This window comes from Malania oleifera, chromosome 6 (assembly GCF_029873635.1).
Source record: "Malania oleifera isolate guangnan ecotype guangnan chromosome 6, ASM2987363v1, whole genome shotgun sequence".
Lineage (NCBI taxonomy): Eukaryota > Viridiplantae > Streptophyta > Magnoliopsida > Santalales > Ximeniaceae > Malania > Malania oleifera.
The window spans coordinates 11,445,263-11,517,351 of record NC_080422.1 but is presented as its reverse complement, the minus strand read 5'-3'; the positions used below and the strand labels follow the sequence as shown (position 1 = coordinate 11,517,351).

General features: G+C 37.4%; 3 protein-coding genes across 16 annotated transcripts in view; 2 read left to right on the top strand and 1 right to left on the bottom strand.

Moving 5' to 3' along the window:
- Positions 1-134, top strand: part of LOC131157159 (ethylene-responsive transcription factor TINY) — a 1,501-nt gene extending 1,367 nt beyond the window's left edge. The window contains exon 2 of the mRNA XM_058111092.1: positions 1-134. This exon is cut by the window's left edge and continues 780 nt beyond it. The gene's annotated coding sequence lies outside the window, so the exon portion shown is untranslated.
- Positions 135-13,762: 13,628 nt separating this feature from the next.
- LOC131157157 (ruBisCO large subunit-binding protein subunit beta, chloroplastic) lies at positions 13,763-51,353 on the bottom strand. 14 transcript variants are annotated; one of them, XM_058111087.1, is made up of 16 exons: positions 51,187-51,352; positions 44,850-45,155; positions 44,629-44,754; positions 44,277-44,414; positions 44,063-44,158; positions 42,610-42,852; positions 42,271-42,505; positions 42,003-42,172; positions 41,838-41,915; positions 41,647-41,718; positions 41,356-41,460; positions 41,144-41,236; positions 40,939-41,031; positions 14,192-14,315; positions 14,019-14,076; positions 13,763-13,847 (listed from the first exon to the last, which is right to left on the bottom strand). In XM_058111087.1, the coding sequence occupies exons 2-15, from the start codon at positions 45,069-45,071 to the stop codon at positions 14,063-14,065; spliced, it is 1,809 nt and encodes a 602-aa protein (XP_057967070.1). In that variant the 5' UTR covers positions 45,072-45,155; positions 51,187-51,352; the 3' UTR covers positions 13,763-13,847; positions 14,019-14,062. The 14 variants fall into 14 exon arrangements, with proteins under 14 accessions (XP_057967070.1, XP_057967068.1, XP_057967074.1 ...); XM_058111085.1 differs by having other exon boundaries at positions 13,763-13,842; XM_058111091.1 differs by having other exon boundaries at positions 44,850-45,036; positions 51,187-51,351.
- Positions 51,354-64,055: 12,702 nt separating this feature from the next.
- LOC131158471 (ankyrin repeat-containing protein ITN1-like) lies at positions 64,056-66,248 on the top strand. The gene is made up of 2 exons (XM_058113340.1): positions 64,056-64,064; positions 65,136-66,248. The coding sequence occupies exons 1-2, from the start codon at positions 64,056-64,058 to the stop codon at positions 66,246-66,248; spliced, it is 1,122 nt and encodes a 373-aa protein (XP_057969323.1).
- Positions 66,249-72,089: the final 5,841 nt, after the last annotated feature.

The window sequence follows — 72,089 nt, the reverse complement described above, 5'->3', positions numbered from 1 at the left end:
GAGGATCCCTCTAAGTTTCCTTCTTTGGGTAATTGTTGCATATACAGTTGATGTTCATTAAAAAAAAAACTATGTTTAATATTACTCATTCCCTTACTCTCATTTAATTTAATTTTTAAATTAAAACCATTAAATTTTATTGCATAGATTAACTGATAATATAGATTTTTTTTGTTTAAATTTTTTTTCCTCTTTCATTTGTAAAGGGAAAGGCCGTTAAGAGCCAAATATTTTAAAATGTGTAAATTGATGATTCTGTTTAAACATTGTTAGATTCATATTTTTAGTAGCGCTCATATTCGATATAATCTAAAAAAAGCGGATTAAACAAGTTATAACCTGCTTAATTTATACAAACAGGTTAAACTTCACTAGTCCCCAACCCTAGTATGTATTAGCTTAGGAGAATGCATTTTATAGATACACAAAAAATCAAAAAAGAAAGAAAGAAAAATTCACTCTTATCCTTATCTTAAACAAAAATGTCAAACAGGCCCTTCGGCCTAATCGTTCATCTTCTCATTTTCTTTTATGGAGATAAGGGTTCAAGTTCTTACGAGAGCACTATTGGTTGCCTTTAAGACATTTGGACAGCTATTGATTTCTGAAACGGTTGGATCTATAATTCGAGCCTACCCCTATGAGGGTCATATACAGCCATACTTTCGAAAAAATATAAAATAAAAAAACAAAAAAGAAGAATGTCTTTAACTAGGTGATGTCTCGCTCTTATGTTGAAAACAAAGTTCAATAGATAACTAGAGTATCAATTAAATTAAGCAAAAATCATTTAACGTAATAACCTTTTTAATTAAGGTTCCAAACTAGTTTCTTGCTACGACCAAAAGTAATAATATTAATTAGCTATTAAACGTAATATTTGACATATTTAAATTTAAATCCTGAATTTAAATTTGTATGAATTTTAATGAAAGTGTAAAATATATCGAATTTTACCCAATAAATCTCCACAAAACTAAATCTAAATCACGAAATTCATATTTCCAAACACATAGTAGGGTATTTAATTCATTAATTAATATTATCTACCCCTTAAACTTTACAAAGAATAATAATGTTACCTTATCATTCAAACATCATACTTATACTTATTGCGTGATTTATTTAATTATATCATATATATATATATATATATATGTATAAATATTAAATAAAAATAACTATAATTTTTTTAAAAAAGTGAAACTAGAAAATGATGAAAAAATTGCCGTTGGATGATTAGGAAATGCATGAGTGGTAAATTTGACGCATTCAAAATGAGCCGTTGGAATTGAATTGATGATAAATTTTGAAACATGGTGGATGATGCAGACTTGCAGTGGACAATATTTTGTACGTTAAGCTGAAAGAGATGAGACGCAACCAAGTTTCAACATTTTCAGATTTTAGTCAAAAAAATGTGGCCATGACTCATGAGATCACCTATTATTGGCTGCCTCCTCTAAGATTCCAATACCCTAATGTCCATTCACATACTTCACTTAATATCATACATACATACATACATACATGCATACATACATAGGTCAAATTTGATGGCCAAGATCTTGTTTCTTTAGAAAAAATAATCATGTCTGGTGATAAAAAGTCTATTACAAACAAGATTAAAGAAATAGTATGAAGTTATGATGATAGAATAAGAGAGTTTAACTAAGAAGGAGAAGTCCCTCATTAGAGAGATCTGAGAAGTATTGTCAATTATCTTTCTTAAAAATCAACTTTGATCCAAACTTTGATATGGCTCAAGAAGTATCACCAATTATATATATGTCTGTTTCTATGCATATAAATATGTATGTATGTATTTTTCTAATAAGTCTGTTGACTTTGGTGCAATTTTAAGAGGGGAGGTGAATTGGAGATTTAAAAAAATTTCTCCCTTAGCTTCAACTAATCCAGCAACAGTATTACATAACTTAAGGTCTTTCTAAAATAGACTCAATTCCCTGAGCAAATATGTTTGCAAATATTTAAAACAATTAAAACATTCATAGCAGTTCAAGTACTAATATACATGTGCGGAATTGAAAGTGTGAAAATTAAATAGAGAGTCAACACAAAATATGTTATCGGGGTTCGGCAAATACTGCATATGTCTCCGCCTTGGCTCACAAGCATAAGGATTCCACTACGACTCACTTACGAGTGGAGCGGCACCTAATACAACACCTTACCAGAATGGTGCACCTAACTTTCCTAACCGAGTTAAAGTCAATCCAAGACTTTTCATAGGACAAGTCTCCCTCTTCAAGCCACGCTTGGAATACAACCAATTCAAGATACAAGATGCGTACAAAATGAGTGCTTCTCCAATAAGTAGATTTGTACCAATATCAATCAATGCACATCAACAAGATAAGAACTATAAGGTCAGTGCTATATGTGTGCAACAACACTCAAAATACTGTCTATATTCAATAAAGCACAAGAGTGTATTAACAAGTTAATCTTTGAAACAATGTATAGATGTAAAATCTTAATAACAATTTAGGGTTTCAAAGATTTTCACCATGAGTAATCAAAATATCTCTAAAATATTTTCTCAATATTCAAGGGCAAGAGATATTCAAAAAATGAGTTTGTGAAAAGATTTTTACACACTCAAAAATACAAGCTCAATGAGTCAATAATGATGCAAAGACCCACTAGCTACAAGATTTTTCCCCCACACAAATTTATTAAATAAAATCTAGGGAAAAAACCTTATGCTCAACTCTCAATCCGAAAATCAAACATACAACACAATGAGAGTTTTTAAGCAAATGAGAATAATGTATAACAACTCAAAGAACTCTCACAAGGATTGATTTAGTAAAGGAATAATAATATGTGAGGATATAGGCTTGGTATTTGGAAAAAGCTCTCTAAAAAATATAGGAGAATATTTTTACTAATCTAAGTGTTAAATCCGCTTAATTGAGCAAATGAACTTGTATTTATAGACTTGACTGAAATTATAGTCGTTGAGGACACGCTGGGTATTTTGGAAAAATATTAATTGAGTTTAATTAAAAATAATTCAGTTTAACCTCGGTAAAAATTGACCAACCCGAGAGGTTCGGTCTACTATTTTTAAGGTTCGGTCGACCAGATTACTCAGTTCTGTCGAACATGGTGTTTTTGAACTGAGGTGTTCGTTGACCAAACTTGAGGCGATTTTTGAACCTTCGAGGTTCGGTCGACCAGGCTAAGTTTGGTTGACCGAATTTGGATGTTCAGTCGATCGAGCCATTTTTCAACTTCAAGTTCAGTCGACCAGGGCGTTGGGATTTTCCCATGTGCTAGTTCGGTTGATGAGTGCATTGATGTTCATTTTAAGCTTGGTCGACCAAATAGTCAAACCTTTGACCTCGGGGAGCTTCGATCGACTGAAGTTGTTCTGTATGTTAGGGTTCGGTCGATCGATCACACTAACTTTGTGCATTCAATTTCTCTCTTTTAATGACACTCCTATTCATATATTTGTTACTTCTAAGTTATAAGAGGCTTTTTTATGCAATAATTTGGGACCTATGGTCATTTTAAGGTCTTTGAGCATTTTAATTAGTTCAAAAATCAGGCGTCGGTCGACCGAAAGGTGATCCCTGAGGTTCATCTATGGTCTTGAGTTTATAATCCTTACATGCATGATATGCATTAATTATCACAGAACTTTCATTATAATTACAGACCCAAATGATAAATATAAAAATACAACTTAAAACAGACAAAGGCTTCATGCTCTGCTCCTCGGGAATTCCATGGATTGTACCAAAAAATGTGCTCGTTTGAGTGCTTCTCGACTTCTATTTTTCATCTGTCATCTGTGTTTTAGAAAGGTACACATGTTCATACACTAAGCACACAGATGAGATACTATGGTTTGTCATAATCAAAATAGGAGACCGGACTCAAAAAGTCAACAAAGTCTATTCTTTGTAGTTTATTTTATATTTGTTCATTCTCACTAGTGCATTAAAAGAAATTAGTGATGATTTCAATTAGTCTTTGTACATCTATGATTTCTTAAGAGATATCATAATGATTAAAGTGGGTTTCACTATATGCACGCGTGCGCGCGCACACACACACAATATATATAGGGGTGTGCAAACGGTCGATTAGACCAAGTTCAGTTAATGAACCGAATTAACTAAAATTTTTGGTTAACAATAATCTCTAACTGAACCAACTGAATTAGGTGTTGTAATTGAACCGTACCCGACCAAATTTGATCGAAATAATTTAAAATTAATTTTAAAAACAAAATATGATTGCAAATTTTAAAATTAATTATAAAATTAATGTTTACCCTTTATTTTAAAAAAATAATTTAAGAAATCAAACAATTATATAATATATACTATATCAGTTATATTTAATATTACTAATTTATATTTAATTTTTAATTAATTAGTAATTCGGGTAATTTGGTTAACCGAATTAAAATTCCCCATACCCTAATCGAAAACTAAATACCCGAAATTATCCAAATTTGTAACTGAACCGACCGAACTCAGTTGGTTAATTTGGTTAAACCCAAATTATACTCACCCCTATATATATATTGTAATAACCCGAAAAAAAATAATACTTAAAAAAAATTAATTAAAATTATTAATTAATTAATTGGTTACACAATATTAAATTAATGTATTAAATAAACAAATAAAAATAATTGTATGAAAAAAAAATTATTAATTAATTAATGAATTAATTAAATGTTATTAAATTAAATAAATAAATAGTAAAAAAAAAAAGGAATAAAGATATATATGTAATATTTATGTAAACTTAAAATATATATATATATATATATATATATATATATATATATAAAAGTTAAAGTATAAGTTATATATATATATATATATATATATATATATATATATAAGTAATGTTAAGTTAAAGTAAAGTTAAAAAAAAAAAAAAAAAAACAAAACAAAAGCAGGAAGCTAGAGAGGCTTCCTGTGTGCTTCTTCTTCTCCCAGTTCCCTTCTCTCACCCTCTCTCACTCCTCCGTCTCCGCCTCTTTGTCTTCTTTTATTTCTCGACGAGTTTATGGCGGATTGGAAAACGGAAGGTGCCGTTGGATTCGTAGCTCCGCCACTGACATTTCTACTGAAGCAGATTTGTCGTGGGAACGGCTTAGGCACTGCTCCTGGGGAAAGGTAATTTTTTCCTAATTTCTCAATTTCTGGTTAAATCTACTGTTGAATCGACAATCAGGCACCACCACGGGGTCCTAATCGTTGTTGTCGTCATTTTGACGTAGATAATTTTTTAATTGGGGTTTTCTAGGCCCTACTCCAAAGCGAGAGTGGGATTTGAGAAATTTGACAATTTGGCTAAATTTAAGGGTATATTTATTTATTTAGGAATTATGACCCTAAGAAATATTTAAATAATATTTTATTCAAGAATAATTTATTGGAATAAGGAATTTAATTTCAGGGTCTGGGTGAGTGCCGCAGGTATTTTTCGGAGTCCTTGTTGGCGTAGTTCAAGAAATCAGGCAAGGGAAAAAATATATATTAAATCAGAATTTTTATGAATTTAATGGAAAAATAAATTGTGTTATATGTACGTGTATATGTTTCGGTACGGGTAAAATGCCAACTGATTAAATTATATTTCTTTCGAATTTAGGGTTGTTTATTAGATATGTATATGCGAAAATGAACTGATGAAAGTGGAAAAATATTTTCAGGATAATTAAGTAAGAAATGAAAGGTATTTTCAGTATATAAACATTAAATGTTGGTTGACTTATTTTACAGACAGTGTATGAATTTTATTGTTAAATTGTGTGGCATGAGATTCTGTGCAAATATATGTTAAATGTATGAGATGCAGGCTAAGTAAGTAAAGCAATGAGAATAAAATATGATATGGACAATATTGCTTGTGTATGTTAAATGCAACCATGTAAATGTAAGACAGCTGAAAGATAGCCATGTTAGCAGATCTAGCACACTTCTGTGTAGACTAACTGATGACAGCTAAAAAGAGCTATGTTAGCAGATTTAGCACGTTTCTACGTAGACTAACTGATGACGGCTAAAAACCAGCTGTAGTACGAAGTAATGAAATGAAAAGTTATGCAATGAAATGACAATGAAATGAAATGACAAAGGTAAATGATGTAAATGGGAAAGAGTCACTTACAGTGAAACGAAATGTAAAGTTAAGTTATGAACAGGAATGAATGTGCATGAATGTATAATGACAGAAAAAAATGATGTATTATGATAATAGAATTATGTATGCATGTAGAACATGTTATGATTGGGCGAGGCATACCTTTCGCCTGAGGGCTTGCTGAGTAAGGCGAGTGCACTAGTAGCTTCAGATGTGGCAGTAGCTGCATAACGCACTAAGGCAGAGGGAATCTACTTGTATGGGCGGGTAGAATTCCCTATCCTTGGGACCTTTGCCGGTAAACTATTGTTGAATGCGTGAGTATGAGATTAATTTAACACTTGAGGGCTTACTGAGTAAGGTGAGTGCCCTGGTATGCTGTAGCTGCGCCCTTTGGGTTGCCTAGGTATCAGAGCAGAGGGGTGCTACTTGTATGGGCGGGTAATCACCCCTATCCTCGGGTAATCTCGTGGGTTAAACATTTGCATGTGTTTGATTAGGTTCAGGGAATGATTTCAGAAATTATGTTAAGGATTTTCAAATGTTAAATAATATGTCATATATAAACTCATGTTTGCCACACACTGTTTTAATATATGGTTTCTTCCCTTACTGAGATGTATCTCACCCGAATATGAATTCATTTTTTTCAGGATTTCTCAGGATCGAGCTTTGAGAGCTCGAGTTTTTATAATACATTTTTGAAAGATATAAGAAAAAGGGTATATTTTTATATTAATTCTTATATGTATATTTTATGTTTTATAATTTATGTTTTAAGTTTTATAAGATATGGATGGTTGTGAAACATACTGGTATTAGTAGATAATGTTTTGGAGACATGTATATATTTGAATACTAGTGGATGATTAATTTATTATGGTTGGTAGTTAGAATTAGTAAACTCTGGTATTATGTTATATGGAGATTATGGTTATGTTTTCCGCTGCATATGTTATGGAATATGATTTATGAGGATATTATCAGGTATAACGCGCCGGACCCGGGTTTAAAGGGTTGGGGCGTTACATATATATATATATATATATATATATATATATATATATATATATATATATGTGTGTGTGTGTGTGTGTGTGTGTGTGTGTGTGTGTGTTTTCTAATATGCATGTTCTTGTAATTTGTTTTACATTTGTTCTTTCTCACTAGTATCTTAAAAGTAACCGGTAGATTCTAATTAGTCTTTGTACATTCATGGCTTCTTAATTAAGAGATATTAATAGCGATTAGACTACAAACTTTTAAGTCACAAGGTTTTAAATTCGACTTTTAGGAGCGAAGAGAAAGGATACGAAATGAAAATGGATTAGTATACGTCTTATTTTGTTTAGCCCAACTTGGACTTTTCAATAGATCAAGACAAAAAATTCTTTGTACAAGAATCAATAGCTAAATATCCATACAAAAAAGATAATCAAATTTATTGTAATAGTATATATGGGTATAGTATAGTGATACAATTTTGGATTTTTCCTTTTTCAAGCTAGCTCCCACATGATTTAGGGAATGGGGAGTTATAGGTTTGAATTCTAAGGAGGGGTGACGTACATGAATGACTGACTTTCAAATAACAAAGAAAAAAACGTGATTGAAAAGTTTTGATTGTTCAAACTTTTTGGTTCACTGTTATTTTGTTTTTTTATGGATATGATTAAAATCAACCCTTTGAAAAAAAAAAGCCTCTAAGTAGCTGTTGGAAGGCCTGAACGGTGATTTTTGTTGCTTGATTTAACAAGGGGGTTCCATATAAAACAAATTCCCTAAAATGCATAATAACACGAAATAGGTGACGTCGATATTAGGTGTTTCATCTCATAGCTGACAAACAACAATAATTTATCATAAAAAAAATTTAAAAAAAATTTAATAAAGGATTCTCTAATTGCACTCGAAAAAAACTACTTGCTAGTAAAGGCATGTAGATTTTAACTTAGCCTCCTTGCTTGGCTTTGAATAGGAATTATGGAAGAGAACCAAACTTGACAATAGTGCATAATCCAAAAAAATGAAAAAGAGAATGGGTTAAGTTCAAACTTTATCTCATTGCCTAGTTTTGGATAGTAAGTAAGAGGGACAACCAAACTTGGCAATGGTGAAAAAGATTGTATTTTGTTAGTTACCATAAAACACAGGCAATGATGAAAGAGACTACTAAAGAACAAACCTATGTAAAGCTTTGAATGATAATATTAATAATGATAATATAATAAAATAAGAAGAAGAAGAAGAAGAAGAAACCTATGGCTTAAAAAGAACCACATATACAACCTTATTAATTGACTTTATTGAAAATGTACAAAACCCATTGAGCTTAAGAAATTGTCAATGTCAAAGTTTGATTTATTATTTAAATTAAACAAGAAAAACATACAACATAGAAATAAAATACACACACGCGCACGCGCACACACACACACACACACATATATATATATATATAAAGATGATTTGAAAAATAGACCGACCAGCTTGATCTATCTTTAAGTTGACATAAATGTTTTTCTCTTTAAAAAAAGAAAAAAAAAAGAAGAAAACTCCCTCACATTGAATTAAATTAAGCCAAGTAAAACCCAGAATTCACATTAAGCACAAAATTAAAGCCAAGCATTTACCAAATGAATTGTGTTGAATTAGGTTAAAATTCTTGAAGGGAAAGAGCATCAACCTATAGCAAATTAAATATATATTTGCATAATTGATTATGATGAAGCTAACAAGCTAACCTTACCCATGCTTGTCTGCTCACTTGTCAATGTCAAAAAATGGTAGCCCCAAAATCATTTATGTAAATGGGGTTTGCCTTTTGGGGACAATAAGGGAGACATATGCAATATTATAGTATTATATATATCTAATGAGTTAGGAAAAGACATTTCTAATTATGTGTAGAGTAGTGGCTTCTAGTCTCTCCTCATCTACCTAATATCTATTTTGGATGTTTCCATCCAAGTTATTTTTCTTTAAAGCTGGAGGAGCAGTTTTTTTTTTTTTTTTTTCTAATTCATAGAAATTAAGATTCATTTACATTAAATTTTTTTCTTAAAAAATAATTTTTATTATTTTTTTAAAATATTTGAAAATTAATAATATGCAAAATTAAATTTTTATTCATTATTTTTTACGTGTTATATTTTTCTCACATTTTTTTGACAATCAACATAAAAATGAAAATTTTGATTTCCTTCGATTTTTATTTTCTACCCCTAATATTATTTTTTTTTTAAATTTCCACTAGACAAGAAAAATCTTCATAATTTATTTTTTGTACTATTTAATAATAATGCAGACCACTTCTCTTCACTATTTTTTTTAAAAAATTTCACACCCGCTAGAAATTTTCCTAGCATTAGTGCATGGAAAAAAATTCAACTTTTTCTTTTTCTTCTTTTGGTATGTAGTGATTATATATATGTATGTATGTATGTATAACACATAGTTAATTAATATCATTGTCTATCCAGCTTTTTGTCATTTTGTCCCATTCATGGAAATTAATATTATGTTTCGATTAAAGATTTTGTTTAAAAATAATAATTTTTAATTAAATATTTAAAAATTAAAATTAATGATATGTAAAATCAAATTTTTATTCATTATTTTTTACGTATTATTTATATATTTTTTTATATTGGTCCAATAAATTAATTTAACACATAATTAATATCATTGAGGATCAACAGACAAGGACCCTCCACACTATTCAACCATACAAGTTTGAAAGCTATTTAAGCTCTTTCTCATGTTCAAATCCACCTGTTGTTGTTTTCTTCTCAATCATTATTTCCATAAATAGATAAATAATTATAAATTTATATATAATTAATTAATTATGACATCTTTTATATGTGGAACTCAAAAAGAAAAATCCTTTTCCGCACATGTAACCAAATTGATATCAAATTCCACGGAATTATGAGATTTCTTGTTAGAAATAGTAGTTTTTATGATATTTGTAATAATTTTTCTTCTGTTGGTACGGCTGACAATGCTACAATTTTAAAGTGGTTGGAAGATTAATTTATGGTATATGCATATTTCAACCTATCACTTGACCTTAACATTTGGCTAAATCTCGATTTAATATTTGATGTGATTCGGCTAAAATTTTTAATAAAACTGTATTTTATCATATAATAAATCCCTATTTAGTTGCAAAGAATAACTTTTATACTTTATTTCTATTTTTTTTTCATAAATTTATAAAATAAATTCATATTTTCCCACGTCAAACTTGATTTATTATAAGTTCTATTTTATGTCTCATTTTTTATAGCTAAATATGAAAACAATAATTCTTTCATATCTCTTTACTATTTTTCAAGTTTCAAAGACTAAAATCTCCATTCAAAAAATTAAATTGTTTCATATATTCCTTTTTTCTCCTTACCATTTTTTAAATTCCAAAGACATGAAATATTTAATTGAAAGAATGACCTAACAAATAAATAATGATTTACAATTGTACTAAAAAATATCAGGATGCAAAGAATAAACTAGCTAGTAAAGTACAAAAGAAAAAACAAAAGAAAACTTGGAAGTGTTCTTTCTTTAAAAGAAAAAACCCTAATTAACATTACATGTGGAGAGCTTTATAATCAAATAACTAAAACCCTAAACCCTAAATCCCCTATATATATATATTAAAGTGGCAGGTTATAGTCCACTTTCATTTGTTCTGCTAAAGTCCAATAGAATGTAGCCGGTGTGGTTGTTGAGATGACTCAATCAACGTGATTCTAAAATACTTGTGGAATCAATATAGGTCATTCCATTTAGAGGCCTGTTGCTGCCGACCTACTAAGATAATGCATTCTGATCAAAGAAGTTAGAATTGAAAACAATAACCAAATAGAGAGTGCTGTCAATTGCAAAAATCTTCGACGAGCCATACAACTTTTTCATGTCAGCTGCTTTTCACATGTTTCTCGAGTCTGTTGTCTCCTTCACTTTCGCCCATAAACACCCAATCAAAGCACTATTTTATCTTTAAAAAGAAAAAAACAAAAATTTCCTCTGCATTTCTTGAGCGACTATTTAGGGATCTTGAGAATTATAATATTAGATTTAAATTTATATCAATTTTAACAAAAACACAATATAAAATTTCATCCAAATTTATATAAAAAGTAATTCGAGATGTGAAATTCATACTCCCAAATAAAATTAAGTTGTGTTTGAGAGTAAATAAACTTAGTTTGGGAACATGGGTTTCAGATCTTGAATTTGAATTTTGAGTGAATTTGAATATAGTTCAACATAATTTTATCTTCCAGCTTATCCAAATCCAATTCAGCTCCAAATCTAAGACCTTTCTTAATATAGGATTAATAATTTTATACAGTATTTCATTCAAATATATAACCCTATGTTTGGAGAGGTCTTGGATTTTTGAGTTGTATTTGATTTGGATAAAATATAATATAAAATTGTATTTAAATTTGTCCACATTCACTCAAATCCAAATTCAAGGTCCAAAATTCATGCTTCCAAACACAATATTGGAAATCTATAGTCCGAATTCTGAACCCAAACTTTATATTTCCTCACAATATATTCTCCCAAAAAAATTCACCTTCGTAAACAAGCTTTCTACTAACATTGCCCCCAAAACTACACAAGATGCTGCCAACATTGCATTAATGAAAATTAGAAAAGGGACAGAAAAAATCACGAGGAACTTCTTTCTAAAAAAAATTATTTAAGAAAAAAACTGCAAATATATATATATCTAATCATTTGAATCACAATAATCAAATCAAAGTGACCAATCAGCAAAAGTACAGGCAAGGGGCCTAAGTGCTCTTGGATGCTTGCTTCACGCTAGCATGCATGGACTAATTAAGCAGCAGTTGGTAAGAGGTTAAGATCATCATCACTCATGCTTACCAAAACCAAAAACAAAATCATCACTTACAAAAGTTTTTCCTTCACCTTATTTGCGGTTATTGCCTCGAGAGATATGTTTTCTTGTCTATATATAAAATTTGCGGTTATTGCCATGAGAGATATTTTTTCTTGTCTATATATATATAATAGGGTTCATGACTGCAACACATATTTTAAGAATAATTCAAGAATAGTAAGAAAGAAATTGAGCAAACAGACAAGCCGTAATGATAAAAAAATAGTTGAGAGTCGGTGATCAAATAAATACATGGAAGACAAAATGGCACCCTAAAGAAAGAAGGAATGAAAACAAAATATGGTTAGTGTATATAGATTCAATTCAGAAAAAAAAACTTATTGCCGTGCAAGTCACTTCAATGCAATCTAAAGGGATTAGTGATTTGATGCGGTGCTTTCTACTCATGATTTAGCTAAAGTGGATGTTATGATAAAGTGTAAAAATTAAAGAACAACTAAAAAAAAAAAATTCAGGAGAACAAGGGGGAAAAAGAGAAATCAAATCCCAATTTCTGATCAACATAAAAAAAAAAAAAAATCAATAATCATTTATATTTTTTATTTATAGAGGGACAGAGGGTGGGGAGTAGGGTTTTCACACCCCAGAGCCTCCATAAAATAAATAAAGCAACCAATTGCAGCTAACCTAACCTTCTTACTTCCTCCAGTAGACTTTTGGCCTTTCAAGTTGACATGAAACCTGTCATTAGGGTGCAAAGACACAGGTAACATATATACAATAGATAGACACAGCTGCATCTATTGACATTTTGATTTCTTGACAAAGTGAAAAAAGTCAAATTCAACTGCAACTGTTGCTCTTAAATGTAACCATTGTAGACATTTATCAGAGTCATTGTCCCTACAGTCCTTAGCTGGTCATTAATTCTCCAATCTTAGCTGCAGAGAATGGCAGATCGGCAGATCCAGCAGATTGTAATTTAGTAGACTAGATAATAATAATGCTTAAAGTTCTCAATCTGTATGATTAGTTTATCTTCGAGTGTACCCTACTATGACCAGATTTGTAAACCCATCTCTAGTATTTTAGGGCATATTTTCATTAATTTAATGAGCATCATCTCAGAGTGTCCTAGCTTCCTGTTCACTCCAATTACCTACAAACCATACTGCTAATTGATTACTTTAGCTCTACAAATATGAGTAAATCAACAATCTACGCATGCATTCAATCAAAGTTGAGCTTTACACACATTCAACCACTAAGTAGGACCCATGTTTTGTGGGTTCTTATCTTCAGTGTCTCATTTTCAAAATTAGTAAGTTGGGAAAGAAAAGAAAAGGTTGAGCATCTAAAGAAACAACTCCAAGACAAAAAAATGTCGTGGTGTTTATTGCAGATTTAATGAGGCTTCTTATATTCTCTCCATCCTTAATACTCAGTTACATTGAATCCTTCTTAGGTTTGGATCCTTCCGAGGCAGATTAGCCTAGGGTGTGTCTAGAGCATTTTAGCATAGGGGGTTGCAAAGGCCATGAAAATAAGCATGAGATTTTAGAAAAACAAACTTGACCATATATATTTCCACACCAGAAACCCGGAACATTGGAGGAACAAAACTAGAAGAACAACCACATCAACATCAAAAACAAATAGAACCTGCACTAGCAGGAAGTTAAAAGAAATATGATCACATTGACAACTTGGAAGATTAGCAAACCAAAACACCATGTATAGACAAAAAAATTTATTTAACCATACTCAAATGTGAAATAGTTGTCTTATTCAACACATCCATAATTCTCGCAAGCTACCTGCACTAGAATTAAAATCAAGATAATCATCTCTGTGATTGGAAAATTTAGAAAGGAAAACCCAAAAAAGAAAAGGGGAGAGAGAGAGAGAGATGAAAAAAAAAATGTAGGTCTCTTATTTAACAGCTAATTCAATATGCTTGCTTTCTTCTTGAACCTTTTCAATATTCACGTACCCGTCATAACAGGGGATGTCCTTGCCATAGCAAGGCTCCACATCTCAGTATCCATAACCTAATTACAAGCACAAAAAGCAAACGATTCATCACACTATACTAGAGCTATAAAAAATAAGTTTGAAGTTAGAAATCATGAGAAGCATGTTGAGTTTATGATCAACAGTAAAAACCTGAATTATCCATGGGGTTTCCTGCAGCAATAGGTTCAGGTTCCTTGATGTCCACTACCACAGCATCAGATGTGAGGAAGGTCCTTGCAACTGAAGCTGCATGCTCCAGGCAGCATCTTATCACCTAGTTATTTTGAAAAGCATATTTTGATCAATAGTTTGCCTAATATAAAAGTAAGAAATCCTCTTCAATCCTGCAAGTATAATGCATTATAATTAAATCCTAAACACCACAGTTAGTTTGGATGATACAAATATCCGCCGTGATGTGATCCTTGTGTAGGTATTCAATGAATTTGATAGTAACTATTTATCAAACACTTCATATTGCATCCACAAAACCAATAGCAATATGCCCAATACTCGGCTCAGAGAAGAAGTTGGAAATCCAGTGGCAGTGTGCAATAAAATTTAGGCAAAAAAATTGAAATCAATTTCATGTGAGAAATTGGATTGAAAGGTTAAACTTAATTAAAATTTGTAGTAATTTAGACTGCCCCAAGAAGTTACCTGATATTTACAAGAATAGTGCATAATTGAGTTGTTTGCAAAGATATCAACACATAAAATAAGATTACATTTTTCAAAGTTTTGTATAACATCAACAACAACAACAACAACAAACCAAGCCTTAAGTCCTACTAGGTAGGGTTGACCACATGAATCCAGTTATGCTAATTTCTAATATCTTGGGAAATTTCCTCCTAACAACCTTATTCACTATCTCATTTCACGTTATTTTACATCTACCCTCGCCCCTTCTACCACCGACAGAAACCATTCACTATCTCACTCCTCGCTGGTGCCCAAACTATCTCAGCCGCCCCTCCCTTATCTTATATGCTATAGATGTGGTGTATAACTTACGGCAAATATGTTCATTCTTTTAATATTATCCCACTCATCCATATCAGTATTCACATTTCAGCAACTTTTACTTTATGGATATGTTGTTTCTTATTTTCCTTACATTTTGATCCATACGCAGAGTTGATCTTGTAGCCAACCCATAAAACTTTCCTGTTAATTTTAATGGTATTCTACACAAATCACACAACACACCCAAAGCAATTCTCCATTTTACTTGACATGCTTTAAATCTAAGCATTAGATCATCTTCAATTTATCCCCACTTGCATAATAGATACAAGGTATCGAAATCTAATAGTGCTATTAATTTCTTGACCATCAAGTTTAATCTTTTCTCTATTCTTAAAAAATACATAGCTTTTGTAGTTACTTTCTGGGCATAAAACTAACTCGTTGAAGCCTCCATTTCTAACCTTTTCTTTGTTTAATTACCTTTTGCCAAAGTTTGATTGTATGAATCATAAATTTAATTCCATGAAGTTATTAAAAATTTGAATATATCATTTACTTTTGTATACAGGTATCAAAGCGCTTTTTCTCTATTCCTCTGACATTTTCTTATTTCTTATACATACACATAACAGAAGTTTCGAATTGGCCAAAGGTTAGCTGATTGTGCAATTATCACTAGAGTAAGGATTTTTTTTGGAGGGTGCCCATATTAATTACATATGCAACAGCGGAGTTTGTCTAGCTGACTACAGTTGGCATTGTCAGAATAAAGGACAATAGTCTTTCTTTAAAACATTCAAGTTAAAATAATTTACCCACGTGTCCTAAAGACCTTGCAACCCATAGACTTTGTATGGGAATTTGAAGACGCTCACACTAGCATAGGATATATGGTAGATGTTGTCATAATTGAGGACAATAGTCATTTTTAAAAAAATATTCGACCTAAAATTATTTTGCCCAAATGTCCTTGGGACCTTGGGACCCATATATATTGGATAGAAATTTAAAGGCTCTGGAAGCACAGCATGAGAGGGATTGCAGAGGAGACTGAAGCCTTGGAATCCAAAATAATCTTTCCAAACTCTTATAGCTGCAGGTAATATACGATAAAATTGCCCACATTTATAGGCACTAGTTGGCAGCCACTGTGCATTCAATCCATGACAGATTTTTTTTTTTCATCAAAAATATATTGTTATAAAACTGCACCTTTTCTTTTTTTACATATATGCCATATTTATCTACATGGTCGATCTTGGCCATGTCAGCAGCTTCATTAAATATATTGTCAGTCAGATAACCATGCTATAAATTGGATAATTACATGAATAAATTGAGAAATGTGAACTTCACGGATGTAATTGAAATTTCAACAACATTTGAGGGACGTGCAGGTTTCATGCTATATTGAACTTAGCACAACTGATGGCAAGAGGGAGTGTTCATTGTGGAGTCTTGGACCAACCCGAAGGCCCTAATATCATTCAAAAATTACGTCCAGATTCTTATTTGAATATCAAGGTTTTGATTTGATGATATGATCTGATTTGTTATATGATTTTATTTATTATTTATTATTTATTATGATTTTATTATGCCAATATTTCTTTACAGCAAGTGAAGAAAGTTTATATTTTACAATTTAGGAAACCAATTTCTTATATTTAGTTGGTGGCATGTGGACTACTGAATTGAACTTGGTTCTTGTTTAGGGGTTTGTATCCAGAGTGTGTGCATTCAATCCATGATAGATTTTTTTTTTTTTTTTTTCATCAAAAATATATTGTTATAAAACTGCACCTTTTTCTTTTTTTACATTTATGTCATATTTATCTACATGGTCAATCTTGGCCATGTCAGCAGCTTCATTAAATATATTGTCAGTCAGATAACCATGCTATAAATTGGATAACTACATGAATAAATTGACAAATGTGAACATCAAGGATGTAATTGAAATTTCAACAACATTTGAGGGACGTGCAGGTTTCATGCTATATTGAACTTAGCACAACTGATGGCAAGAGGAAGTGTTCATTGTGGAGGCTTGGACCAACCCGGAGGCCCTACATATCATTCAAAAATTACGTCCAGATTCTTATTTGAATATCAAGGTTTCGATTTGATGATATGATTTGATTTGTTATATGATTTTATTTATTATTTATTATGATTTTATTGTGGCAATATTTCTTTACAGCAAGTGAAGAAAGTTTATATTTTACAATTTAGGAAACTAATTTCTTATATTTAGTTGGTGGCATGTGGACTACTGAATTGAACTTGGGTTCTTGTTTAGGGGTTTGTATCCAGAGTGTGTGTTTCTTGAGTGCAACCATGCGACTTCAACTTGGTATCAAAGCCAGCCTACATTCTGTACCATCACCATTGTCCCACCACCATCAATCTTCCATCAATGGTAGCATCCTTGGTATCTGTTGTCTCCACAGCACAGCACCCATAAATGAGTTATCTCCCACCCTTCATCTATGCACCCACAAAAAGTTATCTCCGAACCTTAATTTATGTTGTAGACCAGCACCACCTCATCACCAATGAGATCGTTGGTGTTGAGCTATAATGGAAACAGAGCCTTGATGAGCTGTAGAGAGAAAACCTTGATGAACTATAGAGAGCCAACTTTGATGAGCTGTAGAATGCCAGCTTTAATGTGCCGTAGTGTCAGTGCTAATCCTAGCCCATCTCATTGAATTACCTCATTGAACCTTATTACCATCTTCCATTTATATCCATCTCCATCCATCTATATAAATGGAGATGTGTGTGCGTGAAATTTAATGTGAGGGTAATTGAGTTGAAGATGAGAGAGAGAGAGACAGGTGAGAAAGAGTGAGTTGAGTAGAGTGGAGTGCAATTGCCTTCTCTTCCTCTTGTATTTTCTCCCTGTTTTTTGCAAAGATTGGTGTGCTCCGTGGAGATAGGTCAGTTTGGACCGAACCACGTTAATTCTTGGTATTCATTTTGCTTGTGGTGTGATTGTTGCTCCTAGATCCCCAACAGTTGGTATTAGAGCCAGATCAGAGCAAAACCGCAAAATTGGAGCAAAACCGCCAAATTGAAGCAAAATCGCCAGATCGGAGCCTCTGCCTAGTATCTCAAAACCAAGTTTTGAGCACACCAGCTTGTTCCTCTTGACGAGACGAAGCCAACGGTGCAAACTAGAGCTCGAACAGAGGTCCCATAGGCCATGAGCCCACATGCGCCCACACGCGCTTCTGGTAGTCCATCATCGTTGTCACGCGCTTTCACGCGCCACCAGGTCACCAGCACATGACCTCACGCGCCCCCACACGCCGACCGGCCCACGGCATGTCCCTCATGCGCCTACTGCAGCTTAAACAAAAATTGACGTTAGCATCCACATCACAGCCTCGTCAACAGCCGCAGTCCACATCAGCTATTGGGACCCACTTGCCACGTCAGCAAACGGCGTCAGCAAACAGCATCAGTAACGGCGTCAACATATTCCATTAAAAAGGAGGATATTCTGTTAAGTTTAACAAAGTTTGACCAAAAAGCCAAGCTTTTCGGAGCCATTTCAGGTCCATTTTTCGAACGAGTCGAACGATTGCCTAGGTTTTCGGCCGTTTCGGATTCAACCGTGCTGTCCGTTTGAGTTGATTCCATCTCTAGATAGGCGAATCAAGATGTTTGACAGCACCAATTTCGGTTTCTGGAAGATGTAAATCAAGAACTACTTGTTTGGTAAGAAATTGCACTTACCACTGAAGAGAAAGCCAGAATCCATGAAGGAGGACAAGTGGGAGTTGCTTGATCGGAAAGCTCTCGGAACTAATTAGGATGATGCTGGCAAAGTATGTTGCCTTCAACATCAAGCACATGACAACCACCAAATCACTTATGGATGCGCTTTCCAACATGTACAAGCAGCCATCAACCGCCAATAAGGTACAATTAATGAAAAAGTTGTTTACCATGCACATGCCTCGTAGGTGAAAGTTTTAGTAAACATCTTAACAATTTTAACAAGCTGTCAGATCAACTCACCTTAGTTGAAATCACGTTTGACAATGAAATTTGTACTTTACTGATTCTTAGTCAGTTGTCCAAGAGTTGGAAAGGTATCATTACTGCGATCAGTAGAGTAGCAGGAAAATCAAAACTGAAGCATGACGAGGTCATCAGCATGATTTTGACGAAAGAGATCAGGATGCAGTCAAACAATGCTTCCACTTCAAGTTCAATCTTGAACATGAAAAGCCGAAGGAAAGATTCACGGAAAGGAAGCAGGCATGGATGATCAAACAATAGTAGCAGATCTAGGATCAGGCGGTCCAGGTCCAGAAATCCCAGAGGTTCCCAGGGCGCAAAGAACATTGAGTGTTGAAACTGTGGAAAGACCAGACATTATAGAAATCAATGCAAAGGTCCAAGGAAAGAATATGAGGCGAAGACAGAAGCAAATTTCGCTTCAGAAAAAGGTGATACGTTGATATGCTCTTTGAAGAGCAAGAAGGAGTCTTGGAACCTAAACTCTGAAGCCTCATTTCATGTCACTTGCAGTAGAAATTGCCTAAAAGTGTATACACCAGGTGACTTCGATAAGGTATACCTTAGCAATGATCAACCTTGCAACATAGCCGATAAAGGAATTGTGAAGATCAAGATGAACGGGTCCGCATGGAAGCTGAAGGATGTCAGATATATTCCAGACCTGAGAAAAAACTTGATCTCAGTTGAACAACTGACAGATGAGGGATACACCACAACATTCATTGACGATGAATGGAAGATATCAAAGGGTGCACTAACGATTGCACGAGGTAAGAAAAGTGGAACACTTTATGTGACCTCTAATGTCTTCATGTCTATTTCAGTTGCTACAAGAAATGACGATAGCAACATTTGGCACCAAGGGCTCTGTCACATAAGCGAGAAGGGACTCAGGGTGATGCACTCAAAGGAAAATTTGAGTGATCTACGGTCAGTAGAGATTGACATGTGTGAGGATTGTATACTCAGAAAACAAAAAAGGACCAGTTTCCAAACATACACTCGTACCCCAAAGAAGGAGAAACTTAAACTAGTCCATTCAGATGTATGGGGACCGACGACCGTCTCATCCACAAGCGGAAGGAATTACTTCGCAACATTTATTGACGATCACTCTCAGAAAGTATGGGTTTACATTCTGAAATATAAATCAGATGTCTTTGATGCTTTCAAGATTTGGAAAGTAATGGTTGAAAATGAAACTGATTTAAAAATCAAGAAGCTGAGAATCAACAACTATAGTGAATATGAAGACACCAGATTCAAGAAATTCTGCTATGAGTTTGGTATCAAGATGAAAAGAACGGTGCCAGGTACGCCCCAGCAAAATGGCGTAGCCAAGCGGATGAACCGATCGATGACTGAAAGAGCCAAAAGTATGTGTATGCAGTCAAGCCTACCAAAGCAGTTCTAGGCAGAGGCAGTCAACACAGCAACATACTTGATTAACAAGAGTCCATCAGTACCATTGGACCATAGACTACCAGAAGAAGTATGGAGCGGAAAAGAGGTGAGACTTTCACATTTGAAAGTTTTTGGTTGTGTTGCATATGTGTATGTTAGTGATCATGTCAGAAACAAGCTTGATCCAAAGTCCCAGAAATGCACCTTCACCAGCTACGGTGAAGATAAGTATGGGTATCGCATTTGGGACGATGAAAACAAGAAGGTAATCAGAAGCAGAGACATGATCTTTAATGAAAAAATGATGTAAAGAACAGACACACAACAAAACCCACAGAACCAATTTTGAATAAAACAACCTATGTAGACTTGGATGATGTTCTAGAAGGTGTCGAGACACAATAGAAAAACATTGAGAAACTTCAAGCGAAGGAGATACAAAAGAAAAATGTCGAGAATCCTTAGGCAGAGGAACCTGTGGAATAGATCGTCACACCACCGCGTCCTACTCCAGCTCCGAAGCTTAGGAGATCTTCTCGGCTCCATGTACCAAATAAAAGGTATCTGAATTATTTACTTCTTACGGATGGAGGAGAACCCGAATGCTATGATGAAGCATGTCAGGCTAGAGATTCGAGCAAGTGGGAGCTTGTGATGAAGGACGAGATATAGTCCCTCACCTCCAACAAAACGTGAGAACTAGTTAAGTAATCCAAAGATAAGAAGACTTTTCACAACAAGTGGGTGTACAAGATCAAAGAGAAGCATGATGGCTGCAAGAGGTACAAAACCTGGTTGGTAGTCAAAGGTTTTGAGCAGAAGGAAGGAATCGACAACACCGACATCTTTGCACCAGTTGTGAAGCTAACAACCATCAAATCACTCTTGAGCCTTGTTGCCTCGAAGGGCCTACATCTCGAGCAGTTGGATGTGAAGACAGCATTTTTTTACGGAGATCTAGATGAGGAGATTTACATGCACCATTCAGAAGGATTCTTAGTGAAACGTAAAGAGAATCTTGTGTGCAGATTAAAGAAGAGCTTGTACGGTTTAAACAAGCTCTCAGGCAGTGGTACTGAAAATTTGACAGCTTTATGCGCAGGAAAGATTTTCAGAAGTGCAATACCGACCACTGTTACTACTTCAAGAGGTATCAGTCTAGCTATATCATTTTATTACTATATGTCGATGACATGCTAGTCACAGGACTAGATATAGAAGAGATCAAAAAATTGAAGCAGCAATTGTCAGAAGAGTTTGACATGAAGGACTTGGGCTCAGCAAAGCAGATACTTGGGATGCAGATCTCCAGAGATAAACAACAGGGAACATTGGGGTTATTTCAGTCGGAGTATATTAGCCGTGTTTTATAGAGATTCAACATGAGTAGCGCCAAAGTGGTAAATACACCATTGGCCGGTCACTTCCGCCTCTCCAAGGATCAGGCTCCCCAGACAGATGAAGAGAAAGACTTCATGGCTAAGGTACCTTACGCCTCAGCAATTGGAAGTCTCATATATGTCATGGTTTGTACCAGACCAGACATTGGCCAAGCAGGGGAAGCTGTCAGCAGGTTCATGTCAAATCCAGGGAAGACTCACTGGGAAGCAGTAAAGTGAATCTTGAGGTAGCTACGTGGCACTATTGATAAGTGCCTATGTTTCGCCAAAGGAGATTTGAAAATTCAAGGGTATGTTGATGCCGATTTTGCTAGTGAAGTTGATCACTGTAGAAACACCACCGGATATGTGTTCACTATTGGCACAATAACTGTTAGTTGGATGTCACAAATACAAAAGATTGTTACCCTATCCACTACAGAAGCTGAGTACGTAGCAATGAAAGAAGCCAGCAAAGAGATGATTTGGCTTCAAGGTTTGTTAACAGAGCTCGAAATAAAGCAAGTGAGAAATGTTTTGCACATCGGCAATGTAGAGACCCGAAAAATAGAAGCAATAAAAATAATAAAGAAAAAGAGGAAATTTGGTTTGGTATAGCCCAAACCGTCGATAGTTTTGAGTTACCAAAGGCCAGTAAAGGCAAAAACGGGTCGGTTTAAAACCAAACCATTGATGGTTTCCTCTAGGGCAGCAGCCTATAAATAGGCTTTAAGTCATTTTTTTTTAGAAATTTTACTCTCTCCTCACTCTCTCTCTCTAGGGCCGCAGGATACTCTCTCTCTCTTCAATTTCTCTCCCAATTTCAGACCGAATCAAAGGATAAACATCATTTCGGGATCTCAGTGTCAATTCTTTGCAGTTTAACCGGAGCAGATTGGTTATTTAGGGATACTAGACACCACTCCCAAGGTTAAGGTAAGGAGAATAGATTATGTCGGGCATTTTTAGAAATTTAACCGATTAAATTATAGTATGTGATTATAGAAAAAAAAAAAAAAATGTATGTTTTCCTGAGTATACAGGCTTATGGAAACTTTGAATCAATATGTATGTTTTAAGAAAAACTGGGTTTATGAATTTGAGTAAAACCCTAAAGTTGATTATACCATTATTTTCAACAGAAAAATAAAGTTATCCCCTGCAGATTTTTATATTATGAATTATTACTCAAATTGTGTGGCATGAGATTAATACAAAATAATGATATGACAGTATTTTTATACAGGATTATGATAAGACATATTTATACAGAGTTATAATATGACAATATTTTATATAGAGATATGATATGATAACATTTATACAGAGTTACAGAATGACAGTGTTCTATATAGAATTACAGTATGACAACATTTTATACAGAGTTACAGAATGACAATGTTCTATATAGAACAGCATTTTATACAGAATTACAGAATGATAGTGTTCTATACAGAACTACAATGTAGCGGTGTTTTATATAGAGTCACAATATTACAGTATTTTATATATATAATAATAGTATGATAGTTTTATACCGCATTGTGAAGATGGAATCATGCTATTGTATTATTTTATAAATCGCATTATATAGTTTAAGAACCCTGATGGACCAGAGCTAAGCACGATACCGTAACTTCATAGATATCAGTGCAACCACACTATTGAGAGAGTGTTAGAGGTATACAGTCGATTTGGCCAGTGAAGAGTAGAGTTACCCTCTGGAGTCTGGACCAGTTGGATAGGCAAATTGTACTTACAGTTACAGATACAAATACAGATACAGTTTGACTTTGCCTGGTAGTAGGCCAACCATGGCTAAATCCAGTCTTCGGACCGCACAACCCGGTCATGCGGGGTTAATTCATGACGTTGAATGTTTATCCATCTAGGGAAGTTCTTTTATGCATATATGTGTATTTACATATACAGAGAAATTTATAGGTTGGTTAATGATATGAGAGCACGGTACCGTTGCTAGTGATTGAGATAGTGCAACCACACAACTCGGGGAGCGTGTTGGTAATGGAAGTCGATTGAGCCTTCGGAGAGATGTTGATTGCCGCTGAGTCCGGACCAGGCTGCAGTGGGTCAATCGTACTATAGACAAGGTATTTTGACTTAGCCGAATAGGCCAACCAGGGTTAAGTCCTGCCTTCGGGCCGCACAACCCTATAATGTGGGGTTATTACATGACGATGATATGAATGGGTTTCCTCATTACAGATGTGATACACTCGTATGATGATATTTTGATAGATATGCTATTTTGTACACAAAAATATTTATTTAGCATGATTATATTATCAGGAAAAATGTATGGTTGCAATTGTATATACATGTATATGGATATGAGAACAGTTTTCTATGATTCCTCAGTTAAATTAATATTTTTATGAAAATGATGTGATACACTAAAACTTATTGCCACACACTGATAATAATTTATTTCCGCTAACTAAGAAGTGTCTCATCCCGTAGATCTTAACATTTCAGGAAATTCGGGACGTCAGATGAACCGAGCTCCGAGATAGAGGAGGAGTAGATTTCTATTAGTGAGGGTATGTTTTTATTTTGGGACTGGATATATATATATATGTTTTTATAGACTGTGAGGATTTGATGATTTTCGGGGGTCAGTATGTATATTTTTGGGAGTCAATAGTACTTTGGTATTGTACTTAAAGTTTAATAGGGTAATGTTTTCCGTTGCATAGAAAAATATGGATATGGATAGGTGTATCCCCGGTACCCCACCTCGGGACCAAGTAGACTTTATTATCATCATTATGGTATCAGAGGCATTTGACTGTAAAAAAAAATGAAGAAAAAAAAAATACAGGGCGTTACATTGAGAGACTGGAACTTGAGACGTTAGTCGGTTGGATAAGTCATAATTTTTGTGGTGATTTGAGACTTGATCCTTGAAATGGCTAAGTGTATATAAAAAACGGATTAATGAAGGGTTTGGGCCAAACTGTCGACGGTTTTGTGTGGCGGGTACAAACCGTCAACGGTTTCTTCAAAATAGGTTCTCGGGATCTCAAGTTTTTCGTCGACAGTTTCATAGGTATCAAAAAAACAGTCGATGATTTTGTGTATAAGTTGTGTATTACGGCCTATTGGGAATGTGGATGTTAACCTGTGTTCTTAATTAGATAATCGTATTAGTCACGTTAAGACATTGGAATTCTAAGATTGTTTCCTGTCCTATTTTCATAATGGACTCCGGGAATAATAACGCGAATACTGGAGGTAGTAGCCACGTGGGGGCTTCCAGTATGGGTGGCAGCGATTCAGATCAAGTGTTGCGTAGCGTTGCTCAGCAGGTCATGGCGGAAATAGCACGGAATTCCAAGGAGCAGAGTTGCCCACCAGCTGAGTAAGGCTACACCATAGAGCAGTTCACCCAGATGAATCCCCTAGCTTTCTCAGGTGGTGCCGACCCAATTATTGCAGAGAATTGCTTACAGGAGATTGAGAAGATTCTGGTTGTACTACGCTGCACTGACGAGCAAAAAGTTCTCTATGCCACATTCAAGTTGACGGGTGAGGCCGAGCGATGGTGGTTAGCAGTGAAGCTATTGGAGGAGCAGAGGCCAGTACACATAGCACTGACCTGGGGTCATTTTAAGGAAATCTTCTTCGATCGGTACTTACCCACCTCCGTTAGGGATGCTAAGGTGGAGGATTTTCTGAGTCTAACCCAGGGCCATATGTACAACAGTATGCCGCCAAGTTTGTGGAACTGTCTCACTTCGCCCCATACATGATCCCAGATGAGTCCAGAAAGGCGCAGAGGTTCAAGAGGGGCTTGATACATGAGATATATGAGCAGGTGGCGGTTTTGCAGGTACGGGATTTCTCAGAGTTGGTGGTTAAAGCCTCCGTAAAAGAGAGAAGTCGGTAGAGGGGCACAGGGGTACAGAGTCAGAGGAAGAGACTCACACCTCCTGATTTTCAGGCAAGTACCAGTCAGGGTCAGTGGAGGAGAAACAATGTGGGCCAATGGCAGGTAGTGGGACACCGAGTTCCTCAGGGTAATCCAGCACCCCTTCTTTGTACTAGGTGTGATCGGAGGCATTGGGGGGAATGCCGAATTGGAACAAATGCCTGCTATCGGTGTGGTCAACCTGGCCACATCGCACGAAACTGTCATGCACCGCCAATCAATGCACTTGCTCCTAACCGTTATTGGGGAAACAACCAAGCACACCGAGGCAACCAGTAGAGGAACACCGCCCAGGTGCGGGTGTATGCGCTTACACCGGGAGATGCGGAGGACGCCAATGACGTGGTGACAGGTACTATTCCAATTTTGTCACATAAAGTTGTTGTGTTGTTTGATTTAGGGGCGACTCATTCATTCATAACGCAAGAGTTTATCAAGTTATGTGGGATAGAAGCTCAACCACCAGATGTTGATTTATCAGTGGCTACACCGACAGGAACCGTAGCGATGTGTAGAGTACTCAAAAAAATTTTGATCAGTATTCAAGGAAGGACGTTGCCTGCTAATTTCGTGGTCCTCGACATGCATGGATTTGAGGTGATTCTGGGGATGGATTGGCTAGCTTCTAGTTATGCCAGTATTGATTGCTACAAGAAAGAGGTAGTGTTCAGACCTCCAAGGGAGCAGAAGTACAGATTTGTTCGGATGTGCGTGCACGCCTTGCCACAGATACTGTCAACCATGCAAGCAAAAAGGTTACTCTTGGAAGGATGTCAGAGTTACTTGGCTTGTGTGAAAGAAGCATCGATGAAATAACTAAAACTGGAGGGTATCCCGATAGTAAGGTATTTTACTGACGTGTTTCCGGAGGATTTGCCGAGGTTACCTCTTGAGCGTGAGGTGGAGTTTGCTATCGACCTATCTCCGGGAACGGTTCCGATCTCTAAGGTTCCGTACAGAATGGCTCCAGCGGAGTTGAAAGAATTGAAAGAACAATTACAGGAGTTGTTGGACAAGAGATTTATCAGGCCTAGTGTGTCATCCTAGGGAGCACCAGTGCTTTTTGTGAAAAAGAAAGACAGTCGATGAGGATGTGTATCGACTACAGAGAAATAAATAAAGTGGCGATTAAGAATAAATACCCGCTACCCCGTATTAATGACCTGTTTGACCAGCTCCAGGGAACACAGGTTTTCTCTAAGATTGATCTTCGATCCGGGTACCATCAAGTGAAGGTCAAGGCAGAGGATGTTCCAAAGACTGCATTCCGAACCAGGTATGGCCATCATGAATTTTTGGTTATGCCATTCGGATTGACTAAAGCTCCTGCTGCATTTATGAACCTGATGAACAGGGTTTTCCATCAGTATTTGGATCAATTTGTGGTGGTATTTATTGATGACATTCTGGTATATTCAAAGAGCCCCGAGGAGCACGAGGATCATTTTAGGATAGTCCTTTAGGTGTTAAGAGAAAGGAGGCTATACGCCAAATTCAAGAAGTGTGAGTTCTAGTTGGAACAAGTCACATTTCTCGGGCACGTGATATCCAGGGGTGGTATTTCTGTGGATCCGAGGAAGATAGAGGCAGTAGTGGACTGGGTAAGACCGAAAAATGTTCATAAGGTTAGGAGTTTCTTGGGTTTGGCAGGATATTACCGCCGATTCATAGAGGGTTTTTCTAAGTTATCAAGCCCGCTGACAAAGTTGACTAGGAAGAATGTAAGATATGAATGGACAGATGAATGTGAACAGAGTTTTCAGGAGTTAAAGTAGCTACTTATCACTTGCGCCAGTACTGACAATCCCTTTGGGAGAGGGGAGTTTTGTAATCTACAGTGATGCATCTCAAAAAAGGCTCAAATGCGTGCTGATGCAATAGTGAAAAGTTGTAACTTATGCTTCTCGGCAGCTCAAAGAGTACAAGAAGAATTATCCGATACATGATTTGGAATTGGCAGCGGTGGTTTATGCGTTGAAGATTGGAAGCACTATTTGTATGGAAATAGGTGCGAGATCTTCACAGACCACGAAAGTCTTAAGTACTTCTTCACGCAGAAGGATCTAAATATGAGACAGAGAAGATGGCTTGAGCTGATTAAGGACTATGACTGCACTATCAGCTATCATCCGGGAAAAGCTAATATGGTAGTTGATGCGTTGAGTCGTAAGTCAGGAAGTACATCAATATCAGCAATGGTAACTCAACATCATATCAGAATGGACTTAGAAAAATTTAGTGTGGAATTAGTAGAAGGAAATCACCAAGCACTCATTGCTAATCTGGTAATTCAACCTACCTTACAGGAAAGGATTAAGACCGCTCAGATGAAAGATGCGGAGTTAGTGAAAATTGTGAATAAAGTGTCGAGTGGACTGAGGGCAGATTTTAATATCTCAGATGATGGAATTTTGAAGTTCCGTACCAGACTATGTGTACCTGCTGATGCTAAGATTAAAAGAACTATTCTGCAGGAAGCGCATCGTTCCCTTTATACAGTGTATTTAGGAAGCACTAAGATGTATAGGGATCTACGAGAGTCTTTTTGGTGGAGTAATATGAAGAAAGAAATTGTCCGATACGTAGATCAGTGCTTGACATGCCAGCAGGTGAAGGTTGAGCATCAGAAACCAGCGAGACTATTACAACCACTTCACATTCCCGAGTGGAAGTGGGAGTATATTTCTATGGACTTCGTTACAAGATTACCACTGGTATTTCATGGACAAGACGTCATCTGGGTAGTCGTTGACCGATTGTCGAATGCTGCCCATTTCCTTCCGATCAGAGTTAACTACTCCATGAGTAGATTGGCAGAATTGTATATACAGGAGATAGTTAGACTGCATGGCGTGTCAGTGTCCATCGTATCAGATCGGGACCTGTTCATATCTCAGTTCTGGAAGAGTTTGCAAGGAGCATTGGGTTCTCAGCTGACATTCAGTACAGCATTTCATCCTCAAACCGATGGACAAACAAAGAGGATAATTTAGATACTGGAGGATATGTTGCGAGCTTGTGTGCTGGACTTTGGAGGTAGTTGGGTCCAATATTTGGCACTGGTTGAATTTGTTTATAAAAACAGCTACCAGACCAGTATTGGTATGACACCGTACGAAGCGTTGTATGGTCGAAGGTGCCGATCTCCATTATACTGAGACGAGATTTGTGAAAGGCAGATTTTGGGGCCAGAAATAGTATAGCAGACTTCTGAGAAAATCAGACTCATCTGCGACAGAATCAAAACAGCCCAGAATTGACAGAAAGTTATGCTGACACTCGCTGTCGAGAGTTGGAGTTTAGTGTGAGGGATCATATATTCTTAAAAATTGTACCAATGAAAGGAGTAATGAGATTTGGGAAGAAGGGTAAGCTAAGCCCTAGGTATATTGAGTCATTTGAGATATTGGAAAGAATTGGTCTGGTCACCTATAGGTTGGCATTACCGCCAGCTCTGTCTAGGATCCATGATGTGTTTCACGTGTCTATGTTGAGAAAGTACGTCCCAGATCCTTCACACGTGATCAATTATGAGTCACTGAAGTTTAGAGATACCCTATCATATGAAGAAGTGCCAGTTCAGATTTTGGATCGAAAGGAACAAGAACTACACACTAAAAAGATCCCGTTGGTAAAAGTACTCTAGCGCAATCACACAGTTAAGGAAGCTTTATGGGAATTAGAGGAGAAAATGCGTCAAAGACACCCACACCTATTCAGCGAGGCTCAGCGTTAGTTAGTGAAAATAATGGTTCAGGTAAATAAATGGTGATTGACTTGGTTAGAGTAGGTTGTATAGTTTATTTGTTCAGTTGTAATCTTTTTGTTATTGGTTTTAAGTTTTGAGTGGTTTTGGGAGAATTTTGCTTTGAATATTTATAATCTCCCAGAAACCATTGTTGTAACCACGGTATTCCTCAACCATAAGTGAAGGTAATTAATAAATTTGGGACGGGGCCACTATGTAGGTGGCCGCCGGCTCTTCCTAGAATCGGGTAAGCAATTCAGTGATTTCCAAATTATGATATAAGTACGGGTTAGCAAATTTCAATGACAATTTTTTTATAACGAGGGGAGGATGTAGAGACCCGGAAAATAGAAGTAATAAAAATAATAAAGAAAAAGAGGAAATTTGGTTTGGTGTAGACCAAACCGTCGATGGTTTTGTGGAGCTCAGGAAAATCATCGACGGTTTTGAGTTACCGAAGGTCAGTAAAGGTAAAAACGGGTTGGTTAAAAACCAAACCGTTGACGGTTTCCTTTAGGGCAGCAGCCTATAAATAGGCTTTAAGTCATTTTTCTTAGAAATTTTACTCTCTCTCCTCACTCTCTCTCTCTCTCTCTAGGGCTGCGGGATACTCTCTCTCTTCAATTTCTCTCTCAATTTTAGCCCGAATCGAAGGATAAACATCATTTCGGGATCCCGGCGTCAATTCTCTGCAATTTAACCAGAGCAGATTGATTATTTGGGGATCCTAGGCACCACTCCAGGGTTAAGGTAAGGGGAATAAATTATGTCAGACATTTTTAGAAATTTAACCGATTAAATTATAGTATGTGATTATAGAAAAAAAAAAAATGTATGTTTTCCTGAGTATACAGGCTTATGGAAACTTTGAATTGATATATGTATGTTTTGAGAAAAACTGGGTTTATGAGTTTGAGTAAAACTCTAAAGTTGATTATACCATTATTTTCAGCAGAAAAATATAGTTATCCCATGCAGATTTTATATTATGAATTATTACTCAAATTGTGTGGCATAAAATTAATACAGAATAATGATACTACAATATTTTTATACAGGATTATGATAAGACAAATTTATACAAAGTTATAGTATGACAATATTTTATATAGAGCTATGATATGACAGCATTTATACAGAGTTACAGAATGACAATGTTCTATATAGAACTACAGTATAACAGCATTTTATACAGAGTAAAAGAATGACAGTGTTCTATATAGAACCACAGTATGATAGCATTTTATACAGAGTTACAGAATGACAGTGTTCTACATAGAACTACAGTGTAGCAGTGTTTTATATAAAGTTACAGTATTATAGTATTTTATATATATAATAATAGTATGACAATTTTATGTCGCATTGCGAAATTGGAATCATGTTATTGTATTGTTTTATAAATCGTATTATATGGTTTAAGAACCTTGATGGACTAGAGCTAAGCACGGTACTATAGCTTCATAGATACCAATGCAGTCACACTATTGAGAGAGTGTTAGTGGTATACAGTCGATTTGGCTAGTGAAGAATAGAGTTACCCCCTGGAGTCCGAACTAGTTGGGTAGGAAAATGATAGTTACTATTACAGATACAGATACAGATACAAATACAGTTTGACTTAGCCTGGTAATAGGCTAGTCATGGCTAAGTCCAGTCTTCGGACCGCACAAACTGGTCATGCGGGATTAATTCATGACGTTGAATGTTTATCCATCTAAGGAAGTTCTTTTATGCATATATGTGTATTTACGTATACACGGGAATTTATAGGCTAGTGTATGTTTTGGAAAGAAAGTATTTTGAAATATATATAAAGGTATGAGTATAGTTTTATATGATTTCACAGTTAAAGTTAAATTAATTAATGGATATGTTTTTACTACAGTTAAACTCATGTTGCCACACACTGATAATAATCTATTCCGTCTTACTGAGATGTGTCTCAGTCCCATAATCTTTAACGTTTCAGGAAATCCGATGAACCAAGCTTATAGTCTCTGAGGAAGGGTTGGATAGGGTTTTGTTCAGGGTAAGTATTTGTGAGACACAGATATGTACATGGATAGACTTCGTGTGATCAGAGGGATGTATTACGGATGTTATTTAGGGATTCGTGCATGTATTTTGGAAGACGGTAGTACTCTAGTATTGCATTTGGAGTTTGTACATTTATGTTCCGTTGTGTTGTGTGAGAAGAGTTATGGACAGGTGTACCTGGTGCTCACTTCAGGTATCAGGTTGTTATGTTGTGGTATCAAAGCATTTATATATTTATAGCAGTATAATTTTTGGGGCGTGACAGACCGTCATAGTGTGATGCATCTGACGAAGAACTCAGCATTTCATTCTAGAACCAAACACATTGGACTTCGTTATCACTTCGTCAGATCTCTGTTGGAGGACAGAGTGTTGACACTGGAAAAAATCCAAAGTAACAGGAATCCAGCAGATATGTTGACAAAGGTGGTGACTACAGAGAAGCTAAAGTTATGCTCAACTTCAGTTGGTCTTCATGCTTAAAGACAGATTTGAGCACATCATTTACCTATATACTAGTTGATGAGATGGTATCTCCGTCTCCAAGCGGGAGATTGTTGAGCTGTAATGGAAACAGAGCCTTAATGAGCTGTAAAGAGACAACCTTGATGAGCTGTAGAGAGTCAGCTTTGATGAGCTGTAGAATACCAGCTTTGATGTGTTGTAGTGTCGGTGCTAATCCTAGCTCATCTCATTGAATCACCTCATTGAACCTCATTACCATCTTCCCTTTATATCCATCCCCATCCATCTATCTATATAAATGGAGATGTGTGTGCATGAAATATAAGGCGAGTGTAATTGAGTTGAAGGTGAGGGAGAGAGAGAGGTGTGAGAAAGAGTGAGTTGAGTTGAGTGAAGTGCAGTTGCTTCCTCCTCTTGTATTTTCTCCAGTTTTTAGTAAAGATTGGTGTGCTCCATGGACGTACGTCAATTTGGACCGAACCACGTTAATTCTTGGTGTTCATTTTGCTTGTTTATTTTTTCTTGTGGTGTGATTGTTGCTCCTAGATCCCCAACAATTGGAACTTGTCAGTCTTCTTCATCATCCGCCCAGCAACGACAATCATAAATCGTGATTTACCTAAGGATCCTCCAACAATGCAGCCTATTTTCATGTCCTTAAGTAGCGCCAGCCCTATCTGCAAGCAACTTCAAACCCACTGCCATTGGCAAAAAATCCGTCCACTTGCTGCAACTGACCACGAGAAAGCCTTCCCATCTCCCTAATTATGACAATCCCATGCAAAATACCCCAGTACTTTGGTCTGCCTGATCCCATCTTGGCTACTCAATGGCCTCTCTTCCCTTTGTTAGGCCAACTCCAGCCCATCCAATTTAAAGCCTAGATTTTTGTTGAGCCCCTACCATATAACCCAGCACCCCATGGATCAGGCCCAATGTTTCCCTCTAATTCTAAACATGTTCTATTTTCAACCCAAGCCAAAAAGAAAAAGACTGCAACCCCACCTTTATCAACTGAAGGCCTAACTGTGAGCTTGCCCCAATCAACTTGTAGCTACAAAGCCATGGTGCACAAGGACCAGTTTGAGCCAGTGCAACAAGATGTGGCTAACTTGAAAGATTGGTGGGACCATGCCCACAACTTCCTGCAGCAAACTCGCGCGGTGACTCAATGAAGTAGCAAGGACAGCACTGACATTCGTAGGGACATCAAGGGCCACAAAAGTCAATTAGCCAAAGTGTCAACTTGCTTGGATGCCTATACAAGAGAAAAGGGAACGTTTGATGATGCTAGCACCTCCAGCTGCTTTCACCAACAAGTGAACAACAAATTCACATATAGGTAACTTTCATCACCATACCCTATGCCCAACTACAACATCAAGGTCTACACACTCGATTTTAATAGGGAAGGGGGAGACATATTGTTGTAATATATGGTTCATATATTGAGTAGAACACATGTACAAAGCAAACATGGTGAGAAAAAAAGAGAAGCTGGTTTGCAGAGGAAACCATCGATGATTTGTAGAGTTGCATTGACGGAGTCAGGCTCAAGAGGAAACCGTTGACGGTTTGGCAAAGACCATCAACAATTACATCGACAATTTGGTCTCAGGAGTAAACCGTCGAGGGTTTGTCTGAAACCGTTGACGATTTTGCTCGATTACTCAACGCTGTTTTTGAATTTTGAATTGGAAAGTTGAATACGTTGGGATTTCGGGGGGGGGGGGGGGGGAACCTCCAAGGGTTTGAAAATATATACAATGTCGTATGTTGTAACTCCTAGTCTTTGACACAAGATAGTGAAAATTACAGTCATTTGCTCCCGTGGACGTAGGCATTGCCGAACCATATAAATCCTTTGTGTCATTGTTTTATTGCTTTCATATAATCTGTGTGATTGTGTTTCCATATTATTCATTATTGGTTGCTGCATTGTATGATCAGTTTTTGCATGCTGGGCGTTGATTTGCACTATAAATTGGTATCATAGCAATTGGTTACAATGGCTTTAAGGATTTCTTCTGCAAAGTTCGGCATTGTCAAATTCGATAGATCTGGAAATTTTGGACTATGGCAAATGAGGGTTAAGGATCTATTAGTGCAGCAAGGTATGGTGAAGGCTTTATACAGAAGTCAACCGGAAGGCATGGACGAAACAAGTTGGAAGGAATTGGAAGCAAAGGCTGTGGTGATTATCAGGCTTTGTCTGGCTGATGACGTGTTGTATCACGCCATGGATGAGGAATCTCCGGCAGCAATTTGACAGAAACTGGAAAGTCGGTATATGTCCAAGTCGTTGACGAATAAGTTGTATCTTAAGCAGAAACTGTATTGACTTAAGATGGCAGAGGGTTCAGATTTAAACTAGCACATCAACATATTCAATCAGATCATTAGTGATTTGATGCGGGTTGATGTGAAGTTCAAGGAGGAAGACAAGGCATTGATGCTACTAAATTCCCTACATGTGTCTCATACATATGAAATTTTGGTTACAACTCTGATGTGGGGAAAAGAAACCCTAAATTTGGAGAAAGCCACAAGTGCTTTGTTAGGTTTTCATCGGAAGAAGAAAGCCAGCGATGAAATTTCACAAGGTGAAGGACTTGTCGTGAAGGTAACCACGAACGCAGAAGAAGCAAGTTTCGGGACGGATCAAGTAATAATAAATCTCGGTCCCAGTCCAAGAAGGAGAAGGACATACGGTGTTTTTAAGTGTGAGAAAAGGGGGCACATAAAACCAGATTGTCCAGAGAATAAGGGAAATGCAGAAAATCAAGAGGGTTCATCAAAATCTGCGAATGTAGTGGAAGAAGGAGACTCAAAGAGCAGTGATGGTGATATGCTTTCTGTTTCATCGGGTTCAGATCGCCTCACGGATTCTTGGATCCTAGATTCGGCGTGCTCTTATCACATGACACCAAATAAAGATTGGTTCAGCACCTACAAGTAAATAAATTCTAGTTATATTTATGATGGGAAATGATGTTTCATGCAAAATTGTTGGAATAGGGAATATCAGAATTAAAATGTTTGAAAGTGTTGTGAGAATGTTATATGATGTTAGGCATCTACCGTATCTACGGAAGAATTTGATTTCATTGGGCACTTTAGATTGTAACTGGTTTAGTTGCAAGTCTAAAAGTGGGGTAATGAAGGTGTGTAAAGGTGTCTTAACGGTGATGAAGGGACAAAAATTAACAAGAAATATCTATGCACTACTAGGTACCACAGTTGTAGGTGGAGCTGCAGCTGCAAAGTCTGAGTTAGATAATAGTGTCTTGTGGCATATGTTGTTAGGGCATATAGGTGAGCGTGGGATGATGGAGCTTCATAAGAGAAATCTTTTGAAGGGTGTCAAAACAAGCCACACACAAGACAGAGGGGATTCTCAACTACATTCATTCAAATGTTTGGGGGCCGTGTTGTATTTGTACATGTGGCTCTTATACTTAGTAGGGCTCATAAAGCATATGGATTGAATTCTTGAAGAGTGCAGCAGTGACTCATCAACGAGTGTCTTGTTCTCATCGACAAGTAGATACCGAGAGGCTGAAAATTGCAGAGTTTCTAAGATACCGAGAGCAAGCAATCAAAAATGTAAAGACTCGTCGACGAGTAGTCATACTAGTCGTGACTACTCGTCAACAAGTGGTCTTCTCTCCATCGTCAACGAGTGCCCTGTTCTCGTCAATGAGTGCATCTAGGTTGCGAGAAAGAATTTAAATTTTGAATTGGAACGTGGGGTTGGTTGGGAATTTGGAGGGAGACCTCTGAGGGATTGTTATTTATGTTCTTCTAGGCATACTTTGATAGAGAGAGATCATTGTATGAAAGTGTATTGTGTACTTTCACATTATAGTGAAACTCTTGTGCCAATTGCCCCCATTCTTGTGTTGTTTGTTGTTGTTTCTCATTTATACTGGTTGTGCATAAATTGTTACTTGGTATTTCATCAATTGTTGCAAGTTTACTTATTCCGTTGTGCATCCTATACTCGATTTCCACAACAGGCCGGTAAGAGTAGCATCATGGGGAGGATATATGTACTTCGTGAGTTTTATCGATGATTACTCACGAAAGGTCTAGGTATACTTCATGCAGCACAAGTCAGAGACATTTGTTAGGTTCAAATTGTGAAAAGCCGAGGTGGAAAACCAAACCAAGAGGAAGATTAAATGCCTCAGGTCAGACAATGGAATAAAGTACACTGATTCAAAGTTCATGGAGTTGTGCGAGCAGCATGACATAAGGAGAGACTTCACAGTACGCAAGACACCACAACCAAATGGTGTGGCAGAAAGGATGAACAAAACTATAACTGAACGAGCTCGGTGTCTTAGCTTGAATGCAAGACTTGCAAAACACTTATGGACAGAGGCAGTAAATATGATGTATTTCTTGATTAACCGATCACCAAGGGCATCATTAGATGTGAAAGTTGCAGAGGAAGTGTGGACAGGCAGTGTGGTAGAAAACTCTAGTTTGAGAGTGTTTGGATGTCCAACCTATGTGCACGTTTCTAGTGAGGGGAGATTGAAACTTGATGCAAAGTCTAGACAGTGCATTTTTCTAGGATATCATAAAGGTGTGAAAGTGTTGAAGTTGTAGGATCCAAAGGTAAACAAGTTGGTGATCAATAGAGATATGGTATTTGATGAGAAAGCCAAGTTGCAGTGTACTTAGGCGGAAGAAGAAGAGAAACAGGTGCCAGAAAACTGTAGCAACAATGAGCATGTGGTGTGAGTGGAATTAGAGACTCAGGGAAGAGATGACAATGTTCAGAATGCAGAGAGTTCTAACTCAGGAGACCAGCAACATCATAATATAGCTATACATAGACCAAAACGCATTATCAAGCCACCGCTCAGGTATGGATTTGATGATCTGGTGTCTTATGCACTCATTACTAGTAACAAGAATCTTACTACTTTTCAAGAGGCGGTGCACAACCAAGAGAAAAGTAGATAGATGGGTGTTATAGTGGAGGAGATGGAGTTATTGCATAAGAACCAGACATGGGAGTTGGTGGAGCTTCCAGAAGGAAAGAGAGTGATAGAATGCAAATGGGTGTATAAGAAGAAAGAAGCGGTATCAGAAAAAGAAGGAGAGAAGTTCAAGGCTCGATTAGTAGCAAAGAGTTACTCACAAAGGAAAAGGGTTGACTATGATGAGATCTTCTCCCCTGTGGTCAGACACACTTCCATCAGGGGTAGTGTTGGGATTGGTGGTGCATTTCAATATGCATTTGGAGTAGATGGACGTAAAGACAGCGTTTCTCCATGGTAATTTGGAGGAGCTGATTTACATGGTACAACCAAAATGATTTAATCAACCTGGACAGGAGCACTTGGTTTGTAAACTAAGGAAATCACTTTATGGGCTAAAATAGTGTCCAAAACAATGGTACAAACGTTTTGACTCTTACATGATCCGGATTGGCTACAGGAGGTGTGAGTATGATTGCTGCGTTTATGTGAAAAATTTTGATGATGATTCACTAATTTTTCTGTTGCTTTATGTGGATGACATGTTGATTGCTGCGGAAATTTGACTAAGGTTAATCAGTTGAAAACTTTGTTAAGCAAAGAGTTTGACATGAAGGATTTGAGTGCAACCAAAAAGATTCTTGGGATGGAGATTTGTAAGGAGAGAGCTGTAGGGACATTGTGATTATGTTAGGGTAGTTATGTTGAGAGGGTGTTGGAGAGGTTTAACATGGATAATGCAAACCAGTAAGTACACCGTTGGCGAATCATTTTAGATTGTCTACTGCCTAGTGCCCAAAAACAAATGATTATGTTTGTGACATATCAAAAGTCCCACATGCTAGTGCAGTGGGGTACTTGATGTATGCTATGATATGTACAAGACCGGATCGGGCACAAGCTGCCAGTGTGGTAAGTTTCTTTCAAATCCGAGTTGACAGCACTAGGATGCAGTCAAATGGATTTTCGGATACTTGAGGGTTACTACAGACTATGGCATTATGTTCGGCAAGCAACAGAGTGATCCTTCAGCTATGAGATATATGGATGCAGACTATGCAAGGAACTTGGATGACAAGAAATCTACAACAGGGTATGTATTCACCCTTGTGGGAGGGCCTATTTGTTGGAGGTTCATGGTACAGTCTCTAGTTGCACTATCTACAACTGAGTCGGAGTATATGGCAGTGGCCAAAGCTGCCCAGGAATCATCATGGCTTACAGGATTGGTCAAGGAGCTGGATATTCAGCAAGGTGGAGTTTAGCTGCATTGTGATATTCAGAGTATCATTTATTTGGCAAAAAATCAAGTGCATTATGCGAGGACCAAGCACATAGATGTGAGGTTTCATAGATTTCGGGAATTGGTTTCTTCTGATGAACTCTTGCTTGTTCACTCTTCTGAGAATGCAACAGACATGTTGCAAAGTCTATTACCACTAATAAGTTCAAGCATTGCTTGGACTTGATCAACGTCTCCAGATGTCAGACGGGAAGCGTTCCAAACTATTGTTCCAAGTGGAGCTGTGGGTTATGTTTTCGTTTTTTCTCCTAAGAGGTGTATATTCGCCAAGGTGGAGATTGTTGAAATATGTGGTTCATATATTGAGTGGAACACATTTACAAAGAAAACATGGTGAGAAAAATAGAGAAGCTGGTTTGCAGAGGAAACCATCAACGGTTTGCAAAGTTGCATCGACCGAGTCAGGCTTAGGGGGAAACCATCGACGGTTTGGCAGAGGTCATTGATGGTTACATCGATGGTTTGGTCTCAAGAGTAAACCGTCGATGGTTTGTCTAAAATCGTCGACGATTTTGCTCGGTTACTCAACGTCGTTTTGAATTTTAAATTGGGAAGTTTAATAGGTTGGGATTTCGAGGGGAAAATCTCCGGGGGGATGAAGAGGGTTAGCATATATACAATGTTGTATGTTGCAACTCTTAGTCTTTGACACAAGATAGTGAAAATTACAGTCGTTTGCTCCCGTAGATGTAGGCATTGCCGAACCACATAAATCCGTTGTGTCATTGTTTTATTGCTTTCATATAATCTGTGTGATTGTGTTTCCATATTATTCATTGTTGATTGCTGCATTGTATGATCAGTTTCCCCACACTGCGCATTGATTTTCACTACACATGTTAACTCTATGATGGGTTTATCCAATAGAGAACATCTTTATTTACCAAGGTGTTAAGGCTGAGGCCAGAGTCAACCTCATCATAACCAGTTTAATGGGTTATGCCCAGCATTTAGTGGGGTAATATGGCATCACATCATCAAAATCGAATTGAGGGGTCCCATAATTGGGCTGATCCGGATGAAGGAGATGTTGATTCAAAAGTATGTTTATGAACTATGCCCAGGACGTCTACTCCCAATTGTGTTCATTGACTCAGCATGGCAAGAATGTTGACACAAACTTGGGAATTTCACTGCCTCCTTGCTCAATGTCAATTTGAAGAGAGTGACACCCAGCACTTGATGGGCTAATATGGCATCGCACCATCGAAATCAAATTGAGTGTCCCATGATTGGGAGGATCGAGATGAAGGAGATGTTGATTCAAAAGTCTCTGCCAATCAACTATGCCCGGGAAGTTTACTCCCAATTTTGTTCATTGACTCAGCATGGCAAGAATGTTGACATATAAACTCCGGAATTTCACTGCCTCATTGCTCAATGTTAATTTGAAGGAAGTGGACAGTAGCAGGCCATCGGGTACATAGGACTGCAGTATCGCATCCAGGTTGAGCTTAGTGGCCTACATTTTAAATTTGTTGATCAGCCTGCATCATAAACTGAGATGTAGAAAAGGAATTCGTGTTTATGAAGGGGATAGGCTTCCAGAGTCTTTTGGGATCAACTTGAAAGCTTGAAAAAGTGATCAAATTGCAGGGAGCTGAAAGCTGCAGCTATCTTGAATCCTTCAAAACTATGAAAGCCTGCCAACGGAAAAAGGCCCTGGACAGAATGCTAAGAGAATGAGAAGGGTCACATATCTCAGGAATGCCCTAAAAAAAGTTCTTACATATAATTGAAGAGGAGAGTAATCGAAAGGAGATCGATTATTCCTATGAACCTTTAGACCCTCTAGCAATGAAAAAGAGAATTCCGATAGTGAATAAGCCCCACAAATGCATATCTGCGTTGATCTTCAGCAAGGCATGATAAAGCCAGGCCCAAGACCATCTACCTGAACGAGCTATTTAGGCATATAAGAGTCGTCAAGCAGGAAAAATGCCAACAACTACGAAGCATCATTGTCAACACCAATAAAGATTAACTTGACATCTGCACTTGTCGTTTGCTGACTGGGAGTACATGTTCTCAAGATTCGCGCAGTGTATGTTTTTGGATTTCAAGCAGCTTTCAAAGATAGCTTGTCCTCGTATTGTTTTTGGGTTGTCCATTGCCTTAGGAATGAACCAAGTCCACATTCTATTATCAACATCTGGGGTAAAACTTTTCCTTGGTGGGAGAGAGAGAGAGAGAGAGAGTTCATCGTGGAGGCTTGGACCGACCCGAAGGCTCTGCATATCATTCAAGAAAATACTCAAATTTTGATATGTGAACTATGTGATTTTATTTTCTTTTTTTATTTGATTTAGATTTGATTTATTATTTTTTATTATTATTTAATTTTGGCAATATTTCTGCAGAGCAAGTTAGAATGCTCGTGGTGTAGTGACCCGAATTTATTTTTGGGGTCGTTACATGTGGACTACAATTTATTAAACTAATTTCTTATATTTAGTGGGTTGTAAGCCTTTAGTGGCAGGTGGAGTATTGATTTAAATTGGTTTTTTCAGTTTAGGGGTTTGTATCCCTGGAGCGTGTATATTTATAGTGTGCCCATGCAGCATCAACAATCCACATCTCAAAACTGGTAGAGAAGCTTTACCTTCGTTGGATCAATAATGCCAGCAGCCATCAAATCCTCATACTTCCCAATTGCAGCATTGTAACCATACTTCGGATTGTCACTAGAAAGCACCTGATGGAAGAACAGAATGTCAAGCAATCATTGGCTTAAAATCAAAGCAAAATTCTTCTTCACATCAGTAGGTAATGAAAAATTAGTGTAACAACATGGGCCAAGCACATACCTTTTCAATCACAACACTTCCATTGACCCCTGCATTCTTGGCAATTAACTTCATTGGATAACTTAATGCCCTTTTAACAATATCTGCTCCAACCTGAAACCATATTGGTAACTTTATAGACCAAATCAAAGATGAAATTTGAAGCACAAATTAGCACTATTATGGTCATCCCTCCAAAAAGGGGGGCATTGACATCTGCAAAATAATATCACCTTTTGCTCATCATTATCGAGAGTGTTCTTGATGGTGTCAACCTTTGATGCAAGTCGCAACAGTGTGCACCCACCACCAACTACAATACCTTCCTCAACAGCTGCCTGAGAAAAATTAAAATTTTATATTACTCCTTAACTTGGCTTAAAATGTGCTGAAAGATTACTGTAGAGTGGCAGACTCAGAAAATAGCATACTGTGCAACTCTAATTAAGCAAATTTCACTTTAATTGTTCTACTTGTTTTGATGTCTTAAAAGAAACAATTATTCAAATCTCATCAAGTAATACCTTTGTCGCATTGAGGGCATCCTCTACTCTCAATTTCTTTTCTTTAAGTTCTGTTTCTGTTTGTGCTCCAACCTGATTATAGTCGAATAATACAGAAATTGCAGGAAAAAAATAAAAAATAATGCCAATCTCCAATTAATATTCTCAACGATATCCTACATTTTTTTGGGCCAAGCTCATCAAGGAATCACCTGAATGACAGCAACACCACCTGAAAGTTTTGCAGTTCTTTCATTAAGTTTCTCTTTTTCATAGTCTTGCTCAGTTGCCTGCATAGCCATACACAAAAATAAAATTACAGATAAAATTGCGTAATGGAGACAGATAACAGAAGAATAAGATCTGCAGAAATGCACCTCAACAAGGTTTCTGATCTGGGCAACTCGTTTATTAACTGCACCCTCAGTGCTGCCATCACCAACAATTGTGGTTGTATCCTTGGTGAGCACCACTTTGGCAGCATGCCCCAAAACCTCCTTGTCAGCCTTGTCCAGGGATAATCCAACCTCATCTCTAATCACAGTTCCTAAATACACCAAGCAAAACAATATGATACCAGATTCAACAGAGACACACAAACTTGATGCAAGATACAGAATTTCAAGTGCCAGAAAATAAACTGACCTCCAGTAAGGATAGCAATATCATCAAGATATTGGCTCCTGCGCTCTCCGAAACCAGGAGCTTTAAGTGCACCAATCTTTAGAGCCCCTCTAAGCTTGTTCACGACAAGAGTAGCAAGAGCTTCCTGCTCAATGTCTTCTGCAATAATCAAGATTGGATATCCCCCTCTAATAGCATCTTCCAAAACATTAATAAGATCCCTTGCATTTGTTATCTTTTTGTCAACAAGTAGCAACTGCATAGACAACATTCAACCATCCCAAACCCACAGTCATAGCAAGCCACCGTCAGGAAATCCAGTGTGTGTATATAGTGCAATGAAAGAAAGCATTCTCATACCTTGCAATTTTCATATTCAACAGCCATCTTATCACTGTCAGTAACAAAGTAAGGGGAGATATAACCACGATCAAACTGCATTCCTTCTACAACATACAAGCTGTTCTCAGCACTTTTCCCTTCTTCCAGGGTCACTACACCCTTTCTTCCCACTTTACTCATCGCTTCAGCTATCATATTTCCAACTTCATAGTTGTTACCTGCACTAACTGCAGCTACATCTGCCAGTTCAATTTCTTCAACCTGCAAACATGTGAAAATTTGCACTTCAAAATTGAACAAGAGAAGCTTATAAAACCTACAACAAAAACAGGGAAAAAAAATCAACAGTTTTAAATTCCCAATCTGAATCGTAGGATCTCTCAATCCTAAGATCCAAAAATCATAAAATGATCTGAACCCCTCCAAAAATATTTCAATAGTAGGACACCTATGGGATCTCAATCCAAGTAGGATCCTGGAATCTTTGGGATCCTACAATCCCATATGTAATGGAATCTTGGATAGCAAAAAACCATTAGCGAATTTCTTAAATCTCCATTAGCCATTGTTCTAATTGCTTTATTTAGTTCAATAGCACATGACCAAACAAAAATTTTGAGTTGAATATTTTTATTTTTTTTTTAAAAAAAAAAAGGTCTATTCTCATCAAATCCTGGGATTTGATACCACGAGAGAATGAAACACATTTTATTGGCATATAGTAAAAAGCAACTTCAAAACACTCTGATTAGAGGTCACTCTTTCAATTCCCAATTTCCTCTATTTTCTGGAATAATGTAAGTCCTCATGGATTTCATCCCCTCATGGGTCAAAGCTTGGTATGTATTTTATTTTCCCATTTTTCTCCTCTTGGTCACTTGACTCTATCTTCCTTCCTTCTATTTACTTCTCAATCCTTCTTTTTCCACTAATGCTCTTAATTTTTTTTTTTCCTCACTTAATTGAAGTGTTAGGCATCATACAGAACAACTTTGTATCATTTTGCTGATACAATACAGCTTCAACATTAACAACAAAGCCATAACTCATGCTAATATTGCTTTTAATGCAAAAAATATAATGAGCAATGCAATCACAAAGAATAATTTGATCTTCTTTATTTCTATCCTATTTTAGGCTTTGCAATTGCTTCAAATCCTTAAAATGCTAGGTTGGTAGCATTTCTTTAGATTTAAATGTTATATTCTAATTCGTAGAATCGTACAGTCATGCGACCTGCAACCCCCAATCTGAGTCGCCCCCTTATACTGCCATCCAATTCAAAAATCATTCTAGTGATTGAAGTTAGGATCTCAACGTTGGCTACATTGAACAAAATTCTGATATTCAGCTTAGAAGCTAAAGCAAATTTTAGCCTTGTAATCATAATCACATGACAGCTCCAAAACATTTTTAAAATTGCTCAAAAGTTAAAACTTGTATAGTCTGGTTGAAAAAATATCCAAGTTACCTCTTTTGACATCAACTTAAGCTCAGCTACTAGAGCTTTGATGGTGTTCTCAATACCCCTAGTGATCTGAACAGGGTTTGCCCCAGCTGCTACCACCTGGATGAACAAGCACCCAATAAGTAATACAAATCCTACTTCAATGATTCATGTCAATACGCTTTTATTTTTTTTAAGTAAGCAACATAAGTGATAGTGATACAGATTCCAAACAAACCTTAACACCTTCAGCAATCAGACCCTGGGCCAAGACAACAGAAGTAGTTGTGCCATCTCCAGCTAAATCATTGGTCTTTGAGGCAGCTTGCCTCACCAACTTTGCACCTATGTTCTCAACAGGGTCCTCCAACTCAACCTATGTAAAATCCAAGATGTTATGATAACAAAAAATTCAACAGGGAAAAAAAGAAAAAAAAAAGATATGCTAGACATATTTCCACATTCAAGAACAAAAGAAAATAAAAGGTGAAAGCCCAGATGAAGAAGAATAATTTTCCTAGAACTCTCAGTCAACCAAACAATGGCAGCAATGCAAACCCTCATCACTTGACAATCGATGGTAACAATACCTCTTTGGCCACAGTCACACCATCATTAACAATTTTCGGTGAACCATACTTGCTCTCCAAAACAACATTCCTCCCTTTTGGACCAAGAGTGACCCCGACCAGATCTGCAAGCTTGTTAACCCCAATCTAAAATTGGAAGGAAAAAAGGTGTTAACAATGCATGCTAATGCTTCACAGAAGAAAATATAACCAAATTGAAATATCTGTAAATGGAAAATCACCTGTAGCTTCTTGATAGCAGAACCATCCTTATTGAGGTACAACTCCTTAGCCATTGCCCCAACCTTGGGAGAACACCTCTTATGCAGAACTACATTCTGTCTCCGGCTGACTACAGAATCTGAAGATATGGAGGCAAGTGAAGCCAATCTGTCAAACAAACTCAGAAACTTCTTATCCACTGTATAGCTGCCAGGAGGAACCAAAAAGCCAACTGAAGACATGGTGGAGAAGGATAATGCCACTATTGTTCAAGAAACCGCAACTTCAGAGACCAATTATCCCTAAAATTACATGCAATGAATGATCTGGCATAAATACAAAGAAGGGCTAGTGAAAACCTTGTCCTCAGATGGAATACCTAATTACTGAGTAACATCAGTTCAAATCAGTGTAAATTCATTCATTTACAAGGAATGTAAAATTCCAAGGAAATAAAGTCTTGCCATTATGTATAAATAGCAATTGAACCCAATGTCAGTTACATGAAACAAAATGGGCACCACAACCATCAAAGTGCCAACAAAGAAGTATAATGACCCACTGACTAACTCCAAATTGACCCTGTTCAGAGGAACCATCAAAAGAAAGCAAGCAAGTCAGAAACTTGCCAAATGATGTGTAAAAACATGCAGCCAACCAAGATCATAAGTGCACAGCATCCAATCAACCTCGATACCATCAGAATTGTTTTGCTGCGAAGATACTGCCAGTTTAGCTTTCGAAATACTTCTTTTTCTTTAGAGAGATAATTGGAAATAGTTTAATTCTAGAAGTGAGACAATATATTTTTTTTAAAGATAGGGGGAGGTTCGTCACAGTGTACATAGCCTTACCCCTGCTTTTATGCAAAGAGACTGTTTATACATGTTAGAGAAAGAAAAGAGAGGAATTTTTTTTGTATGATAGATCTCCCTATCTATTTATAATAGATCTCGTGTACATCATAATGACCATCCCACCCCTACTAACATATGTTCACTGATATATGGTAATAATATAAAATAACTGTTAACCATCCTCGTTAAGATGGAGCATAGATATCATATGAGACAAATGATTTTACCCAAGCACCTTTAGAAGGTTAAGTGAACAAATCAGCTAGCTGGGACTTGGACTTCACGTGAGCAATTGCACTAAGTTTCTGCACAAGTTACTCCTGAACAAAAATGACAATCAACCTTGATATGCTTTTCCTCTAAAGACAAAACTGGATTGTAGGCAATATGGATAGCAGCTTGATTATCACACATGCTCCATGGGTTATGAATGTGAAAAGCCAAGTTCTTCCAGCATACTCTTCAACCAACCCTCTAAGTAGTATGAGCCATAGCCTTAAATCCAGATCAACACTTGACCCTGCAACCATAGTTTGTTTCATATGTTTCCAACAAACTGAATTACCACCAACAAACACACATTACCTTCTTGTGAATTTCTATCAAAGGGTGACCCAAGCCAATCTAAATCAGTATATCTCTAAGGATAAGTGTGAACCCAGTTCTAATATAAGAAACCTCTCACAAATGTAACTTTGAGATATGGCAAAATTACATATTTCCCAGTAACTTGTTCAGGTAGAATCAAGGAACTGACTCAAAACATTTGTTACAAAAGGTACGTTTGGTCAAGTGACTGCGAGGTAGTTTAAAGGTTGTCGGAGTCAGCCAGCAAGGCCAAATTTGGGAATAATTTACTTTTAGGATCCATACATTGTATCAACAAGTTTGGATCCCATGGGCCCAGCCTCATCCAAAAGATCTATAACATACTTCCTCTGTGACAGGACAGCCCCATACAAGGTCTAGATAATTCCATGAACCAAGAAGTAATCAACAGTAAAACATCTTCAATTTGGAACTTTGTTTGCAAAAAAAGATTCAAAGCATACCCTAGAGGGTTAGGACTTCCATTTTCAGGGGGATGGTAAGGGTTAAAGGATAGGAGATGGGCTACCTCCCCTTTGTAGCCTAGGCCCATTGTGGGCCTCCAGCAGAACCAAAAAAAAATTTTTAAGCATTGTATACCAAACAATCATCACTAATAATGACAATATCATCCAAATACACAATGAGTAAGAACCTACAGGCAACATGGCGGTAGAATATAAAGTGGTCTACTGCATATCTCTGAGACCAAACTCCAAACTCAAGCACCATGCTCTAGGGGGCAAGTTTTTCAGACTATGAGAGGATTTTTTTTAAAATAATACAACAACAGTAAGTCCCTTTAAGCAAAAAAGCGCAGTTCTTGCACCATATAGACTTTTTTCTTAAGATCTCCATGTAGGAAGGCATTTTCATTTCTAGACATTAAGGCCAACAAGAAGTGGTAACTGAATCGATAAAAAGACAAACTGATGTAAGTTTGGTGACTAACGAGAAAGTGTCAAAGTAGTCCAAACCATACACCTAAGTATACCCTTTAGTAACAAGTTTAGGTCTTCAAGCGCACCATGGAAATCAAGAGGATTGACTTTCATGGTATAAACCTAACAGCATCCAAAGAGAGACACAAGCTCCCTAGTATTATTTTCCTATAAGGTATGCACCTTTTCATCCATAGCAGTTCTCCACCTAGAGGATATAGCTTCACACCAAACTTGAGAATAGAAACAGAGGATCAAATAGCAACAAATAGTAATACGAGGGTAACCAAAAATCATAAGATACAAAGTTAAAGATGAGATATTGGTTACAATTGTGTTTACCATCAGCAATAGAAAGGTCAACATTATGTGAGACAGGATCATGCATGAATTTCTCTTACCTTAAGGTATTGTCTTGTATCCACCATCAAATTAGTATGATTCAAACAGCCAAAAGGGCAGTAACAACACAACAGAGATCAAGGCTCAGGAAGATGACTCAGCAAAGGTGATATGATCAAACTACGAATAAGCAGGGGAAAGGACTCATCTAGATCATTGATTTAATAGGACTAAAAGAGTCGAAGTAATACAATGTAGGCTCAAAGAAGGAAACATAGATGAATAAACAATGTAAAATAGCACTGTAACAGCGAAACCCCTTTTTGAGTATGAGAGTATCCCAGAATATTACACTCAAGAGCATGAGAATCCAACATATCCACCACTAGAGTTAACTAATGGACAAAAGACACAAGCACAAATATACAGGGATGCAAGCAGAGCAACAAAGAATCAGGAAAGAGAATAGAGTCAAAATATTTTACATTTTTACCACCAAGGATAGATTTGTCGATAAGAACAATAAGCATGACATTACCTGAAAAAACTTTGGGGACATTCATCTAATACAACAAGGAAATGTTTTTTTTTTTTTTCTCTCTCTATAACTCCATTTTTTTGTGGAGTGGGACTACAAGATGAATTGGGTGTTGAAGTACTCTTTAGCTTATGACTAAAAGTATTCTGACGTGTAAATAAAATAGAGTTTTAACTTTGAAATAGAAAGCACAAAAGATGTTAAGAGCTTATATATTTCATTAGATAAAGGTAAGTCATTCTTGGGTAGTCATCAACAATGAAACCAAATATAGGAAATTCAACATTGAAAAGACACAACCAGGACCCAAACATCATAATTGACTAAAGGGCTAATAGTTGACTCAGGAAGCAAATGAAACAGGGAGATGCTTTCCCAAGAAATGACTCACACTCTAAAAGTACACACAAAACTTGACTTGGAACCAACCACTTAATTTATCTAAGGAAAGATGACAAAGATGACCAAGATGACAACGGATTTGAAGCAATGTGGCAGCAATAGAGTAGGTAGTAGAAGATGACAGAGACACAAAACAATAAAATCCACCAACTCACATCCTCCAACAATTGTCTTCCTCATCTCCAAACCCACTATTCCACTAAGATCTGAAGAACTACCATCTTTCCCTATGCTTTTTACGGAACATCAACAATGGGTTGCACAATCGCAAACTCTCCATTAATGCGCTTTATCTCAACAAAGTATTCAGCGATATTTTTATCTCCATGTTTTAAGTTTTAACTGAAAAGACTCCAGCAAAAGGCCATGCATATGAGCCAAATTGTTAAAAGATGGTACTTTAACATAATCCCATATCTCCTTAGTGGTATCAAGGTGCATATACATTATAGCAATATGAGATTCCATTGAGTTCCAAAAGAAGGAACAATTAACACTCTTCCCATACCTATACTTCCCTAATCCTGTCATCATGGGATCTAACTAAAAAGGTGTTTGAACTTGCCTAGCTCAGTTGAACATATATTGACTGCCTCAGATCACGGCAAATAGTTGCTACCATTCAGTTCAACAGTAATTTCTGGCAGCATTGAGGGAACAAGACTATTTGGATTCATTGATTCCATCATTAAGATGTCGTGGACCACAAGACATATGGTCTATACTACTAACAATGACACGCAACAAATAATTCTATGGCAGAGATAACTAGCTCATACTAGTACATACAGAAATTGTTTTCAACAAACATAAACACTCGAGATGTAAACTCCAAAAAAAAAAATATTACACACAAGCTATCTAACTTGAAAAACAAGATGGCCGAATATGTGCACCAGCAGTCAAGGAACAGAGTTACTGGATGGACACCACAACAGTACATTCAATAATTCCAAGGATAAATGTGTTAAACTAAATGGGTTGTTATATTTTTTTATGGTTCTTCATAAGGAGTCATGTTCATGATGATGATGGTGTCTTTAGGGTTTCAACATTGTCACTCCAATAACATTTAGAAAAAGAAAAGAGAATAGGAATATTTCTCATAACAAAACAACCCCCACAACAATAGATCTCCTCTCTATTTACAATATATCTTACGTACATCATAATGATCAACATACCCTGACCAACATACTGTCAATAGTATCAAAATACTTTAATATCAAGTATCCGGTAACAGTCCACTTTCAAGTTCCAATTATTAAAACCAGAGTAAGCAATCAAACTAAAATTCGCAAAAAATGACTCGTACCAAAACAAAAAACTAAAGCTTAATTTAACACAATTTAAAACCATTTTCAAGTTCCAATTATTAAAACCATGGTAAGCAATCAAACTACAATTCGCAAAAGACTCATGCCAGAACTAAAAACTAAAGCTTAATTTGACATAATTCAAAAAAAAAGTTGTTCAGAAAACATGTTGACATATTTCATCCCTATGTCCAACTGAATTATTGAATAAGATAAAATGCTCTAACTTTCCTTGAAAAAAGCAAACCTTTCTTTACATTTAAAAAGTTAAACCAACCTCCCTCGACATTTAATATAATGACACTTATACTCCACCAAATTCGGTTTGCTGACCATCTCTTAAAAAATAAGAAATAAAAAATATTGGGCAAAAGCCACTGACCTCCTCAGAGATTTCACAAAAAGACACTAACCTCCTCTAAAGTTTCAAAAATCCCTGGACCTACCCTGAGGTCTCAAAACTCCCACAAACCTCCCTTGACATCTAATTTTTTAGACACTTCCACCCTCCAAAATTCTTGTCTTTTTTGCAAAATATAAGGAGAGGTTAGTATATTTTTGGCAAACGTCTGGAGAGGTCTATGAAATTCTTAAAACTTCAAGGGAGGTCTCAAGAATTTTGGAAATCTCATGGTAGTCAATGTCTTTTTAACAAACCTCAGAGGAGGTAAGTGTCTTTTGCCCAAAATAAAAAAATTCACCCGATGCATTGCCCTTCTCTCCAACAAACATCTAAATTGTGAAAGGATTTGGAGAAATGAACATGGCAGCAAATACTCTCGGACACCTTTGTGGAGGCATGCATCTTCTTTCTCCACAAGTATATCTTCCAAGAGGATAGCTTTGCGTCAGTCACCATCAGTGTTTCCATTGAAACTCATTCAAGAGCAGCATGTGATTTTTTTATCTCAACATTAGGGCATCTTATGCTTAGCATTTAAGGGGTCAAATCCATTATTCACAAATACATTACACACTCAACAAAACAAAAAAGACAAATGTATCGCTGTCATGAGTATCAACTAACAAAAAAAGGGCATAAGTATCACCATAATTGAATGTCATAGGAAATTAGGAGGTTACTCATTTTCTCAACATAAAGCATAGACCATGTCTTTCAACTTTCAAGGGGGGTTCTTGCCTGCATTACCACTTATTTTCGGTTAGAGAGAGAGAGTAAAATTTTTTGTTGATGATTTATGTTTTGTCAGGTCTCAAATGGGCAAATACGGATACATCATAAATTTTGGCTTCTTCTGCATTGCTTTCGTTTCCTACATTTCCTCGGCCATCAAACAGAGCATCGAGAACGTACACAAATACGAACAAAATACGAATGTGCAATGCCAATGACAAGAATCATAAGATGCTACCTGAAAGCAGCGCTAGAAGCTAGGATTTCAGAGGTTTTGATTATGAGGCTGCGGCTGCTTTCTTCGGGAGCTCGGGTGACTGGAGAGCGAGAGAGAGAGAGGGAGAGAGAGAGAAAGCTTCAGCGGAAAATTCTGTCTGCATTGACAGTCCACGGCTCCTTCTGGTGTTCCTGCACATGGACAGATTTTGAAAGGATCTTAACCGTTGATATGTGGGACGGATCTTTGACCAGAACAGGGCAAAATACCAAAATCTATATGCTAATAATACTTAAAAAAAAAAAAACTGATATTCATTTTATTTTTTAATGCATTAAGTATTAAAGGATTACTTTATCTATAAATGAAAATATAAAAAGAAATTTATCATTTGATCATGTAAGAAATAATGATAGAATGTAATTATATATTTTAGAGTATGTATTTTTTTTATTTTTTTTTTAGGGTGTAACTCCTATAAGATAAATATCTCCTAAAATTTATCAAAAAAATAAAAACTTGCGGGTGCAACTTGTATTCAAAGACTCGATAAAGCAAATTTTAAATTACCAATAGTAATTAAAAATACTCTAGAGTATAAATATTATAGGATCGAACACTAGCACATGATTTAATTTTGTGTAAGGCATTATGCGTACTTTGTCATTATTGGTCTTGTACATATTAGGCAAGCAACCACCATATGAATGCTAATATCGGATTTACTTCTTGAGTAGAGTTTATGCCTCAGTGAAAAATAAGAGTACAACATTATGGTCAAATCAATGTTTCATAGAATCACAATAGGAATCGCATAGAAAACTTTTTAGGAGAGAATGAATATTTATCAATTTTGTATAATTCATTAATTATTTTAAATGTGTTAAATCTACTTATCAACTATATTAAACACGCATTGTATAAAGGTGTAACAATATGAATTGTATTACTTCATAGTTTTATTGTTTGACTCCTATTTACTTTTATGATTGTTTATTACTTCTATTTTATTTTGCATTCTATGTTTGTTAATTCATACACATGCTAAATTTGCACTCTATTTTTTGTTAAAACTTGATATACATTATTGAGCTATAACCTAACAGTTTAAACTTTTAGGTAAAATGGTAATCTAACATAGTATTAGAGTTGGTTACCAAAAGATCCTAGATTCTAGTTTAGTCGACCGCATTTATTCTGTAGTATTTAAAAAATTTTGTGTATTTATCTCTGCACGTGCTATCAAGCTGCACGTGCGGGGGAGTATTAAAGTTTGATATATATTATTTGCCCACAACCTAACAGCTTAAGTTTTTAGGTAAATTGGTAATATAACACTTTTAGTTAACTAGTTAAACTTATAGTACTACAATAGGTGTTGTATAATCTTTTAGATAGTGTAACTTGTTCACCCTATAATACTTGGAATGTCTTATTTGGGTAAATTTTTTTTAGGAAGGGTGGGGGGATTTGAAAGGAGGCTCATAAAATTGGAATGATCCGAAGGGTAACTCATCTCCCATTTTAAATCCTTCTAGTCTCAAACTCAAAGTGAATATTTTCTTTGGTACATTAACATCTGTTCTCATCTATGGGAATATAACCCTTAGTTGAAACTTGGATAATGAGGATGTGACCATTACACTCAAAAGCATCATTGTAGATCACATGTAAAGGACATCCTAATAGTTAATTAGAGTTTTAAGACTTTCATGTTATAGGTCTTAAACTTAGAACTTGAGCGGTATGAGAAGACATATAAGATGGAAGTTCGAAGATGAAATTATCTTCCATTATGTGAAATAGACTCGGTGCCCTATAGAGCAAAAAATTATGATCATCGTTTGTTCTTGACATAGAGGAAAAAACTAGGAGGGAGTCTAAGGAAAAGATAATAATAATTGTAGACATCCCATTTTTGTCCAGGTATTTTATAGCAAAATGTTAGATTTTTTTTTCATTATTACAATAAAAAATTCATGATAAAACAATGAAAATAAAAAAAATAAAAAAACAACTTCATCTTGGTGGGTCAATCTTGTCCCGCCCCGAACCCGAAAATGGAATCAAGGGGTGAAAATGTAATCTAACTTGTCCCTGTATCAAACAAATACAATCAAAATATAGGACAATGGATGAGGGTCCGATCCCGTGAGATTCCCAGGCATCCTAAACACATTCATACACAATAAAATATACATAGTAGAAAAAAGGTCATTCTATACAAACATGGTACCATATCAAAGTCTATACACAAACAGAGTCAAGGCTCCATCATACAACGTACAACCGGGTGCCCAACATATCTCAAAACTGCAACCCGTGAAACAAAAGTCCTAGCACTTACCCAAGCGCTACCCGCAGTACACTGGCCACTACGCTCCCAACACAAGGATGCTAGTTCCGGTTACTCGAAGGACCTAAAAAAATATGTACGTATAGAAAGGGTGAGACACCTCTCAGTAAGGAAGAATGTAGGTTATATTGGTGTGTGGCATTTGAGTGTTATCATGATGCAACACATATACAGTTAAATGCAGTTCCAGTACTAATTTCACAACAGTGCATACACGCACACACTCATGATCAAGCAATCTCGGTGTCGTCACACCCTTCGACCCGAAGCTGACCCGCAACATATGGCATTGGCCCGTAGCCAACCTGCGAAGCACGGCGCCACCGGCACATGGCTAGTCCTAGACTCCCACAGCATCGTACCGGCGCTAAACTGGTGGATCCACACCCTTCGGTGATCAGCCGGTAAGGCTCACGCCCTCGGATATAGAGTCAAATACTCTTTCCAAACATGACCTAGCAATTTCATATGCCCACGGATATAAAGCTGGACACTCTCAGTACCTAGAACCAATTCGAAACCACGTTCCTACTCGAATTTCAACCAATCACACGCACATGTATGCTCATATAACCAAACAAACCACACCCATTTGGTAATCTAAAATCATGGCTTTTCAAACACATACAGTTTAAACAAGTCAAAGCACGGCCATCCCTATTACACAGTATAAATCAGCATATACATACGATTTTCAACAAAACCAGGGATATAGCTCGTCGCTGCCTTTTTCCCAAAACTGTAATTATGAAAAACCCATAGTTTTCCCAGTTAAATCCCCCCAAATGAGTAGCCAAAACACACACAAAATCGTGAACCATAGTTCTACCGAGTCTGATTTCAGAAATAACCGACATAAACATAATTCCCCTTACCTTTCCCCCAAATAACAAATCACGAACTTCAAGGCTCCTAAACAGCAAACCGAGTTCCAAAACCTACAAATCTTAGTACAGAAAATACTCACAACACTGTTCTCTACAAAACTATCAGATCAGAATAAAAAACCGAGCCTTACCTCGATTTTATGCCAAAACCTGAAAATAGCCGAACCGAAAATCTGATTCGTAGAACTTGTAGAGAATCTTTCAGCGATCCTCGTGGTAACTTCAGATTGACGGTTTTCGCGACGAACAGCGAAGAAATCTAAAGAGATGGAGAGTAGGAAAAGTTTCTAGAGAGATAGAGAGAGAAAATGAGATTTCTTAGCTAAAAAGTAATGAAAATATCTATTTATCGTACCCTTGACTCAGTTGTTCTCGTCGACGAATTGCATCCTCATCAACGAGGCCTTATAGATAGCTCGTCGATGAGACGATGGCCTCATCGATGAGCCTGAGATTTTCGATTTTCCAAAACCCCTCGACTTCTCCTCATCGACAAGCCTCTGAACTTCGTCGACAAGAAATGTAAAGCTTTCGTCGACGAACTCTAGCTTCGTCGACGAAGCCTGTTTAATTACCATCTCGCCCCTCTCTTAATTAATTAAACCCACCTATCACGGTTCGAGTTCTTATAACCTCCCCTCCTTACAAAAATTTTTTCCTTGAAATTTGTCATCTCTCATTCACAAACTCAACCTACAAACAAATACATATATGCAATTCTAAAAAGAAACTGGCGACTACTACAATGCGGCCCCATCACAATAGATACATACCCTCACTTATGGCGGAGGAATGTCGTGGTCACATATACAACCGTCTTAGGAATTCACTATACACATACACTCCCAACGACTAACCACCTATCCCAACCCAAAGTAGAGTAATGTATACATACTCAAAACAACTGTGAATACTTCTGGCGTATTTCCGTTTCCAGTTCCCAAGAAGCTTCCTCAACCTCGTGGTTCCACCATAATACCTTCACCAACGGTATTTCTTTAGTACGAAGCTTCTGAACGTTATGGTCCAGAACCTGAATAGGTATCTCCTCGTATGCTAAAGTATCCCTAATCTCCACATCCTCATATCTAATAACATGTGAAGGATCCAACACGTACCTCCTCAACATGGATACGTGAAACACATCATGGATCCTCGAGAGTGCTGGGGGTAGTGCAATCATGTAGGTTACCAAACCCACTTGCTCAAGAACCTCGAACGGTTCAATATACCTCAGGCTCAACTTGCCCTTCTTCCCGAATCTCATCACTCCCTTCATCGGAGCGATTCTCAAAAATACCTTACCCCCCCACCTCAAACTCTAACTCACGACGGCGAACATTTGCGTAGCTTTTCTGTTGAATCTGAACTGATTTAATCCTCTCCCGAATCAAACCCACCTTCTCAGACGCCTGCTGCACAAGTTCAGGTCCCTAACACCTGACGTTCACCAACCTCATTCCAATACAAAGGAGATCAACACCACCGACCATACAAAGCCTCAAACGGTGCCATCCCGATACTAGCCTGGAAGCTATTGTTATAAGCGAACTCTACTAGTGGCATAAACTATATCCAGCTACCACCGAAATCTAGCACACAAGCTCGCAACATATCTTCCAAGATTTGTATCGTCCTCTCTGACTGTCCATCAGTCTGGGGGTGGAACGTTGTACTGAAAGTAAGCTTCATCCCCAGTGCCTCCTGCAAGCTCAACCAGAATCGAGAAGTAAACCTTGGGTCTCGATCTGATACAAGGGACACTGGTACTCCATGCATTCTCACTATCTCATGCACGTATAGGTCTGCTAACTTACTAAAAGGACAGTTAACCTTCATCGGAATGAAATGAGCAGATTTCATCAACTTGTCTACGATTACCCAGATAGCATTCTGCCCGTGACGTGCTGGCGGCAATTCGATCACAAAATCCATGAAAATATGCTCCCATTTCCACACCGGAATAGAAAAAGGCTGCAACGGCCCTGCCGGCTTCTGATGTTTAGCTTTCACCTGCTGACACGTTAGACACTGCTCCATGAACTGAGCAATTTGCCTCTTCATACCACTCCACCAAAAGGTCTCGCGCAAGTCCTGATACATCTTTGTACTACCAGGATGTACCGTATACAATGAATGATGCACTTCCTCCAGAATCTTCCTTCTGATCTCATCTTCATTCGGAACACAAAGCCTGGTCCCAAACCTTAACACACCTCCCTCAGAGATGTTGAACTCCGTAGCCAATCCATGTTGTACCTTTTCCATAACCTCTACCAACTCCGCATCACTAGATTGTGCAGCCTTTATACGCTCAAACAAAGTCAGCTGGACCACCAAACTAGTAAAGAAAGCCTGATGATCCCCACGCACAAACTCTATACTTGAACTCTCCAGATCCTGTCTAATGTGATGCTGAGCTACAATTGCAGATACAGCCAAAGGTTCTGACTTCCGACTCAACGCATCAGCTACCACATTAGCTCTCACCGGGTGATAACCGATGGTGCAATCGTAGTCCTTAATCAATTCAAGACACCGTCTTTACCTCATATTTAACTCTTTCTGCATGAAAAAGTACTTGAAGCTTTTTTGATCAGTAAAGATCTCGCATTGCACACCATATAAATAGTGTCGCCAGATCTTTAGTGCATACACAACAGCAGCCAATTTTAGATCATGCGTAGGGTAATTCTTCTCATATTCCTTTAGTTTCCAAGAAGCATACGCTACTACCTTACTTTGCTGCATAAGCATGCAACCCAAACCTTTTAGAGACGCGTTGCTAAAAATCACAAAACCATCATCCCCCAAAGGAATGGTCAAAACCAGAGCAGTGACCAGTTGGTGCTTCAACTCTTGAAAACACTGCTCGCAATCATTGGTGCACTCAAATTTCACTCCCTTCCTATTCAATCGAGTTAGAGACCTAGATAGTTTAGAAAAACCTTCCACAAATTGACGATAATAACCTGCCAGTCTTAGAAAACTCCAAACCTCCTGCACATTCTTCGGCCTGGCCCAGTCTACCACCGCCTCAATCTTATTTAGATCCACTGATATACCATCACCAGTCACCACATAGCCTAAGAATGCCATCTAATTCAACCAGAATTCACACTTCTTCAATTTAGCATACAACTTCTTCTCTTGCATAAACTGTAGTACTAACCTCAGATGATTCTCATGCTCTTCCGAACTCCTCAAGTATATCAAAATATTGTGTATGAATACCACCACGCACCGATCCAGGTACTCATGGAAAACCCTGTTCATTAGATCCATGAACACCTCTAGAGCATTCGTCAACCCAAAAGGCATGACTAAAAACTCGTAGCGGCCATATCTCGTTCGAAAAGCAGTTTTCGCCACATCCTCATATCTAACCCTCACCTGATGATATCCTAATCGCAAATCGATTTTCGAAAAGACCCGCATCTCTTGCAACTGGTCAAAGAGATCCTCGATATGAGGCAAAGGATAATGATTCTTCACAGTCACCTTGTTAATCTCACGGTAATCATTGCACATCCGCATCGACCTTCTTCTTCTTCACAAACAATACTGGAGCACCCCCAGGGCGAAACACTAGGTTGAATGAAACCCTGTCCAGTAATTCCTGCAATTGCTCCTTTAACTCCTGAAGTTCTGCCGGAGCCATCTAGTACGGAGCTTTAAAGATTGGTGCCTTGAAGGGCAGCAACTCTATCGCAAACTTCACCTCACAATCCGGAGGTAAACCGGGTAAATCATCTAGAAACACATTTAGGAATTCACTAACTACTCGAATATCCTCGAGCTTCAACTCATCTTGCGGTAGTTCCTTCACACAAGCTAGGTACCCCTGACATCCATCGAAGAGTAGCCTCCTCGCCTATAGTGCCAATAGGATCTGTGGCGTCGGACGGACACACGATCCCACAAATTCATACTCCTGCTCACCAGGAGGTCTGAACACTACCACCCTCCTACGATAGTCGATCACAGTATAACTGGAGAACAACCAATCCATCCCCAGAATGATATCGAACTCCGACATATCGTACACCATAAAATTTGCCAGTAGCAGCCTCCCCTGAATTATCACTGGGCAGTTTGCTAACATCCTCCTACAGAATGATATACTCCCATATGGTGTAGTAAAGATAACACCTCGTTCATGATTTAGGTCTCAACCCCACACCGTTTAACAAAACTCACAGATACAAAAGAATGGGTCGCGCCCGAATCAAACAAAATAGAAGCCTTATTTGAAAGTAGTAATAAGGTACCTGTCACTACGTTCCCTGCATGTTCAGCATCTGCTAGAGTAAGAGAGTATACTCTGGCTGGAGCTGTATTCGCCTGAACAGTTCCCCGAGGTATCTGATTGCTCCCCCGATTCACACTGGATACAAACACGTCTCGCTTCAGTGCATGACAATCATGGAACATGTGACCTGACTGGCCACAGTTGTAGCAGTTACCCCCAAATGACTGGCACTCACCCTCGTGCCATCTGTGGCATCTCGCACAATGACCACTAGTCTGACTCCCTTGAGAACCCAGGTGCTTAGTACTCTAATGGTAACTCTAGCTCATGTTCCTCTTCTTCCACGATCCCTGATGAGATCCTGACTGAGAACCAGTAAGTACTGTCCTCTTCCTCGATTCCTAATCCACCTCATCCTCTCGGATACCGATCTTAATCACTGTGGCTTTATCCACCAACACCGAGAACTTGTGGATTTAAAGCATACTGTAACGACTTGAAGAATAATGGTATTTAAATAATAAAAGAAATGGGAAATGGAAACAGGAATAGAAGGAGGCAGTCAACTTCGTTGACGACGTTGCATTTTGGAGGGGTAATCCCAAGGAATTTTCCATGCCTCGTCGATGAACACAGCGGCTTCGTCGATGAGGGTTCTTTAGGATCTCATCGACGAAGTTCTGTCTCGTCGACGAGAAGATATCGAGATAGGATTTTTGGAAGCCTTAAATTCGTCGATGAGGGTTGAAGTTCATCGATGAACTTTCTACAGGACTTGTCGATGAGGTGATGTGGATCATCAACGAATCCTGCAATATAAGTAAGGTTAAATGTGATTTTTCAATCATTTTCCTGCGCATAACTTCTCTCTCTCTTACCCTTTGGTTCCCTACCCTTCTCTCTAAGATCTCGGGCCGATTTTCTACCGGTTCAATGATTTGAAGCCACCACGACGCTGTTGGAAAAATTCTCTGTAAGTCTGCCGAAGTGGATCGTCGGTGGGGCTAAGTTGGAAACCATCCCAAATCTAGGGTAAGACTTTCTACTCAATATTTTGATTTTTGACAGTTGTAGAAAGCGTAGTACGCGTAGAAATACTAAACTTTAGTTCTGGGGAATGTTGTTTTCAGGGTGTTGAATAGGGAACCCTACGGGTGCAGGACAAATTTTCTTAGGGGCTTTTCAAGAATCAAGTAAGGGGATAAACTAAACTAGTATTTTTATGGAAAGTATGTATAATATTATAGCAATTGATTTCAGGGAAATAAATATATTTATATATGATTTATATTTGGAAAATGCTATTGAAAATGATGGTATGTTAAATATATGAAAAACCTTTTTAGTGTGGCATGAGTAGAAATTGTTATGAGATACTGTTTTTTGGGAATGTAATTATGATACGGATTTTTATAATGAAAAATCGGCGTACAGGCCGAGATTTTTATATATGCTTGCCGGTGTACGGGTCGAGCTATGGAAATAATTTGCCACCGTACAGGATGAGCTATGTATATGATTTTTCGGCATATAGGTTGAGCTATGGATGTGATTTGCTAGCATACGGGCTAAGCTATGGATATGATTTGCCGGCGTACGGGCCGAGTTATGGTAAAATGTGAAATACTGGCGTACGGGCCGATGATTTTCATGATATACATATATATATGCAAAATGATATGATTGATTTGATAATTAATGATATGAGATATCCATGTATCACAGTTTCAGTATATGTTATATGATATCAGAACCTGGTTGGCTTGGTCTAGGCTAGTACTTGCACAGTACCGTTGCTATGTGTCCATGGTCATCGTGATCATGATATTTGTGTTAATGTCGTTGTACGAAGTGGTGTGAGATTGGATGGTTGATGTGGTTTTTAAGAAGTGTGTGAGCGCCCCTGGTGTACGGACTAGGTCTAGTGAACCCATTAGACTTACAGACTGTACTTTTGACTTGACAATGGTCGGCCAACCATTGTCAGGTCCCGCCTCGGGTAAAACAACCTAGTCATGTGGGGGTAATACTTGACAACAACCAGCTAACCTACCAGGGATGTTTTTGTATTATACTTTATGAGATGAAATATGATTATGAAAATGCAGTATGTTCTGCCATGTTATGATGATATATACGTTTTCTTAGATATGACATGACAGTTTACTAAATATGTTTCTATATGATTTATGTATGACACGGAATACTCATGTTGCCACACACTAGTATTAGTTTATTTCCCTTACTGAAAGGTGTCTCACCGCGAATTTTATAAACATTTCAGAAGCCCCTAATAGGAGAGTGGGTAAAGTCTTGCTGATCTAGTACAGTTGATCTGCCCTTCTGGAAGGGTAAGTGTTTTGATAAGGTCGGATGTATTTTGTTGGCCCTAATATATATTTTGGGTTGTGTACTATGTGTATATAAATACAATGATTGTAGTAACTCTGGTATTGTGATGTATGGTATAATGAGGTGTTAATGATTTATGTTTCCTACTGCATAGGCTTCCGTGATGTGTTTCTGATGCATCCCTGGTACCCACGGGTCTAGGTGGATTATGATCTGCTGAGCGTTGTGATATTGATTTTATTATATTATGGAAAAAAATATGGAAATTAAACAGGTCGTCACACATACCCACTAGTCTGCGGATATCTTTCCTCAAGCCTTTCTCAAATCTCCGAGTCTTCTCGTACTCACTCGAGATCAAACACGGCGCAAATCGGGATAGCTCTATATACTGAGCTGCATACCCCTGCATCGTCATACTTCCCTGCGACAGAGCAGAAAACTAATCCTCGTTCGCATCACATACTGAAGCCGGGAAGTATCTGTCAAAGAACACCTCCTTGAAACTGCTTCACGACATCTCCTCAGGACCGCCCCTCTGCTTCTCCAGTAGATTCACTGCAGTCCACCATCGACCTGCCTCCCCAGATAGCCGAAAGATAGCATAGAGGACTCGCTGCCTATCCGTGCAGTGCAGGACCTCCAAGATCCTCTCAGTCTTTTCAACCTAGTCCTCTGTTATCATTGGGTCATGTCCTCCAGAGAACGTTGGAGGACACATGCGTGTGAACCTCTCAATGGTGCACCCCGCAGCAATAGGAGAGTGTTTGCGTCTCCTCACACTCCGTCCGATCTCTTGCAAAACCTGCCTCATCAAACCTCGAGGCACAGAAGGAGACTCATCACTCGCACTCTCCTTGGACCCACTTCCCAGGTCGTTATCCTTGGGCTCCATTCTGAAACACAATAGGAATCTATAAATATCCTTACAACACGTAAAGACGTACAGTTAACACAATTATCTATCCTAAATCATGTTAACTACTCCCTGCTAGGTCCAGGTCTGTCCTATCACACCGACACGAAATTCATCAATGGTCTGCCCTGCTTTTACTGAAATCGTCATTCCAGGAAAAACACGGAATACTTCCGACAAGTCCCGATCTAGCAACAGAACAACCCTAAACAAACTCTACCCATATCCAACATCCTATACTCTAGTATGTACTCACAGCTAAGCCTAACCAAGTCTATAAGGCCTAACAATCTGGTTAGCTCTAATACCAAGCTGTCACGCCCCATACCTGAAAATGGAATCCAGGGGTAAAAATGTAATCTAACCTGTCCCAGTATCAAACAAATACAACCAAAATATAAGACAATGGATGAGGGTCCGATCCGATGGGATTCTCAGGCACCCTAAACACATCCATACGCAATAGAATATACATAGCAGAAAAAGGTCATTCTATACAAACATGGTACCATATCAGAGTCTATACACAAACAGAGTCAAGGCTCCATCATACAACGTACAACCGGATGCCCAACATATCTCAAAACTGCAACTCGTGAAACAAAATTCCTAGCACTTACCCAACCGCTACCCACAGTACACCGGCCACTACGCTCCTAACACAAGGACGCTAGTTCCTGTTACTCGAAGGATTTGAAAAAATATATACATATAGCAGGGGTGAGACACCTCTTAATAAGGAAGAGCACAGGTTATATCAGTGTATGACATTTGAGTGTTATCATGACGCAACATATACAGTTAAATGCAGTTCTAGTACTAATTACACAACAGTGCATACACGCACACACTCATGATCAAGCAATCCTGGTGTCGTCACACCCTTCGACCCGAAGTTGGCTCGCGACATACAACTTTGGCCCGTAGCCAACCTGCGAAACACGGCGCCATTGGCACATGGCTAGTCCTAGACTCCCACAGCATCGTACCAGCGCTAAACTGGTGGATCCACACCCTTCGGTGATCAGCCGGTAAGGCTCACGCCCTCAGATATAGAGCCGAACAATCTTGCCAAACATAGCCTAGTGATTTCATACGCACACGGATATAGAGCCGGACACTCTCAGTACTTGGAACCAATTCGGAACCACGTTCCTACTTGCATTTCAACTAATCACACACACATGCATGCTCATATAACCAAACAAACCATACCCATTTGGTAATCTAATATCACAGCTTTTCAAACACATACAGTTTAAACAAGTCAAGGCACGACCATCCCTGTTACACAGTATAAATCAACATATACATACGATTTTCAACAAAACCAAGGATGTAGCCCATCGCCCCCTTTTTCCCAAAATTGTAATTATGAAAAACCCATAGTTTTTCCTGTTAAATCCCCTCAAATGAGTAGCCAAAACACACACAAGACCGTGAACCATAGTTCTACCGAGTCTGATTTCAGAAATAACCGACATAAACATAATTCCCCTTACCCTTCCCCCAAATAACAAATCCCGAACTCCAAGGCTCCTAAACAGCAAACCGAGTTCCAAAACCTACAAATCCCAGTATAGAAAATACTCACAACACTGTTCTTTACAAAACTATCGGATCAAAATAGAAAACCAAGCCTTACCTTGATTTTACGCCAAAACCCGAAAACAGCTGAACTGAAAATCTGATCCGTAGAAATTGTAGAGAATCCTTCCACGATCCTCGTGGTAACTTCGGATTGACGATTCTCATGACGAACAGCGAAGAAATCTAGAGAGATGGAGAGTAGGAAAAGTTTCTAGAAAGATAGAGAGAGAAAATGAGATTTCTTATATGAGAAGTAATGAAAATATCTATTTATAGTACCCTTGACTCAGCTGTTCTCATCGACGAATTGCGTCCTCATCGATGAGGCCTTATAGATAGCTCATCGACGAGACGATGGCCTCGTCGACGAGCATGGGATTTCTGATTTTGCGAAACCCCTCGGCTTCTCCTCGTCGACGAGCCTCTAAATTTCGTCGATGAGAAATGTAAGGCTTTCGTCGACAAACTCTGGCTTCGTCGACGAAGCCTGTTTAATTACCATCTCGCCCCTCTCTTAATTAATTAAACCCACCTATCATGGTTCAGGTTCTTACAAGTCTTCCAATGTAGGTACCTACACGCATATAAAAAGGGGTTAGTAATAGGTTAGTAAATGAAAACAAATCAAAATAAAAATTAGCCAATTTGTTTTTAAATTGATTGTTCAATCAAAATTAATTGATTAATCGAGATTGATTGATCAATCAAAAATTAATTAGTGATTCTCCCCACTAACCTATAAATAAAGCTCTTCAGAGGAATAGAGGGGGAGAAGAAAATTGATACTAAGAAAAGAATGACTAAGGGTGAGATTGATAGATTTTAAAAACGAGGCGAGGCTCTACTAAGTGGGAAAAGAAAGAGGAGTAGTTGGGAATTACTAAGAAGCAGCAAAGAGAAAAGACTACACGAAAAATCAAAGTAGAGGAATCTGAAGGAGGGAGAGCTCTGTTGATAAAGACAGTGGTTAGAGAGGGAAAATTCTGAGAGTTAAGTACCCTCAATTTCTAATGTATGTATGTGATTTTGGTCACTTGGATTAAAGTTGGGTTTGATTGAACAAATGCTGCAGAATGGTTAAGAAATAGGGAGAATTGTATGACAAAGTCAATTTGTAGAATTTTAGAATGTATTTGATTTGGAAAAATTAGAATTGATTTCTGAAAAATTGGCTAATATAAATTTTATTACTAACCTAATTCTCCATTCAACCATTAAACAAAAAGTTAATAGAACACGTGTTACCGTATGACATTACTAGGATTATGTGTTCGAGAGGTGACGTGACATGATCTTGATCGTCCACTGGACTGTTGGATCACTACCACGTCAGCAATCTGTTTCCAACTCCTTGCACCCATCGTCCTATGTCACGTGGTGGGTGATGTCAGTTATTTCCTAATTTAAAAAAAAAAAAATTACTCGGTCGTTGCCATGTATCACCTCGAGTGGTTGACACGTGACAACCCCATCTTTGGACCACCTCATTTTTTTTAAAAATTATTAATTTATTTTTAATTCAAAAAATTGGGAAACTAGTAAAAAAAATTAGGAACAAAATAAATAAAAACTCTTTGAACTATCTTTGACTCAATTCTTGTTTCCATGATGTTCTAGTTAGCAAACTACATCATCAGTCAAGTACTAGTGGATTTCGATTATCGAAACCATAGAGGATATACTCCGCTGGACATCCTTGAACAAGCTGGAAGCACTTCAGAAATTGAGCGCCTTAAAGAAATGTTAAAGAAAGATGCATACAAGATGAACATTGAACAGTCATCTGTTAAAACAGGAGTCAAAGAAATCAATTGCCAGCAATTTCCTCTTGAAAGCCCTCGAGATACACTTGAACGAGTATTCAAAATGATTCTTGAAGCTGGGAGTTCTGCACACAACTGTGAGTTGCCCACATTGAGCACAGGACCAAATTCAATATCGGTGGATTCTCACCGGAAAGCTGTGCAAAAATCTGTAGTTCTGGCAGAAAACCCATCTGAACCAATGCCCTCATCAAAGGAAACTATGGGTCCCAATGCCAATTCAGATCAAATAAAGCAGCAGAGCCAAAAATACAGGCAGGAAGGCATTGTAATTTACAGAAGTCCCAAGGAACAACATGAGATATACAAAGAGGCACTACAGAATGCCAGGAACACTATCACAGTAGTTGCCATTTTGATTGCCACTGTTACTTTCAGTGCAGGAATAAACCCGCCTGGTGGTGTGTACCAGGAAGGAACCCTGAAAGGACGGTCAACAGTGGGCAGAACAACAGCTTTCAAGATATTTGCAGTGAGCAACCACATTGCATTGTTCATATCTCTCTGCATCGTCATCATTTTAGTCAGCATAATCCCCTTCCAAAGAAAAACACTGATGAGGCTGCTAATAATTTCTCATAAGGTTATGTGGCTGGCAGTTTCATTCATGGCAACAGCTTATGTTGCAGCTGCATGGGTGATCACACATCATAGTCATGGGACGGTATGGACACTTGAGATTCTATTGTCTGTCAGTGCAGGGAGTGTGGGATTTGTTTTTGTTTATGTGGGGGTTATGTTGGTTCAGCACCAGTTGAGGAAGATGAAGCGTCGGAAAAATCGGAATGGAAAATTAGCAAAGGCTATTTCTGACATCGGAGACAAAAGTCAGTCACAATCTAGCAACTCTGATGTATACAACTCTGATGTATACAGTGCGCAGTCTCAAGGATGTCATGCATACTGAACATTTGCATTAAGGAGTGACTGATTTGGAAAGCAAGAATTTTTTTGTGCATAGAATTTCTCGTCACTAATTTTTGTACACTTCCCCCCTCAGAAAGCAGAGTTTCATTTTAAAATTAGTTCAAGCCTACTGTGAAAGGGTCTAAGTTCACACAGCACGTCTTGATACTGTGATGGCACCAAGTCTTAGTTAAGCCAATGACACACAATTTGAACTTGTTAGTTAATCTTGCTAGTGTGTGTAAAGAAGTATGACTTATACAAGCGACATATACAAGCAACAAATGACATATACAAGGCGACATTTTATCGGAGCAACACCTCCCAGCCTTATTCAAAGACAGGATTACACACTCACTACATGTGCAGGAACACCAATGCCGAATTCCCCCTAGTGTCCCATGCCACCCATGCCACCCACATGTCATATTAATACAGTTGACACCTCCAACCGTCTAGGGTCTGCAGTTGACAACACCAATTACCTAGGTTAAGTTGGACACAACTAGCATGTGTCAACAAAGCATAACCAGCTATTTCTACAATTATGTGGCTAGAGACATTGCAAAATCAACCCACGAGTTATTCGTTCGGATAAGCCTACATGTCAGCAGCTACAAAGGAAATTGTCAAGAAATCATCCTACCTGATAAACATGTGAACACTGCAGTATTTGACATTGACACTGCACACAGCTTGTGGGTCAACACCTTGTGTCATGCATGCTTTTCCCCTTAATCATGAATTATCCCACGCACAAGCAAGCATGATATGTCAATGAGGCATTTGACATACCCGAGTTAACCATCTGACCATATCAACCGAAACCAAGCACTATAGCAAGCTTGTCAAAGACCATGGCCTCAACCATCTCTATCCCTAACCATGATGATTAGGCAACTTAGCATCTATGTGCTCCCTCTTTAGCAGCATACACTGCCAATTCATTGAATGTAAAGATAACCCATGACAAGTGTTGTGTTTTGTGGCTCTTATACTTTGTGGAGTTCATAAACAAAGGAAAAAAAGACATATGTGTTGAAGTCTTTGGTACTCTGCAGCAGGCATTCGTCGACGAGTGGGCCTTATTCGTCGATGAATGGAGATATCGAGAGTAGATGAAAATTAGAAATTCAGAGTCGTCGACGAATAGGCCTTATTCGTAGATGATGGAGATACCAAGAGCAGATAAAAGTTCAGGCATTGAGAGTCGTCGATGAAAAGGCATCATTTTTTGACAATTGGACAGTAATCGTCGACGAATTGACCCTTTTTGTCGATGATTGCTCTCGGGGCTACGAAGAAGAATTCAAATTTTGATTGTGAGCGTTGGGACGGTTGAGTATTTGGAGGGAAGTTTCCGAGGGGTTGTTAAATATGTCTTTCTGGGCATATTGTGTAAAGTGGAGATCATTGTAACCATTGTATTGTGTACTTTGATTTTTCATAGTGAAACCTTTGCCGATTGCTTCCGTGGATGTAGGCTTTACCAAACCACATATATTTTCGTGTTGATTCTTGTTGCTTTTAGATATACAGCGTGTGTGAATTATATTTTGGTGCTTAATTGTTTGCTGCGTTTATAAATTCGGCTGTGCAATTCCGTACTCTTTTCACAACAATTGGTATCAGAGAGTTGTTATCATGGCATCGGGTACTTCTTCTACAAAGTTTGAAGTTGTTATCATGGCATCGGGTACTTCTTCTACAAAGTTTAAAGTTGTTATCCTGACATCGGGTACTTCTTCTACAAAGTTTGAAGTTGTCAAATTTGATGGAATCGGAAACTTCGTTTTGTGGCAGAGGAGAGTGAAGGATTTGCTTGTGCAACAAGGGATGGTGAAGGTCTTGTATGGTGTTCAACCGGAAGGTATGGATGAGGCAACTTGTAGAGAATTGGAGGCAAAGGATGTTTCCACAATATGTTTGTGTTTGACCGACAAAGTGCTCTATTATGTGATGGGGGAGGATTCTCCAACGGCTGTGTGGCAAAAGTTTGAAAGCCGGTACATCTCCAAATCACTTTTTAATAAACTATTCCTTAAGCACCGTCTTTATTGGCTTAAAATGGTTGATGGTTCAAACTTAAATCAACACATCAATGCATTTAATCAAATCATAAGTGATTTAATGCGTGTTGATGTTAAGTTTGAAGAAGATGACAAGGCTTTGATGTTACTAAATTCCTTGCCAGCAACTCATACTTTTGAAAATTTAGTTACCACTCTTACATGGGGGAAAGAGACTCTTAATTTAGAAGAGGTGACAAGTGCCTTGTTGAATTTTCATCAAAGGCTGAAAATCTACGATGAAAACTCACACGGAGAAGGACTTGTGGTGAAAGGTAATGACTACGTGTCAAAGTTACGTAATTAAGTATTTAAAGGCATTAATTAAATGTCACTATTTTAATTAAATACTTAATTATGTCTCATATTTTAATCAGTGAGCTCATTTGATAATTTTAAGATAATTTTCCTATTTTTGTCGGGGATTTACGAATATTCATACTTAATTATCATAGGATAATTTTTCGAAAATTCGGAGAGGCCATGCATTTCATATCTCGAGCCATGCATGCAATAACAAGGAGACCAGGCCATGCAAAATGATGTAAATTGAGGGGTTAAGTGCAAAAACGAAGCTAATTGGGCGATTATGGACAGTTCAACACTATTTCGTAATCTGGACATAACTCTCTCATCCAAGCTCCGATTGAGATGATTCAAGATGCTACGGAATGCTAAGAAAAATTTCTACAACTTTCATGTTTTGAGTTTTGAGAGATACATGCTGAAAGAAGGTAAAAATTAGGCTTGAAAGTGTAAAATAGGCCATATGCTTTTGAATTAAAAGGAAAAGCCCATGTGTGAGGCCGATGATGTGACCACGTGGGAGGCCATGGGCATAAGACATGCGCTGGAATGAAGGGTAGCCATGCCTAGAGGTTTCTTATTGGTTTGGAAGGCATTGAATGTAAAGGCAACTTTAAAAAGTCAACAAAGGGGGACTTTATTAGTTTATTATTTCTTTAGGTTTAAAGATAGGGTTTTTCTTTTGGGTTGAAAGGAGGTCTCCAAATTTCCACTCACACGGCTTGCTCTTCTTGCTCACTCTCTCTCTGGCATTTAAATATTTATTTAAGTTCATTATTAATTTTAATTTTTCTTATTTAAAGTTTATTGGAATTTCAATAATTGTTGGGTTATTTTCATTATTAAAATTTGGTTGTTTTTTTTATTTAAAGTTATTGTTTTGAGCAATTTTTATGGTGCGATGGCTATTTTATCATTTTGTTTAAGTTTATTATTTTAATTGAGATTTTTACGATAGAATAATTAGTTTGAGTTGTAAAGTTATATTTTTTAATCTTTGTTCAAGGTAGTATTTAAGTTTAATTTATTGTTGAAGTCTTGTTTAAGTTATTTTAATGTTGAAGTCTGAGTTAATTTTTTTTTTTTTTTTTGCTTTGTTTGCATCTATGGTTGGATTCAGTTTAATTTTTGTTTACGATATTGATTGGGTTAATTTTAGTTTTTGAGTTTATGTTTGATTGGTGATTTTAAGGTTGAATGCATAGTTGCATGATAAAGTTTTTTTTTTTTTTTTTTTTTTTTTTTATGGCGTTTTTCGAATTCTCAAACATAGGCTTTATTTCTTGTTTGAATGGTTAAACATAGGATTATTTTCGGCATTTACTTTTGGTATCATCTATCTTATTGTGCTTGTTTTTCGTTTCTTGTCATTAATGTTATGCGTGTTAGGTTTATAGTTTAGTTTTTGCTTCTTTTCAATTTCATCACAAAAATTTCAAAAATCCCAGAAACTGAATCTGAACTATGTTCAGAAAAATCTTCTTTTTCTTATTTTCTTTGGGATTTACACGAAATTTGGAATTAGACTACATTCCCTGAGGAGATGATCTAACACTTGGGCTAATTATTACACAATTGAACTACTATATTAGGGATAGGCTTCGCGCTGCTCATTTTAGAGTGAACTAAGTTTTTGGCGCCGTTGCTGAGGAATGCTAGATTTAGTTTCAAACTAATGTTTTTCTTTTTTATTTTGCTTTTCTTCATGAAAAAAAAGAGAAAAAAAAGTTTTGAAATATATATATATATATATATATATATGTATGTATGGCTGCACCTGCACCATGCATGCTTATGGATTTTTTGCAGGCCACACGAATCACTGCACCGTCTAGCGCTGCTTTACCTAATGATGCATTTAATTTTCAAATTAAGCATGGGAGGAGGTCAATGATACCTCAGTTCCATGGGATGGAATCTAAGTGTCCTTATCAGCACCTGACGGATTTTAAGTTGACTTGCAATATTGTTATTACTAGATCTGGCATTGATGAATTTACTAAATTTCGTTTATTTCCTGCCTCTTTGAAGGATAAGATGGAGATGTGGTTTAATTCTTCGAGACCTCACTCTATCTCTAATTGGGCTGATATGGAACGTGAATTTCTACATAAGTTTTGTCCCTCATAGAGAATTCAATTTTTGTAAGAACAGATCATTCAGTTTATGCAGAAGGGTGACAAGACTTTTCAAGCTTGCTGGGAGAGGTTCAAGGATCTGATAAATATTTGTCCACATCGCTGGTTTGAATCATGGAGGTTAGTCAATTATTTCTATACAACTCTTACTCCTGATTGCAAACAATTTGTTCAGACTATGTGCAATGAAGAACTCTTCAGCAAGGAACTAGATCAGGCACTATGTAATGCCCCGAACACTTAATCCCGGGCCCGGCGCGTTATACCTGATCATCCATAATTAATATAACATACGCAGCGGAAAACATAATCATAATCTCCATATAACATAATACCAGAGTTTACTAATTCTAACTATAATCTATAATAAATCCTCCAACACCTGCATTTCCATAATCACATATATCTCCAAAACATTTCAGTATGTTCACAACTTTCTTTTTCCATAGACTTAAAATATAAGGACGTAAAACATAAATTTTGTTCATCTCAAAATTAACATAGAAATGTACCCTTTACCTTTTATAATCCCCAATAACGCTATAAAAACCTCGAGCTCTCAAAGCTCAATCTCGAGGAAATCCTGAAAAAAAAGATACATTCATATTCAGGTGAGACATATCTCAGTAAGGGAAGAAACCATATATTAAAGCAATGTGTGGCCAACATGAGTTTATATATAACATAATATTTAACATTTGAAAATCCTTAACATAATTTTCGAAATTATTCCCTGATCCTAATCAAACACATGCAAATGTTTAACCCACGAGATTTCCCGAGGATAGGGGCGATTACCCGCCCATACAAGTAGCACCCCTCTGCTATGATACTTAGGCAACCCAAAGGTCACAATTTAAGCATACCAGGGCACTCACCTTACTCAGTAAGCCCTCAAGTGTTAAATTGATCTCGTACTCACGCATTCAACAATAATTTATCGGCAAAGGCCCTAAGGATAAGGAATTCTACCTGCCCATACAAGTAGGTTCCCTCTTCCCTAATGCGTTATGTAGCTACTGCCACATCTGAAGCTACTAGTGCACTCGCCTTACTCAACAAGCCCTCAGGCGAAAGGTACGCCTCGCCCAATCGTAACATGTTCTACGTACATACATACTTCTATTATCATAATACATCATTCTTTTCTGTCATTATACATTCATGCACATTCATTCATGTTCATAACTTAACTTTCCATTTCGTTTCACTTTAAGTGACTCTTTCCTATTTACATCATTTACCTTTATCATTTCATTTCATTGCCATTTCATCGTCATTTCATTGCATAACATTTCATTTCATTACTTCGTACTACAGCTGGTCTTT

What these genes read in the sequence shown, in the direction of transcription:
- LOC131157157 (XM_058111077.1), bottom strand. Translation starts at nt 45,071, where the DNA reads ATGTCTTCAGTTGGCTTTTTGGTTCCTCCTGGCAGCTATACAGTGGAT. An exon ending in ATGCCCTCAATGCGACAAAG is followed by an intron (nt 41,461 to 41,646) that starts GTATTACTTGAT and finishes AATTTTTCTCAG; the next exon opens with GCAGCTGTTGAGGAAGGTAT. An exon ending in GAAGTGTTGTGATTGAAAAG is followed by an intron (nt 41,032 to 41,143) that starts GTATGTGCTTGG and finishes TTCTTCCATCAG; the next exon opens with GTGCTTTCTAGTGACAATCC.